The 72,089-nt window shown below is 37.8% G+C and overlaps 3 protein-coding genes across 9 annotated transcripts in view; 2 read left to right on the top strand and 1 right to left on the bottom strand.

Annotated features, from left to right (window-relative positions):
• Positions 1 to 6,668, top strand: part of nkx2.2a (NK2 homeobox 2a) — a 42,272-nt gene extending 35,604 nt beyond the window's left edge. Inside the window, exon 3 of the mRNA XM_067479969.1 lies at positions 5,088 to 6,668. Coding sequence (XP_067336070.1) covers positions 5,088 to 5,278 — 191 coding nt within the window. The 3' untranslated portion in view covers positions 5,279 to 6,668. The remainder of the gene's footprint in view (positions 1 to 5,087) is intronic.
• An 11,046-nt stretch (positions 6,669 to 17,714) lies between these two features.
• Positions 17,715 to 21,567, top strand: nkx2.4a (NK2 homeobox 4a). Of its 2 annotated transcripts, none has more exons than XM_067480899.1 (2): positions 17,715 to 19,094; positions 19,638 to 21,567. In XM_067480899.1, exons 1-2 carry the CDS (start codon positions 18,725 to 18,727, stop codon positions 20,324 to 20,326), a joined length of 1,059 nt encoding a protein of 352 aa, XP_067337000.1. In that variant the 5' UTR covers positions 17,715 to 18,724; the 3' UTR covers positions 20,327 to 21,567. The 2 variants fall into 2 exon arrangements, with proteins under 2 accessions (XP_067337000.1, XP_067337001.1); XM_067480900.1 differs by having other exon boundaries at positions 19,665 to 21,562.
• A 25,210-nt stretch (positions 21,568 to 46,777) lies between these two features.
• kiz (kizuna centrosomal protein) lies at positions 46,778 to 70,471 on the bottom strand. Of its 6 annotated transcripts, none has more exons than XM_067480135.1 (14): positions 70,314 to 70,471; positions 69,864 to 69,926; positions 69,270 to 69,432; positions 68,054 to 68,128; positions 66,220 to 66,835; positions 65,838 to 66,081; positions 62,756 to 62,875; positions 61,928 to 62,092; positions 60,127 to 60,277; positions 57,966 to 58,122; positions 57,459 to 57,521; positions 56,034 to 56,138; positions 55,500 to 55,569; positions 46,778 to 47,833 (listed from the first exon to the last, which is right to left on the bottom strand). In XM_067480135.1, exons 1-14 carry the CDS (start codon positions 70,385 to 70,387, stop codon positions 47,794 to 47,796), a joined length of 2,106 nt encoding a protein of 701 aa, XP_067336236.1. In that variant the 5' UTR covers positions 70,388 to 70,471; the 3' UTR covers positions 46,778 to 47,793. The 6 variants fall into 6 exon arrangements, with proteins under 6 accessions (XP_067336236.1, XP_067336239.1, XP_067336237.1 ...); XM_067480138.1 differs by lacking the exon at positions 46,778 to 47,833 and adding an exon at positions 48,740 to 54,146 and having other exon boundaries at positions 68,054 to 68,102; positions 69,270 to 69,449; positions 70,314 to 70,391; XM_067480136.1 differs by lacking the exon at positions 46,778 to 47,833 and adding an exon at positions 48,742 to 54,146 and having other exon boundaries at positions 69,270 to 69,449; positions 70,314 to 70,391.
• Positions 70,472 to 72,089: the final 1,618 nt, after the last annotated feature.

Genomic DNA, 72,089 nt, shown 5'->3' with positions numbered 1-72,089 from the left:
TTCTCTTTTCCCTCTATCTCCAAAGTGAAAGGCTGATTATTGTCTGTCCCAAAAAGTGGCTCGTCACAGCGCAAAAACTATTTTTATACCAGACAGTGTTCCTTCTTGTTTGCTTTGAGTCCTTCTGGAATGCGTAGGCCTATTTGTAAATAGGCACATGGAAAAACATTTCGCCCCAGTTAATCGTTCAATTTAAGGACTTCCGTAACAGGTTGTGCTGCTAAACACACTCAGCACCAAATTAATACTAGATTTCATAAAAAAAACATTTCTGCATTTCTATACCAACGTACTGCTGAAAGTCGAATTCGCAGCAATTACAGAAATATGTAAATAATACAATTGATTAATCTACAAGCTAAGTGTTGGAGCTGCTATTTGCATAATAATTTTATTGTGAATCCAGCGATCTGGGAGTGATGCTGTAGGATGCAAATGCTTTCCATGGGAACAAAAACTGGGATGTTAGCAGGTGCTTAGTGAACTGATGCGCCAAGACTTACTGCCATTAGAAAGTCCGGGAATTATCGCATGATTGTCGCTTATATTACTAAACGTCATTTTTTAATATATTTATATTTCTATACATTTTAAATATTTCCTTATTATTCGTTATATTTTTAGTAAACCCTCTAAATCCGAATTAAAATCACACCGAGCCTGTTCATGCGGATTTATTGTACAATATAAACACATTTATGGTCGTCTCAGATCATATATTTGTGCAGCAGTCGCGCATTGTTGGGTTTACATCACACTGAAGCAAAATAAAAATGTTAGAAAGCCTTTGTGTTAAACTTTTATGCACCTCTGTATTGTCATTAACGCGCCAGAAAATTACACTATCCCCCGACCAGCTCAGCAACAGGGTCAGATTTATCGGAAATTGCATTTGGCTGCTTGAAGGGATAAAGCAGTTCGACATTAAAACAAGCATCTTGGCGTGCAGCATAGTTCAACCTGCGTGGATAACACTATTATACAGCTTGGAATAGAATACTTGAGGAAATATGCGCTTGGGACACCATGGATCTTCGTCATCCTGCCCATTTGAACCTCGACATGAGTCATTTCTCTATCACGCACATCGCCAAATAAACGAGGATTTCAAAGCTATAATATGCGCCGCTTCTCATTTAAAGGAAGCTATCTGGATTTTATTGCTTTAAAGGAGATCCAGATTAGATTCGCCACAGTGCCGATATTAAAGTGAGAGGGAGTGATGGAGGGAGACAGGGGCTGGGTAGAAAGAGTTGCGTCGAGCCGCCACAAGATGGAAGCAGAGGTCTTCGGTTAATGTCATGCAGCTTTTACCTGCAAATGTCTGACAATCTAACTCCATGTAATTCCATCACTACAAATTACTGCAACTAAATCATATTCTAACTGCAAGAATTAACCTGTTTTCTTCTTCTGCTTAATGAACAGACATCGCAGCAAACTTGACTGTCTTTTTAAGTGCATGATTACAGTTTATGACATTGTTATGGATCTTGAGAGCATAATCATATCACTCAAACTAGACTCAACGTAAACAGTCCACAGGCAATTAGCACCGTTTCCATTTTACAGCGAGAGAGAGAGAGAAACATACACACACAGACAGACAGCGAGAGAGAGAGAGAGAGACTAGATGTTTCCACGGTGTGGCGCAGTAGGATAGGGGGACAAATGTGGTGCTGATTAATTCACTTCAGTGAAAGTGAACAATAGAGTTTAAGTGAGCTTTTCTGAAGAACGTCTTAACTCAGTCAGTATCTTTCACAACAAAGACCACTGTGAGTCAAATGTCTTCAGCAACATGAAAAACTGATTCCTTATTATTGTGATCAGTACGTTGAAAATTGTCAAAGTAAGCGCTTTGTTTGGTGACATGATTCATATCTAAGCTTACTACAAAAATCATCTTGGAACATGTAGCAACATGGGGCCTGTTGGTTTTTTAAAGACAAAACATAAATAAGGGGAACTAAGAGACATGTTTGCTACTTAGACTCTACTTACTTTCACGTGCAGTTGTGTAGACTTAAAGTACTTTCCAGGCTGCAACGTGCCTCAGCACAATCCCTTCCTCAAGCAGAGAAGAAACATGCAAAGCACTTCAACATGGCTCAAACGACACCAAAATAAAAGGCTACCAACTTTAAGCACCTGCTCAGTTCAGCATCAGTGCGTTTGCACCTGTAGGGGGCCTCATTGAGTTAGAAAGCAGCACCAGCAGGAGGTGAAGGGGTGTTGAACATGATGCAAGATGGTGGGGGGAAGAGTAAGAGAAGTATGAATCTTCAAGCTCCAGGCACTTAAATAAAGTTGGTGTGGAAAAACATACATCCAGATACTAACATTTTAAAGTAGGCTAAGTTTAGTGAACAGACAACGAAGGACATATCATCTGAAATTAATGAGCAACCTGCTTTCTGAGTGCTGGTGTATTCTTCATAGTGTGTATTTTGTGGAGGTGGCAGGGTGGGGTTATTAGGGTGCACGGTGCCTTGTGAGCCAAAGCGAATCTTTAGTCACTGGGACAGAGCGTCTGCAGAGCATTGTTCTGATAAGCCTCCCATCTGCACGAGAAGACCCTGATGAGCTGTGAGCTGACTAACACACAGACACACACACCACCATCCGGTTAAGGAAGAAACAGAGGAGCTGCAGTTTGACGACGGTTTGCTGCTGAGCTGAAGATAAGAGAGAAAAATACATCTATCCTGGCAGCATCTCTGAGCATCTCCAAGCCCTGTTATCACGTGTTCATATATGACATTAATAAATTGTGATTCTTTTTGTTAAATTTCCTGAAGAATACTGAAAAACTATGTTTGCAACTTATACAGAAATTCTGTTAATTGCATGCATGAAAAATGAGGAAATACATTGATTTAATTTTACATTGAATTTTCCGTATTTCACATGTTCAATTTGTGGAATAATTGTTAACTAATAAATCCATCTATCTGGTCATAATTTATGTGCTTATGCGTGGGGATCCTATTCAGAACATGTTCCTTTGGCAGGGTTCATCGTATGCGACACATAGTTACATAAGAACAGAAAAGTTTGTGAAATTGAAAAGCAGTTTGGCAAAAGCATGACCTTAAGAGTTTTTTTGTCGACCAGTATTATATAAGTTGTATTTTCTATGAAATAAATATTAGGGCATCATTGTATTTTGTAATCTCCTCTGCAGCTACTCACTTTCAGCCCCCTTTCCGTGCCAGCTGTGTACAATGTTGTTAGTTCACATGCTTGAAAACTGGGCTGAAAGGAAATCTAGACCTCGTTCGCTTAAGTGTCCTTGTCACCATGTTAAGGTCATTTTTACAAAGTTGTTAGTAGACGTAGGACATTTTTTCTTTTCTTTCATTCTTTCTTTCTTACTTTTTTGTTGCTCTTTTTGTTTTGTTCTTTCTGAATGTGAGGTGAGGAGCAACACACTGTCATAAAAAATGTGAATTTTTTTCTGAAAACGTACATTTCTAAAAGTAGTATTTAACATTTTAACAGAGCCAGTGAACTAGATCTAAGTGTTTCACATTGAAATAAGTGGCATAAGAGCATTTGAGCTGAAAGTAGTACAGCTGACCAGCAGCCAGATTGGAGTCATCTTTGTGAAAAAGAAGTCAGGGTCAAGGTTCTTGACTTTGCTAAATGTTAAAATTAAGAAAACAGAGTCTGCAGAGACACACAGAGACTGGCAGAGAGCAAAAGCAGATAAAGTTTCTTTTCTCAAGTACCTTTCATCCGCTGTCTTTTAATACACTATGGTTTAATGTAAAAATGTGACATCTGTATAATGAATCAAATAAAGGACTACAAATAAAATAACTTTTTATTATTTGTAAGGTGTGGGCTTATAATGTGTATTATAATAGTTCAAGATACACAGAATTTGAAAATGTCCTTCATAGCTTTAGTACACATTTATTTAATGTGTGGACGGCAACATTTCATAACTACAAGCAAAATAATATTTCTTTAATCCATATCACTGAATTATAGTGGTTTCCCCATTTATTTATCCAACAGTCTGACTAAAGACAATGACCATCAGTTTTATAAAGTGTAATGAAAAGTTTTTTTCTTTAGTTTTATGCTGTGATCAAGGTCAAAACGAGATGTCTCTTTTTTTACTTTTTGAAAAGTTACTCTAATGGTAATTTTATATAATGCTGACTAACAACTTTTTAAAGTGGTACATATTTTGTCAAAATTCAACAGTTCAGTTAGAGTGTAATTGGATTAACTTAAATGAAAAAAATGTGTTTAAATCCTCCTGAAAAGACTGTAAATGTGACAAAAGATGGAAAGTTTTTTTTTCTTTCTTTTTTTTTTTAACTGTGTCCACAGTGTGTTTGAATGTTTTACACATGTTTATGTTGAGCAAACACATGGGCTAATTGTCAGTGACACCAGGCTGCAGTGGGCATATCATTGTCTACTGTTTGACAAACGTTACTGAGACATGGCAACTGAACTGTTTTTATTCGATATGAGATTTGAGGCATTTCAGACTTAATTTAGAGTTGACACTTGAAAACATTCCCACATTTAAATGAGTAAATTACACTAAACTGAAATGAACCCAAATGACTAATACACAAAGATTAGATATCCTTGTGCGTATATGTGTTTCTGTGTTAGTATAATTCATGTCAAATTGCTTCCCGTTTTTTATCATGCACTGATTTTGTGCTGCTCGCACAAACATTGCCAGGATTTAAATGGCAAACAAGTTATGAGTCTATGCTCACATTTGAATTAGTAAGGGTTTCTACAGTTGATAATGTACTTCATTTAAATGTATGGAGCTAGGAACATATTCTATCATGCGTGAAAATAAACTGATATAGACCAGGGCCCTGTCCATGGTGTACCCTGCCTCTCGCCCAATGACAGCTGGGATAGGCTCCAGCCCCCCGTGACCCTGAACAGGATAAACGGTTACAGATAATAAATGGATGGATGACAATTAATATTCAGTCTCAGAGTTCTTTATTTATTTATAGTTGTTCATCTGTTTTGTGATATGCACCTTTACTTATGTCCTTAATTACCTTTGTCTTCTCTTTTTCAATGTTCCACCCTAGGACTTCAATTGTCTTGTCTAAAACCTACAGTCCGCTGCAGTCAGATGGGCTGGACGAGGTACAGCGCCAACAATCAGGTTCCCAGAGTTGAGTGTTTATGCCTTTCACTTAATGGATTGTCTCACCATCTTCAGAGGATGAACATGAGGTGCTTGAGATGCCAGCACTGCAAATGGATCCTGGGGCTTTGAGCCCTGATAACGACCGGCCCTCATCTGTTTCAGACGTGCTTCAATCAGCACGTGTGATGATCAAAGAACAGCAGTGTGGCCGCAACGTGCTGGCTAATTAACTTCCTGTTTAAAGAGGATGTAAAATATGTTTAGAGTTGTCCCTTTCCTGTGTTTCTCCGCTTGTCCATTGTGGTGAATTTATAATGTGTGCTGCTCTGGATGTAATATAAATGCACAAGCTTCTATGTGATTTTTTTTTTTGTGGACTTTTATTATACATTGAATATTAACATTTCAGTCTGACACAGCAATGTATAGTCTGACCACTGTATCGTGTTGCATCTTCATGGTCTGTTAAAAATGTAAGGAATAAGACATTTTATTTACCTTCTATGGTATCACAGTAACCAAAATACATCTGCTGAAAATGTTTTCATCTACACAAAAAGAACAAATGTTCCCCTATCACACCAAGGTTTTTCGATGTTGTTTAGCATGGAAACGTAGGAGTTCAAATCCAATCCCAAAACAAATACATTAAACAAGCGCTGTTGTAATAATAATTTATTGACTATTTATTTGCACATTGAGAGAATTAGAACAGTGAGTATGACACTAATGCCTATTATCGCTTAAGTACAACCAAGTACAGAAAATACATGACTTATTGCAACAGACTAAGTATTACAGTTACTTTGAAAGTCTTATCTGTTTTAGCCTCAGTTAATGCACAATGTAACTCCAACGACCCTCATCAAGAGAAGACGTCATGTCTCTAATTCTTGACCTCTCTTCAACTTCACTGGCTGCAAATCATCTACAACAGATATATCTTGAAATTAGTCTTTACAATTGCATTATATAGTTATACAGTGTATGTTTAGGACATCATTGTTCCTCAGTCCTCCCTCTCTTGGCCCCTGTTAAAATCTTCCAGAGCATCGTCCATCGCTGCACAGATCATGAATTAATTTTGAACTTGCTATTGGCATTTTTGTATGCATCATTTAAACCAAACCTTTTTACTTCTCTTCAGCTATTGAATCTTCACAAACTTAAATGTGATAATTCATTGAATTCAGTTTTACATCAACTGTTGCTGTGTATTGTATTTTCATGTATAGAGTTTTTCTTTTTATTTTACAATTTATTACATTATTTTGTTTTTAACTTGTCGGTACACAACTTTCATTAAAGGACTTGATGTTAAAATGTGCTCTGTAAATAAAAATAATTAAAATAATGAAATAATAAAATTAACTTAAAAAAGCAGCCAGATCACAGCTTATACCTGTATGCACCAGCACCGTATATGTGTTTTATACATACAAAATAATATTCCTATGTAATACATCAGTGGTCAAAGAGCACTCACTATGAAAAAACAGCACACACACTTACACAATAACACACTCTGATGGGACTATTCTTCAGAACTCATTTACTTGTGATACTAAGATATGTCATACAGAACATTTCTCTTTTTATTACTCTTTATATTTTCAGGAAATTTGTATATACTTATTATGTATGTTCTGTCATTTATATTTCATATGTTTAGTCCAGTCCCTTCCAGCTCACAGTGTGTTAGTTTCTTCTCACACCTCAGATTTGTATTCATCTGAATTATGGGAAATGCCCAAAAAACAAACAACTCACGCTCAGTAAACATTTGCCATCAGGATTATCAGGATTTTGAATGTGACCATGTAAAGATAATAACTTTAAGAAATACGGACCAGTGGTAAGTGTAGCAGTTGCACTGGATGTATTTTTGCCTTTTAAATGTAATACATTAAAGGGAACGTGAAACCACTTAAGTAGATAAAAAAGCCATATTACTTTAAAAGCACAATTATTTATTATGACACACGCTGTGGAACTGGGCCAGGTGCCGGTGAGAGAAGCGGTTGAGTGGTTGAGATCCTGCCGAAAAGGAAGTTAAGAGGAGTCCCTTCCAAAGATTGTGCTACAGGTCTCCTGAACAAGACACTTCAGCCTAAAACTCTTAAGGTCCAGTTCACCTAGGAAACTGTGCTAACATGCAGTAGGCAGATCAGACACACGAGTATTACCTTTCCTATGATATGTAGAGGTATATGATCTGAATGCAATTACAGAATAAACATAAACGAATGATGAATCTGGCAGTTTATTAATGTTTTATTCCAAACGTTACCATGGATTAGTGATAGTTTGATGCTGCCAAAACATTCAGTATCGGAGATTAGAAATTACATACATATTAATCATTCACTCAAATGCCCAGACCACACTCACAATGATGCTTGTGTGATTTTTGCAAAACAGCTTTTACCAGCAAACCTATGCCACCTACTCTGAAAATGATGGTGCAGTAATTGAATAAATAACATTTCTAAGTTGGAATAAATGTGTTGAAAATCATACAGGAAAGAGGCAGAATCAAATAATCTTTTCTAACTAAATAATAATAATTTAAATATGTAAGTCTTGCTAAATTTTAGTTGGAATGTCTAGTTTTAATTATCAGACCCATCTACAACTTAAAACAACTTAAACATGAATTCATTCATCTTGGTAAATGCACTTTTAAGCTAACATATTCTGCAGTTCTATCCAGCATACACTGATTAAGTGTTAATATGTTTTTTTGTTGTTTTTTTTTTTTAATTTTTTGAAAAAGTTGAAAAAGTAATCAGGATGAAACCTTTTTGGATGTCTCTTATATGTATTTAATCCTCTTTTAAAAATCTTCTCTTGATGAATAATTATAGTAACCATGATGAAGGTTAGACATTAAACTTTTAACAAAGAAACTGAGGACAATCTCATATGCTGTGTTTGTATTGATTTAGGTACTAAATGACTTCGGCAGCTGCAACTGGAAGCCCGTCATGCCATCATGAAGAACTTACTCTCTAAACTATTAAATCCAAAATAAAAACCATATGTCTTTTGACTGATCATGTGATTAAATATTTCTGTTAAGTGAACTTTGTCTCTAAAATTCAGTTAACTGAGTTAGTTTTAGTTTCATACACAGAAATCATAAACTGATGTTGAACTAACCTTTGAACAGATGTTGAGTTAAATCATGTTTTAAAGGCAGCAGGTGAACTAATTTTTCCATTTTGAACAAACTTTAAATGATTTACAGTGTGCAGTATTATACAGCTCAAAAGGACCTCCTGCTTACCTCAACTCCCTCATTCAGGTCTTCAATCCCTCCCGTCTGCTGCAGTCTGCCAATGAACACGTCTGGTGGTCTCAGCACCACACAGAAGACACCAAGCAAAACTCTTAAGTGGAACGAGTTACCAAACTCCGCACACTCAGCAAACTCACTGCCAATATTCAAAAAAACTGCTCTTCCGCACCGTCCTATGGACTTAACGCTATATATAAAAAAACAACTTCCTCTCTGCTTTCCAGCACTTGCATCTCATGAAACACTTCATGTCAGAAAAGACTTTGCTTTGATCTTCTCTCCATGACTTTGATTTTTGCTTGCCTTCTACCTCACTTGTAAGTCTCCTTGGATAAAAGCTAAATGACTAAATGTAAATGTAAATGTAAGGACCTAATAAATATTGTATACATTAACAGCTTGTTTTTAATAACAATGATTAGGTTTTCACATGAATTTGAAAGAGTTTTTACTTGCTGTAATCATTCCGTCTATTTGTACAGGAAAGGAGATCCTAGGAGATCATTTTCTGCTGTACAGTAAGTGCTCAGAGAAAAAAAATTCCAAAGTCCACATTTGTGCAATAATATGTTTTTTATTTGAAGCTAATATGAGGCTTCAACTGTGAAAATTTGAATATTGTTTTTTAAAAAGAACTAAATCTAATTTATATTTCATTTAAAATCAGAATCATTTGTGGGGCAGGTTTGGACTGCATGTGACATTTACTTGACATATCAGATTCTAATTGAACACATCACAGTCTTTTTGGTAAAGTTCAGGAAAAAGTTTGTTTTTACTTATGACAGATGTAACATTGTTGTCAGATTGTAACTCTGTAATCCAAATGATATTATCAGTGTCCTCGAGACATCAGTTGAACAGTGACTTCTTCTTCCACATACACGACTTAAGCGTCCCAAGGGAGGGTCATGTTAACCAGATTTCTTTCTTCTTGGTCAAATCCAAAAAGAAAAAAGTCACTGACATACACCACTTAACATTTTACAGCATTTTGCATTGTAGCAGAAAAGGCACGAGTGTTATGACAGTCACACAACACCAGGTCCATGAACCCAAAGCAGCTAAATAAAGTTAAAAATGTTCTCTTATATATTGCTTATTCTAACTTATTGGCACCAAAAGCTCTTTACAAGCTCCTTCATACTCACTGACTAATGACGGCTGCTGTCATGCAATGTGCTAGCAAGGAGAAATTTGGGGTCTCTGTCATGCCAAAGGATACTTCAAAATATGAACAAGAGAAGAAAGGATTCAAACTGCTGGCCCAGTGATTGGTGGACGACCCCAATTCAGCTACCATCAATTTTTTTCCTACTGTTACATATGGTCTTCAATAAATGAGGCATATTGTATTTTTTTCTTTTCAAACCAATAAAGTAAAAGGAATAATACAAAGAACCCAGAGGATTTCAAACTAAAATGCTTTAGCAGATTTAAAATATACATTACAACACAAGGTTTACATTTTGCCCATCATCACATCTCTTGTGATGCATGAAAACATTACATTTAAAATTCTATGCAAGGTGCACATTGAACAAGCTGTAGTGAGAAATTATTTTCAATTAATCAACCCATAATTGTTGTAGTGTAAGTGTTTTCTTTTTCTCCTTTTTTTTTTATCATATCCTGGATTATAGCAACCTACAAGATACCCCTGAGCTTGCAATTTGTTTAAGATTCTTCACTACAAACATCAGTAAATAAAATAAAAGCTATGAGAGGTGAGCAGTGGCAGGTGACTGGGGGGTGTTGTGTGTGTTTTTTCCCTGTTGGCTGAGCAGCAGTCACTCAAGTGGAGGAATCTTTTTCTGGCTCCTGCACACATGGCTGGAGGGAGGAGTGAGGAGGAACAGTCTGCAACATTTTAACACACAATTTCATGATGGTTTCAGAGAATAGGCCAGCCAAGCATTTCAAGTGGCGGAGCAGCAAGAGGGCAGTATTGTAGAGGAGAGCAGGTAGTGTAATGATCAGGTAGACAAGATGACATCAAGCATCCTCAGGGATGGCCAGGCACAGAGCGCTGACATCCTTCCAGAGAAAAAGAACCACTGAAACAAGACGAGACAAAACCCACAAACAAGAGAGCCATTAGCCTTTAGAAAGACTTGTTATTGCTGTACAGCAGCAGAAAGTCAGACACTCCAGTGTGTGAGATAAATAAAAGTGAAACGATGACATTGCATTTCTCAAGACGAGTCAGTAACAATTGGGCATATTAGAAATTCTGTGTTTTGCGAACAATTGACTGACAGAATGTGTCAAGATTCTTGAGTTTAAAGAAGAACAGATGGATTATGTTACAGTAGGATGAGTAAAAGTGCATAAGTCACACAACAGAAAAATGAAAGGCCTTTAAATGTAAAGAAAATGTCAGATATCTAATAGTAAACACTAAAATTAATATATGTAACATACCCACGTGATTTAACTATGACTATTATAATAGTAACAAATAATTTAGTTTAGGTTAAAATTGAATAAAATGAATATGGTTTATTATGCATGATAATTCATATATTTGACAAAGTTTTATTTGCATTGCATTGTCATAATCAGACTACACGCTGTCCTTAATTACACACTTAGTGGAATTAGGTGTTACAAAATGTACATACTGCAAATTATATGGCAGCAAATTTGAACTGCCTTGATGATCAGGTCTTTTAAAATCATCATAAAATCATTTACATGAGGTGTAATAAATACTGCAGGGCTTTTATCTTGTTCTTTACACACCGGCCCATGAGCTGCATTAGCAACGAAACATATTTAGAGACTCTCAAAATTAAGATACAATATGTTGAAGCATCCTGAAGTCAATTTCCAGAAATGTAGAATTTTAAAACACGTCTCTCTTATATACTGATATAGTTTTAGAAACTAAACTTGTTAATTATTTTCTTTTTCTATGGCTGAGACTAAAATGATATGCAAACAATTTGACACTTTTGGGTGTTATGAACAAATTTCTGCTCCCGATGACAATCCACAATGTCTCTGCATGATACTTCAGTAGGTTAGTTCAGTACGAGTTGAAATACATGCTTGAACACACTGTTCCCAAAACATTAACAAGTTAATTCCATTAACCACCACATTTAAACTGCTGCAGATGCCACTTCTTTATTTGTTGAAAAGAAATACAACAACAGAGGAAGTAAATGACTGCAGCATAAGAAAAGCAAACCGACAGTGTTTTTGCTGCCCTTTTTTTTCCTGCCGTGGGCCCTCAAATAGCCATTGAAGAAATTTTGAATTAAGCCGTTAATTTCTTCTTTTTCCGGAATTATGTGAATAATGTGTTTCTAACGGATGCTATTAGAAAGCAGCACTGGGTTCATTTTACTCATAAAGAAAGCTTTAGCTTTGACTTTCATTAAACCATTTTTAAAATGAACAACTATTATGTGAATTTGTATGCATACTTTTCATTATGAAGTTTTTGTCTGGATTACCTGTATACATTAAGGTAACAGTGATTTGTCTACAAGTTTCCTGGTCTTTTCCAGCATGTGAAGTCTGCGAAAGCCTTGAGCCAGACAGAAAAGGAAAATGTCCAAGTGTCAACTTGTTTTGCAGTCTAACTACATCACAAAGTACATATATTTATGGGGTTAAATTATTTTTGTGTGTTTTTTGCAAAAAGAAATGGAAAATAATTTTAAAAAAAAATATTAGAGCATGTAAGAAAAAAATGTCCTGCCTATATAAAATAATGCTGGGATAAAATTACCAAAATATGTATCCAGAAAGTTTTGTACTTAATGCAGGTAGTATTTTACTCTATTATTTTACCTTCTCAGCATTAAACATATGTTAGAGCAGTATTCAGTTTCTGGAAAGAAAACGTGTTGAAATTAACATTTGAAACTCTTTACTCTGTAAAAGAAAGTGGGATTTTACTTTAAATTGTAGCACCCGCCATGTGCTTGTAACCGCCAGGATCAATACATTCAGAATTTAAAGTAGTTTTGGGATGTGTTTATGTGGATTCATCTAAATAATGGTAGGCTATCAGGTGGCCTACTGAATAAAAGCATCCCAAAGTGGGGACAAACAGGTAAAAATACTGAATTGATATGCAGCTTCTGTTTCTCATTTCCATTGTTAAGCTGTGATGCCATTTAAAAGTTTCTGTCTCCACATACAGCACTCAAAGTGCTTGGAAACTTTTCATTAGAAGATGCATCTCTTGACTGTTAACATGAAAACAAGCCGAATAAATTCATTGCTGCATAAATGGACACCAGGAAACACTTGATAAAGATTGCGGCTATTTGCATGCATTTCAGGTGGAAAACCACATTTGATTATTATTATTATTATTATTTCTTTTACCACACATGATAATGTGAAACATCCAAAGCCAGAAAAGTGTCACACTAAACTGTATCTGTGGCTTCAAACGTCCTACTAAAAATGGAAAAATGTGAATAAAGAAAAGCAAATTCCTGAAAATGCTCTTTGGTTTCTAACCATTCAAAACAGCCCAAAGTCTTTATAAATACAAGCTTCCTATCCAGTCCTGGTTGTAACTCTGCACAACACCAAGTTAAACCAAATTCAACACAATCTGCTTTTTGATATGCAAGTTAAGTTGAAAACAAATAATAAGACACACCACTGCAAAATTTTAGTCTTAGTCAAATGAAAGCACTGTCTGCAAGACATAATATACGCTTATATTTTATAATTACAAAAAACTGCCAACACTTGAAAACAACCTGTTTTCTGCAGTGAAGCAAACACATTTTTGCTACATAAAACAAACAAAATGCAGAATTAAGCTCCACCCTTACAAATATGAAACAATCGTATCAGGATCCATTGGTTCAATCTTATCACAATGATTGGCTGCCAAGGTCAACTAGACACAGAGAAAGATTGCCAGAGACATTTTGCCATATGAGTAACTCAGCGACGAAGCTAGAGTGGGCCATGGTTGAGTCACAACCAAACTCTCTAAAACAGCTTTGTTTACCTGCCCCTTCTGCTGCCACAATTAATGCAGCAGAGAAGTGGACGAACCAGGTACCCTTGGAACCAGGCACCCCATCCAAGTACAATATCTGCTTTGTTCTGCCATGTATTTGGTAATCTGCATTGATCTGCTGTTGTGTGCGTGCTTTTTTTTTTATTATTATTATTACAAAAGAGGACAGCTATGTAAAATGCTGCCACTCAAAACAATGCAGAGGACAGGGGCACTCTGTGTTCCTAACTATCAGGGAGCTAAAGCAGTTTTAAACCTGAAAAGATAAGAATGTAGGAAACAGAGCTGCAGAAATGATTGATTTTTCTGTGTATATTTTGATTTATTTGATAAGTAAAATATGATCCATAAGCCCAATCTCACAGCCATTCTTAAAAATCTATCATATTCATGTCTGTTACAGAGGCATATAAACCCAAAGTTATAGCTTTGGAAAAACACAGGATGGTTAACATAACACATTTTCTAAAGCCTACACCTCATGTAAAAAATTATTTAGCTTCTCTTTTGTTTGTATTAGTCCAGAGACACCTGATTATTTGCAGTGATTAAAATGACAATTATCTACAGTGCACATGAGCATTTGGTGCCCAACAAATGTTGTTTTTTTGTTTTGTTTTGTTTTTAAGAAAGAGGCTAGTGTTGTCAGAGTCATAAAAGTTAAATAATGTCTCACATTTTACAATATTATATATTTCTTTTCAAAGGAATCAACTTTTAATTTTTATCCTTAACAGTTTTGTATCATGTTGGGTTATTAGGTTAGCTGCTCCCTCTGACTTTTTGTGTTTTGTTTTGTTTTTTTGCTCTGTCCTTTCTTGGTGATTTGGAAGCTCAAAGAACATGGTTTCCTTAGGTGACACAGACAGGAATTTACCACAGTTTTTACGAACTGGCTCTAGCTGTAAGTAAACAGTGTGTTCGACTATTTTAGAAAGAAAGTTCCCCAGTAGTTTTCAGTGAAGAAAAAACATCCGTTTGCTCCCTGTGCCCATCATGGCCAGTTAGACTTACCCTGACATCACCAGTGCAGGTCCCAGTGTCTCCATCTTAAATTGTAACTGTATTTAACCAAATCAACTACTGCGCATTATACAGTGAAACTTTAAGAATTCCATCTACACTCTAATCCTATTACAACATTTTAATTCTTCTCCTGTGCTTTTTTTTTCAGCTGTCAGATTATGGTCAGCATCCCATTATAAGCCCATATTCTGTTTTTTGGCGCCCTATTAGCATCATTTCGTCCATCAAGCGACATTAATTGTGAATGAATGCAAACTCCCGCAGAAGAATACGGTCTTCAAGAGGCCTGTCACATACTTTCTCCACTTGGGAGGACCTTTAACCTACTTAGCTGAGGAGCCGCACCAATTCAAGTAGTGCAGCTGAAAGATATGCACCTGCCCGCTTTTTACTCTCACACTGCTCGGCGATTTAAGAGGAGTATTTGATCTAAATGGTACTACACTGTCTGCAGGTGTGGAATTTCCACCACAGATTTCCACGCCAATTCAGCCACTGGGCCACAGCCACAACACACTCGGGTTATTAATTTTAAAGTTAAAGTGAAGAAAGATTAATGTTAAAGTGAAGAAAATATTAATTTGTGATGTTGCAAGACTGGTGGCTTTTGTGTTCGCAGAATACAAAATATTTATGTTAGATTTCGTGCGTAATACATATTGTAAAAGCTTTGGGGAAGAAAAGACGAAAGAACTGCATATTAAAAGGAGAGGATTCTCATCATTACATATTCCTAATCGATAATAAAGTGCTTATTATTGGCGTTTAGAATGTTTATAAGACAAATGTTTTACTTTTTGTTTTGCAGTGGTAGAGGGCTTCAACAAGTTCCATGTTCCAATTTTGAGATTATTATTTAGTTTAATTATTTAGTTGAATATGTAGCTGTTTGGTGCGAACGCGCATCACACCAACTTTTTCAAGTTATAATTCAACCTACTTTTTCATACCAAATAGACACTATTTTCATTCAATTGGCGACTGGTGATCTTTTAACACATCTATAGAAATTCAACAAGCGCACTGAGATTTAGAGGTCGTGCGTATTTTACGCATGCAATGTTTATCATGGATGAAGCCTCCATTTAGCAAATAACGTTTTGAGATAGCAGTACAATGGCATTCGTTGTATTTTAAAATGTATTTATGTTTTTGCTTTCCGAAGATCATCCAAACTGTGAAGACAAAACTGGAGACCTCTGAACATTTTTGATATTGTTTAAATTTCACATTCACATTATGTCGCATTGTAAAGAAACAGAGTTAAAAGTTAACTTGTCAATTTGAGGACTGTAAGACTAAATACATTCCCATGTTTCTGCACTTTGTGCTCGCCCGGTGTGCGGTGTGGTTGCAGGTCAGGACCCTGGCCCTTCAGCCTTCTCTCCACATCTCTCAGGGTATTGAACTAGCAACGACGAGATGGAGTAAAACACTTCAGTAACCAGGCGCTTTGGTCGGCGCATCTGCTGTGCTGTGCTGAACTGAGAGGGGGGGTGGTATCGGGAAAAGGTTGTCTCTATGATAAACTACCTAAAATGTATAAATCAAACATTTTATATATTAAACCTGCTTAAAATGTCGTTATAGAAAGTGGGTTGCGTTTTATCCACATAATCCTACAGATTTCTATGATATAATAAAGATTAAACCTTGTAGATTAACATGACTACGATTCTTATATAACCTGATTTAATTTGCAGGGTAGCAATTGCGTATTTTTAAAAGCTTGTAAGACATTATCCTAAGTAAATTATGGTGAAACTCTGAAAACTACTTTAAGGAAGAACGAGCAGAAATTCTAAAGCGTGTATTTACAGATTAAATCCATGCAGTTGTAACGGAAAGTAGATCATTCTACTCATTTTGGGAGAAAAATGCATTTTCTTTACCGACGTGTCTTCCTTTGGGAAGCACGTTTTAAAGTAGGCAAATTCAAATTTCGCCCGCATGAAACAACATATTGTTAAATACATCATGCATCGCACACGCTTGTTAAATCCTGCCAACACAGAGAATTGAGCTCGGCCCAGCAAATAATAAAATAATCAGCTGTAAATGTTTAGTAATTTCATTTTTTTCTCCATAAACAGTCTCAAATTTATTCACCAACCTTGGCTTGGGCCTTTTTCAGAGCTCCGTTGCGCGTCTGTTTATCCCGCTACTGATGCCAAAGTCATATCATAGTCGCTGGACATAAAAAGTTAACTTATATATAATATTGACTATATTAATGTGGACTATAAGCTCCCATAAAAGCGTTGCATGTAAACAACGAGCTCCAGATTTTTATGGGATCCTAATGTGGAGGGTCTGTGGACCGGGGTCCTGCTCTCTGACTCAGTAATCCACAAGGTTGAGAGGTTTGCCTCATTTACATAATGTTAGAGGTCTGGGCCGAGGCCTACCTTTCTTTTCGCCCTGAAAAGACACCATGCTGCCGCTGCTAAAAGAGTGGAGAAGGCGCACAGAAGTCTGGGCAAGAATGGGAATATTATCAGGTAAAAAAATATTACTTACCTTTAAACAATGATTAGATTTTCTTGATATTGCTACATTGATAGGAATGAGGTTTTGTTACAAGAGCATTTTGGTTTACACCTGTTAACCACCTCTTCTAAAAGCGCTTTTTATACTTAAGATTCGTGTTTTGGCGACTTCCTTGTTTTGTTTTGTTTTTGACAGCTCCACCTGACCTTGGAATACGCACGTATTGTTTTATTTTCCAAAACGACATTAAAGCCTAACCACTTCACGGTAAATCCGCTGCGAACTCCAGACATCTGAGAGAGGAAAAGGGAAAAAGACATTAGCCTAGTGAAATATGCATAAGAACAATGATTTATTACAATCGGGCTATCAACTTAACCGGAGATTGGTGCTCTTCATATGTTTCTATAATTGATGGCTGACCATGTCACATCTTCATTTGCTCAATTAGGCTAGGTACCTACTTGCTGCCATGCCATGCCTAAATTACATTAGTGGCTTCATGCTGACGAGTGTTTCCTTCCTCCAATAAAAGAAGATGGTAGCACGTCTGGAACATAATCTCAAGCAGCACACCTGCTCCTGTTGTTTCCTGCCGTAAGGCGTCGATGTAGATGAAAAACACAAAGCAGTTAATATCATCATCATAACAAGTGTTTGTGAGCAGGGCAGTAGCTAATACAGTCTTTTATTTGACATTTATGAGCTATAGGCTCAGCAGTGCGTCATAGATCAATAAAGAACACATGCTATAATGGGAGGCTGTATTAACTGGTCTTCATTATTGCAGTTCGTCGCAGCTCCTTTGACCTCATCTGTTGTCGCTCTCTTCCTCTGATTCTTCCCCTGGCGCCAATCAGTTTGCACAGAGATTACAATGTCAGGTCGAGACAGCAAAGTGCCATTAATAGATGTTGACCAGACTTTAGGGTTTGAGTCTTACTATATTGTCTCCAAATTGCAATAAGTCTAATGCAACGTATCTAAATAGAGTCGATTTGGACTTCTTTTGTCTGCTAGTTCCATCCTAAAACATGTGGAGTCAGGAAAACTGCAAGGTCGTGTTGAAAAACATCATCTATTAATCCTGCGTGTTACACGTCCTCTTTTGCTGATCCTGGATGTTGTGCTCACAGGTTGGATCTCTACTGTTGCTGTTGCCTTTCAGCATTTTGTCATTTTGAGCTTATTTGGACTTGTCCCTCTCTGGTGGGGCAAAATGATGCTTAAGAAGAATAAATGTGCTGGTCATACAACTTCATTGTTCCTCTCTGATGATACTCGGTGGCTCTTATGTCTGTTCAAAGTGCTCTCAAAGTTTCTAGAAAGAGTGGAATTCCCTACTGACGCAAAATAGTCATATGTGCTCAGGTCAGCTGATGTGCACACCACAATGGGTTATTCTCACCTGTATATAGTTGTTAGAAAGGATGGAATTATACATATGTGGCGACGTTTTATTCAACTTAATGTAAAGCAAAGTGTGTTTTCATGAATTATTTCCCCAAAATGTCAATGACTATTGTTTGCTGGTTTAGGAGTTTTGCTCCGCCCCCTGTGTTTGTCGTAAACCTGGCTCCTGGCTCCAATAAACCCGGGCTAAGAGCGCCCTGGGCTCGCCTCCTTCTCCAAGGCGATCAATAGGATCTCAGGCGCACTACAAGCACTCTCTTACGTAGACATCCACCAAGGAGAGAGCCGATACAACAACACGGTTGATCTGCTCAAACACAAAAATCTACCTGCTTTCTGAATCATGTCGTTGAGCCCAAAGCATACAACGCCTTTTTCAGTCACAGATATTTTGAGTCCAATCGAGGAGACCTACAAGAAGTTTAGTGGCATGGACGGCGCAGGGAACCTAACCTCTCCACTGGGAGCCTACCGACAGCCTCAGGTATCTCAGACCGGCATGCAACAGCACTCTATGGGCCATAACGCCACCGTGGCCACCACTTACCACATGCCGCACACGGTCTCCCAGTTCTCCCACAGCGCAATGGGGGGATACTGCAATGGAAGCATTGGCAACATGGGAGACCTCCCGTCGTACCAGGAAAGCATGCGGAATAGTGCAGCAGCAACAGGGTGGTACAGCGCCAACCCGGATCCAAGATACTCCACAAGTAAGTTCTTTTCTCCAATTATACACACTTTTCTGATTTTGTCTTTCGTTGTAAAAATAACGAAATTATATTGGTGTTTCAGCAGTGACTGAAGAAAAAGCACAAGACAAAATATGTCATTTTAAAAATATTTTATTTTGTGTGGAATAACGATATTCATAATACCTAATCATAAAATGTGGGGTAATTATTGATGTACAACCAATCACTAGTTTTAAGGAATATAAAATATAAAAAATATTGTTTATGACACTTAAACTGAAAAGGAGATCATTATTTCAAGTCTGGCTTGACTTTTTAGCATTTGGCATGAGTAAATTTGTCATTGACAGCAATTTATTATTATTATTATTATTATTATTATTATTATTATTATTATTATTATTATTATTATTATTATTATTATTATGTTAAAAGCGGATCATTACTAACTTTAGTATCTTACGCATTTAAACAGCCAATAATCATTAAAAGTACTTCAGGCGAAACAGTGTTCTCCTCTTCTGTTTATTGAACGCACGTATATGTATGTATATTTTTAAGTTTCTAGATTCATGGGACCTTCCACAGGTATGAACATGACCGGCATGGGGAGTCTCACAGGAATGGCAGACGCCACCAAATCCATGCCAGCTCTCCACGCTGCGCCCAGAAGGAAACGGCGCGTCTTGTTCTCCCAGGCTCAAGTCTACGAGCTCGAGAGGAGGTTTAAGCAGCAGAAATACCTGTCGGCGCCTGAGAGGGAACACCTGGCTAGCATGATCCACCTGACGCCGACCCAGGTGAAGATTTGGTTTCAGAATCACCGATACAAGATGAAGCGCCAGGCTAAGGACAAGGCAGCGCAGCAGATGCAGCAGCAGCAACAGGACGGTAACCTGTGCCAACAGCAGGCGCAGTCTCCGAGGCGCGTAGCCGTACCAGTTCTGGTGAAAGACGGTAAACCGTGCCAGAACGGCTCTAACACGCCGACACCGAACCAGCAACAGGTACAACAGAGCCAACAACAGAGTCAGCAACAGAACGGAGCCGGAGTCGTGCTCGCGTCCTCGACCAGCAGCCTCAGCCAGCATCAAAGCCAGCAGCAGGTGAACGCTTTGGAGCTGGAGGAGATGTCGCCTAGTCCCCCCTCACTGCACAGCCAGCTCAACATGGCCCAGATAGACACATCTGCTGTAGATTACACCAGTAACATGGTCAGCTCAAACCTCCTGTACGGCAGAACGTGGTAGGACCTAATACAGTACTGTCACTTTTCCAGCTTTTCTATGTGAACCTGCGGATGAGCCCATGCAAGAGCAAAAGAGCATGTGTGTGAGTGTGTGTGTGTCTATATATATATATATATACATATATATAGACACACACACATACATACATATACATATATGTGTGTGTGTGTGAGACGGCTCAAACCGAGGGCCCTGTGGTTTTAAAGGGGACAAGGCGCAGAAAGGCGCACCAGCTGATCAGGGCACATTTTCTTGACATCTATAAGAGGGGAGTCTATTTTTGACATTACAGAAATGACTGCCCTTGAACGAAATGATGTCGTTTCTGGACCTTTTGTAATCCATGTTTTGGACCTTCCTCACGATGTTTTAAACGTAGTCTATGTTGCTGAATCAAAGGGAATGCTGCTTCACTTGAGTTCGGACTGGGGGGAGAGGTGGGATCAGGTTTGAAGTACACTAAACCACCACTCCTTACTTGCGGTGATATCCTGGTATTTTATGATATTAATATTGTAAACTAATGTATTCATTTAGACATACTGAATTAAGTAGGGACTTGTATATTTGGCTAACACACGAATGCGTTTAACTGTATAATAATCGTCATCGCGTCCACTTTTATGTTTTCTTTATTCTTTTGTAAGTTAAAAGGATCAAATGCGTGATGGCTGCTGTATATGTTTCAAAACCAAGTGAACGTTAACAATAAATAACTTGAAGTGTGAGAGCTGTTCCTGAAGAAGTAATTTTTTAAAGGGATCTGTTTTGGAGTGCATTTTCATTATGTTGTGATTGAGACCAAATTGAGCTGGAAAGCAAGGTCGATGAGGGAGCCAGCATTGTTCAGGTGACGTTTTGGAGGGCTGCCTTTCATGGAGGATGTCTGTAAGACTCTAGACGGTGGAATTACTGTTTCAAAAATCACTTTTCAGCTCTTGTATGTATTAATATATGTTTATACAAATTTCTGCAACATAATGATCTCACCGCTTTAAAGGCCCAGACCTTCGTTATGTCGCAGTGTGTGTCGTTTTACAATTTATTATGATTGCGAGGTTTTATAAATAACACAATGACAGCCAATTACTGTAATACAAATTCATAATTATCAAGAATTACACATGCAGACATACATATTATTATTATGATTAATATTATGTTTAGTATATTATTATTATGATTATTATATTATTATGATTATTATATTTTTTAAACATAAATGGTGAATCTTCTAAAAATAATACAAATTTGAAATCTATTCATTTAATCTATTCTATTCTATTCTATTCTATTTATTTAAATATATATTTAATTCAAATGATACCTGTTTACCAAAATTGTATTTGTGAGTTTGTGGGTGCATTGTGTTTAAAAAAAAAGCTACTATCATGTAAATTAATTACGTGTCAAAGTCTTAAAAAAAACAAAAAAACTTTATTGTTACTGCTCAGTGTTAAATTCTTTAGGCCTTATTATTTCAATTATGATCAGTGTATACCAGAAACACCATTACAACAAATATTTATATATTCAAGAAATACCTCTAAAGTTAATACAAGGTTTAATTCTTCTTAATTGTTACTTATAGTTTAAGGCTAAATAGCACTGATATCCACATTTCTTTTTGAAAAGCCCTACAAATGTTCAGATTGCCACATTTTCTCACACACACATGCACACGCACACACAGAGACAGAGAAATGCCTCATTCTGATCAATCTCTTTAAAAGATGAATGATTTGAGCAAACAAACTCCAGAGTGTTTAAGGTCATCACTTAGCATCAGTGTCGTTCCCCTTTGCTACTGTCCTCCAAAGCCATTTTTTACACCAGCAGCGGCTGATAATAAGGATCTAACATTTGATTTCCTGTGGACATTTAAACACGTTTGGAAATTACTTCTCAATCCTCTTGCTGATGGCACCCTGTGATGATGATGATGGCTATCAGTGTGTCTCAATGGAGACCTTGGAGAGCCTCCATTTCCAAACCCTTCACATACCTGGCAGCTGTATGTATATGTGCTATCATCCCTATACTTGAAGGAAGCATCAGAGCCAATATGCACCTGACATTTGGAATTGAGCACAACAACTCCATCAGGAGGGAGTTTGATAAGAGCATTAAAAAGAGAAATACATTCCACAATATACACTTTGATGCTGCAAGATGTTTCTGATAGATTTTGTCTCTAAATTGAGGGCATGAATGAGCTGTCAACAAAGCTTTTGATGGTGGACCACATGAAATGAAAGTGGAGGTGAAGCCATTCTTTTCTCTTTTCAATAGCCATAGTTATGGAGCACTAATAGGCTATGCTTGGTAATCACTGGCTATTGTGCCTGTTGCTTCTCTCGGTTTATTGGGGGCTACCTCCCTTTGTAAGAATATATGAGACAGCCCGGGCACTGTAATTGGTGCTGGCATCATCAGTTCTGTCTGGAAAGTTTTTGGGCTGTAGCCGCTGCTGTGTGGTGTTACTTCAGTGTATGTAGTTGCAGAACCAGTTTAAAGGTCGTCTGTGTCAGCAACACCCACACATAGCCTATGTGCAAATGCACACATGCAAGTGAAGCTCGTGTGCATGAATATACATCCCACATGCATACAGAGAAAGAAAGCAAATGAATAAGTCATACATGATATAAAATTGCCTCTATTACACAAAGCACACAAAGCCCCCCCCCAAACTCTCTTCCTCCCCCTTATTCTACTTAATATGTCAGAAGGTCTGATCTTAGAGAAACCTTTTCAAGTCCTATTGATGTGTTCCTCAATTGACCATGGCGACCTAGCAACCTAGAGAGCGCTAATTGGCAAGGGTTTAACATCATTGGCTGCATGGACCGAACATATAACCCTCATCGCACACAGTTTTGCTGGTACAACACGGGAAGAAACGGCTTCATGCCGTTGGTCTTAACAAAAACTTTTTAAAAAGAGAGACAAAAGCACAATCCGCCCCTGTTACTAAGTTGAATATAGTAAATGAAGAAAGTCAGGTAAAAATCGAATGTTTTCTGTTTCCTCACGCCTGTAATTTTGTATAATAACATCAACTGCATCAGTATGTCATATATTGTATATATATTTATATGTGTGTGTGTGTGGTTGTATGAGTGTGTGTGTGTATATACTCTATCGTGTCCTACAACCTCCTCTTGCCTTTCTTTCTCAGAATTAGTCCCCAAATCTTGCCCCTATGTGAAATGATTAAGAGACGAGGTCTGCTTTTCATTTCACTGTGCAAATGAATGCATTGAATTGACAAGTTCTGAGAGAGACAGCGAGATTTTAATTAGTGTATTGCCCTCATGTTCTGTCAAGGGGAGGCTGTCTTTCTGTTTTCTATGACGAACCTGTGCCCGCTGCATTTGTTTTGGCTTAAACAGAGTGAGTCATTGCAAGACTTCAAGTCTTTGCCCCAGGCATGAAGTAAAAAGCCTCCCTAATTTCAGTCATTTTCAAATGATAAAATTACCCTGGAAATAATCATCTTCCTACTGTATTAAAAAAAACATTTCAAGAAGGTCATAGGACTATGAAAGCAATTCTCTCTTTAATAGATTTCCATGAAATTAAATACATGAAACCACATTTTTACATTGGCTTTGGTTTGATGATAACATGATCACACACAGACACACACACACACACACACACACACACACACATACAATTATACGCTATTCCAAGGCTTGCACTGGCTAATTCCATTGCTTACCATGAATACCATTTTAGCAATATGAGGCATTGCAGCACCAAAAAAACCTTTTGAAGACTATTCACAACTGTCTGTACGAGAAGGGGGGCAGAGGATGAAGGATGAAGAGCCAGGTTATAAGTGTGTGTGTGGTGGGGGGCAGCATCCCTTATTAGAAAACCATGTCACATTCTCTCCTGCACCGTCCGGACTTGCTGCACTGCCAGTAATCCCCCCTTCAAGTCCCCCTATGCATGTTATTCAATTCGCCCATAAGTAGTTAGAGAAACTGTTTTCAGTTGCCACTAATAACTACTGACCTCCAGTGACACAGGGCAACAATAGGTTTGTCAGGCCTGAAACGCACAACCAAAGAAGCTGATTAGGAACTCAAGAGGTTTGAAGCAAGAATCAATGGCCGCTCTGTCCTGCCATGGTGCTTCCAGCATGGCTCTGACGATTGTGGGACCTCCATTAGTTATGCCTCATTAAGTCCCACAAACTCTTCTTTAAGGAAATTAGTTTAGCCAATTCTAAAATCTACTATGGCCGAACAGCCCCTACTGAGATGGCACTGTGTCTAGACTCAAAGATACTGTAGAAGAGGCAGGAGATAAACCTGCTTTTGTATGGGAGCCAGCCATACAACATTAAATGCATTATACTCTCTCCATTTTTATACTCTCCTTTCTTCTTTCTTCAACACCTCCACATTACAAGTAAAAAAAAATGAACGCTGCCAAACATTTGATCTCTCTCTTTTTAAATTCCTCGTCTAATTTGGTCTTTCCATTTTATATTGAGAACAAAATAGGCTCAAAATTTATCAACCAGCCTTGTGTATCATACATTATGTTATTGTAATTTAGATATCATTTTACTTGTAGAACTGCAATGAGCTGCATCCTCTGTTGAGGAAGCATCTCAAGCACCAACTTGACAAACTATATACAACTAGACGTGTGAACATATCAGCATAAACATCATTAACTCACAGAATTTATTTAGTCTTTCTTACTGCTATTTCAGGAACTTACAAGCAATGCTGCTTGCTTTCATATATGTAATATCTGACATATTTTTGTCACAATAAAAACATTAAAATGTGTATCATTCTATAGATGCTGTAAATGGGTCCCTACACATCTACTATCAAGTAACATTGTAAGGAGACACACACTGAAATGGCTACAGCCTGTAAGCATAACTAACAAATCTTTTTAAATAAATGTTGACTTGAAGGACAAGCTCCTCTGCAGAGATTTATGAGCTATTCAAAATACTCCAGCCTGCCTGTCTGACTGTCTGTTATATCAACAGGGCAACACATGATATAATTATACGCCATCCTTGGAATGGGCTTCAATTTGCCCGTAAATCAAGCGAGCATAAAAGACGTTTCTTCGTCAGGTCCAAATATGTAAAGAGGTGGAGTGAAAATTAATAAGAAATTGAGTTTTTGTGTTCAGAAAAATCAAATAGACACATTTCCAGGATAAAGGAGTTCATCCCTGTCCTTCACAACACTCCTCTTTACTTTTGAACCAGCAAGCAGTTTTCTCCCAGCTCACTGTTGCCACGGTAATGGCCAGCTGCCAGTCTGCGGATTACTGGTTAATAGGGCCAGAGCTGGAGAGCAGTTCAATGAAGGTAGGCAATGGATAAGATCAGTGTGTGTTGGCTGGGGCATACTATGCCCTAGCATAGTTATACTGGGGCATAGCATAGCATGTGTGTGTCTGTTTGTCCGTCAGTGAGTGTAACTTTCTTTTATTGACACACACAATTAAATCTGACTACATAGTCAGTGGATTTTGAATATAAAGTCATGCATTTTCATTTGAGATAAACAGGTGTGCATGTTGCAAACACAAATCAAACTACACACAGGAGTCAGAACTCATACATGTGCAAAACAAATTCAAGGGCAATGCTTTAAACATACTTGTAAAAAATAGAAAGATGATCTCAGAACTAGTTAATGGGGGGCAATGATTCAACAGCAAACAGTCAAATACACACACAGAAATCGACATGAATGGCAAAAGACAACAGAAACAGCCTCCACTCAGTAGCTGCGTCTATCAAATTAAGCCCAGAAGGACATAATGGTTTCTTCAAATATAACATTCAGTAATCTGCCCCCTCTAAAACACGCAGAATTCTCAATATAACTGTCCCACAGGGCCACGGGGGCCAAAAAGGACCACCCACTTTCTATTCAATTATCATCTTGCAACAACCTGTCTCCTCTCCAGCATTCAGCAGGAGACACTGACTGCTCTCCAGAGGGAATTACAATTAGACTGCTGTTTGTCCCTCCAATAAACTTCCAGACTGTAGCTTAAAATCTTAACTCTGTAGTGCATGTGACCCCAAGGACAAACAGGATTATGCCCCAAATCCCATGTTTCTTTACGCTCTCCTCTCTTCCTCTTGAGCTACTCTGGTCAGGGGGTCTCAGAAGGGAAGTGTGGGGAACAGCTAATTCTGCAGGTTTACAAATGACTTGTGACATTGGTGAATTTTTTTTCCCATTATCTGCAGTTTATACATAATAAATATACCTTTTGATTTGACATGAGGTAATGCTTTATTTTAAAGGTTAGCATATTGTGTGTTTGTGTGTGCGTGTGTGTGTGTGTGTGTGTGTGTGTGTGTGTGTGGGGGGGGGGGGGGGGGGGGCTGATGGGGGCTCTCAAGGTTTCCAACTTTGAGTTTTTCCCAAATAAGGGTCACAAAACAAAATTGGGGCTCACGAAAGTAAATTAAATAATTTGAACGAACAATGAAACCTCAAAGCAAGGGATCACATGTAGACACGATTTAATTTTAAGGAAATGCAAACAAAAGGGAGGCTGGAGAAACACTATTCAAAAGCTCACAATCTACACCATGAGTTTTATTTTGTTGTAGTTGTTTCCAGTGTGAGACAATATATTTTGCAGGACAGAACAAAATGTATAATGTATATTTTTCCTTTTTCAGCTTCTTAATGAAAAACATTTGATTGTTAGTGTTATTGTTAGGTAGAAGTGAATGTCTATTTTTACACAACCCTAATCCATTATTTACTTGTTACTTGTATCTTCTGTTTATTATCTGTTCATTAAAACCTCATCAGTGCAAATAACAATCACACTGAGAATTTGTCTCAGGGACACCAATTAGGGCACAATCCACATGGGACAAAAGCTCTGTTTCAGATGGGAGTCATACTGGTCAGTGGATCTGGAGTGTTTATTTGCCCCGCTGTAGCCAGCTGGTCATACGAAGGCACAGAAAGGGTACATTGACTCCACCCTGCAGGGGGTAGTGGCACAGCAAAAGGGAAATGGGACTCTTTTACAACTCCGCTCTTCACAATGCAGCACACCCAATCAAAGAGCCCTAGGCCCTTTTGTGGGGGTGGTGAGTGGACAAGAGAAGGAGGGAGGGACTGTGAGAGGGAGGGAGAAGGGGAGGGGAGGGGGAGTCTGGGCTGTCAACCCCTCCTCCCGCCGTTGTCCTGTCTGTGCGGCCAGCCACACTTCACAGCTAATTAGCGGTCAGATCCACTGGCCTTTAATCAGCAGGACATGTTAAAACTGCCCTAATCAGGCCTAATCCTGGCTTTGTGTCACACACACCCTTCCACTGTCTACTTACTCTGTCTGTGGTATTGATTAAGGCATCATCTGGGGATTTGATGGTCAATAAGTTGCAATCTACGTTTGGCTATAGGTGTGTGTGTCCCCGACAAAACTGTATGATGTCACCTGATGAAACCTAAGCTTCTTTGTCTTTCTTACTTCATCTTCAGTGAATCACAATACTGTAGAAAGGGCAGTAACACTGTATGATCTTTCTTTAATGGTCATATGAAGGTAACAAGAAGGAATTGAGAAAAAACATCCTTAATTGCTGATTATTAATATAATGCCTGGAAATATTTAGGTAATACGTAAATGTGCAGAACTGAAATTGTACGAATAGTAGCATAAGTTGTGTCAGTTTACATCAACACAAGTAATAAAGACATCTGGATTCCCTACAAATGCTTTACATTTATACAAACTTTTTTTATAAATAAAATATATGTATTTTGGATGGTTCTTTTATTAAAAAGTTCACCTGCTGGATGTGTCACCTTTATAACCTTGACCAATACTGAGACTGTGTTTCTACACATAGAAGTGTATTTCCAACATTGTATAAACACATCATTTTTGGTCCACATGCATGTATAATGCATATACAGTACATTGTAAATATTGTTTCTTTACAGGTAAAACCACTTTTAAATAATACATGTCCCTTTTTCATTTCAACATTTAAAGATACAGTATATTTCATATAACATCTTTAATAAATAAAAATGTTTAAAAAAATTGTGTACAGGAACTTTTTTATACTTGAAGTTATTTAACCATTACAGTTTATCTATTTCAGTTTTTAAAAATGTGCTGTTGTATCACCAACCTGACATGCAGGCATTGTTACTGTATTATTTAGAATATTTTTGTTTATTTTATGTTCATTCATCGCTGAAAATCAATTTATCAAATGTTCGGTACTTAACTGATGACTGGGAAGCTGATAAAAACGAGAAATGTGATCATTTGAAAATGTGATGCACACGTTATTAAAAAGATGAAATGTGATTAATGAAATAAACACATTTACCTTTTAAAGACAATGAGAAAACATACAAAAAGTAATAAAATATGTGCATTCCATTCATGTAATAGCAATTTTGCAGCATAAGTATAGTAATTTATCACTTATCACTGCAGTCTTTTAACTATTAACCAGTCTATAGTGTTAATTAGGATCTAATGCATAGACACTCAAAGATGGGTGTGAATAATAAGATGTGTTTCCTTATGCAGATTATTCTGTGATAATTCATGAGTAATGAGTGTGTGTAAGAGCCCACAGAATGTAAATATAGCTATTTTTGCAATTTGCAATTGCAATTGTAAATTCATTAATTTAATTAACCATCTTTTAAAAAAATCTTTTCATTTTTATTTTAATTTTTATTCACTCTGTTCTTTTCACCTTGATCTTATCACCACTGACACCCCGCTGCATATTCTCTTTGCTTATTTCAATTGATTCAGTGACTACTTAAGAACTTTAGGAAGGTTTTTTCAACATTGACAGTATGGATGAATTGTATTCCAAGTGCTGAACTGTGGAAAATGGATTAGGTAATTACCATACTTTTCAGTGATATAAGGCCATGAATTAAAATCTCCAACAACTTCTCAAGTGACAACTCATCTAATCAGGGGGACAATCATGGAGAGGCCTTGCTGTTTACTGATTGCTCTAATCAAAAATGGCTTCTTCAAACACAGCTAATTGGTCAGTTTACTCACGGAACGGGGAGGCACATGTAGAGGGGCCACTGTCGTGATTTGAAGGACCCAAATATCTCCCATTTGCATTGAGTGCCACCAGAATGCACTTGACTCCCACAAGTTATCAGCAAACCAGACAATTATTCATCAGGCACAAATTGGCACATCAAAGTCAAATCAGAGAATTACCGTCAGGAAGACCCCAAAGCAAGGGCTGAGAGAGAAAAGGTAGCCTTTGATTGACCGCGTTGCCCTTCACTCAATCTACAAGCCTGTATTGTCACACTTAGTGTTTCCCACCAACCTTCAAACTGCATCAGTAAAACCACAAAGCATTTGAAGAAAAAAGGAAAAACAGAAGAACACTGGAGTTTAAGGTCATTCTTATCTTTTTGCAAGCTACATTGGCTAACCACAAGTTGTGGTGGACAGGGGTCAGCTTGGGAAAAGTCTTTTGTTGGCCATGATTGACAGGTGTCAGAACAAACAGTGCATCGCCGCTTGCTGTGTATAGAGTTGTGTAGCTGCAGATCAGTCTGTGCCCACTATGACCCCTGTCCACCACAACATTATAACCACCAGGTGGTTTTGGACAGTGAAAGATGTTTTTTTATTTTACATTAAATTGGGTGAAAATACAACTGAGGAAAGTTAATTTGGAAGATCTTTACCATGAAAGTGATGATCTTAGGTTGTGGACATTTTTGCAATTTGCATTTGAGAATGTAACCAAATATGAAGCCCTTTCATTTACTAAGCACATGTATGTATAGAATATGCGCAGTACATGCTCAGTGTTCATTTTTATTAATAGAATTTAATGTGAAATACCTAAAATAAAGTCCTGGTTCTGTGTCACATTTGCTTCTAATTCCTTTGGACAAGTGCTGTCAAGGAGGATCACTTATAGTGACTGCCTGCAGTTTGCAGTTTAGAATTTCCCTTCAGGCTCATACTTTCTCATGTTATTTTGTGGTTTGAAAAAAAAATCTGGCAGTTGCTTATTTGGTAGTGAGTTGATGTAACATTTTTAGACTTGAAATGGGCATTTTAAAAAGAAAAAGAAAAAGCAGCCACAGAGATATTGTTTTTTATATTCCACGCATTCTTTTCCCATGTTGATACATATCACCGAGCCCACCGACACTATTCATAATGCAACCACACTGCAGACAGTTCAGTATCGAGCTTTTCTCAATTTTCACCTTCACTGTAGTTGGGGACCTGTTGAATCTGTCTTACTCTGTGTGGGTTACACAGCAGCAATGTCAGCTTTTCCTTGACAGTAAATGGGTGATGCTTGCTTTGCCACGTTTTTCCATCCATCCATCCATTATCTTAACTGCTTATCCTGCTTAGGGTTGCAGGGGGCTGGGGCCTATCCAAGCTTTCATTGGGCAAGAGGCGGGGTAAACCCTGGACAGATCAACAGTCTATCTTAATGCCAACACTGACCTACAGAGACAGAGATTCACACTCACATTTAAACCTACACGCAATTTAGAGTCACCAATTAACCTAACATGCATGTTTATGGACCGTAGGAGAAAACCAGAGTCCCCAAAGGTATCCCACACAAGCACAGGGACAACGTGCAAACTCCACACAGAAAGGCTGTACCTGGTCAGGGATTTGAACCAGGGACCTGGTGCTGTTTTATCATAAGTTGAAAGTTAGAATCCCAACGAGGAAGCCAGTACCAAAAGCAGCATAGAAGCACATGTAAAGTTTGTGAGTATTGTGATTAAGATCTCACCTTTTGAAGTATTGTTCTGGTTAGATGAGACAAGAATACAACAGTTTGACCATTATTATCAATGTTATGATCATTAATGCCCAGCTGTGAATCACAGGGGTAACGGAATCAGGTTGTGGAGAGGTCTCTGGCAAGAAGGACACATGTACACGTGTACTAAAACTGATGGTATCACGAAGAAGGAGAATTAATGTATAATGCATTCAGTTAATTGGTTGCTTTGTGCGTTTATGGAACTTCAAGTAAATTGTCTCATCGACATTTTTCATCACAGACTCATTTAATTGCTACTTTCTGTTCATTTGTTACTTTTTTGTGTTGCCTAACCTGATATTTTCATCCCCACTTAGTTTCCTGTTTGCTCTCCTGCCTGTTTCGTTTACCTCAGTTGCTTCCTCCTAGTCTCTAATATCTGTCAGTCTCCCATCTCCGATACCTTACAGTAAGACCTTGGCCAGTTCTCGAGGCAAAACAGTTAACATTCAATTCTGCTTATTGTCTACTTTTTTGTTTCAGATTTCTTCTAATTTTTATAGTAAACATTCCAGCTATTTTAGCAAAAGCAAAACTTACAGCTACTTTTAAATAGTTCAGCTTAAATTGGATATTTTAATACTATATCTATAAATACGAACCAGGAAGCTAACATTTGGACACAACAGTGATCTCAAGCATACTTCCAAAATTATAACAAAATGGCTTAAAGCCAGCAGAGTAAGGGGTTTCAAGTGGCCATCACAACGCCGTGACCTTGTTCCAAAAGAAAATTTGTGGGCTGAACTGAAAAACAAGTTTCATACAAGGAGACCCGCAAACCTGACCCAGTGGCAGGAACAGATTAAATTTCTGCAGAGGTTTATGTGAAGCTTCTGAAAGCTACCCCAATGGTTTGATTCAAGTGTCACATTTAAAAGCAATGCCACCAAACAGTAACACAAATGTTTGAGCTCCTGAGAGTGTGATAAAATTTAAAAAAGCTGAAATTAAAAATTTTCTCTAGTATTATTCTGAAATGTCACCTCATCAAAATGTGAATATCAATGCATTTAGCCAACGTGCATGTAAACGATAAATGCTTTCAGGTGGATCTTTAACTTGTAATTCAACTCAAAAGCTGTGATTCATTTGCCTGCAAAGCCTCACGTCTCCAAAATGCCTGTGCCCTGTCAGCATCAACATAATCTTCAGAGGAACCAAAAACATTTTTGAAGATAATTCTACTCACTCTGAAGTAGACTTCATTTTCTTTTACCCATGTTTGACTTTTGGGTGATGAAATTCAATTATAAAAGCATAAGTTGTTTGGAATGTTTTGATTCTCTTTATCACTTTCATTTAAGAAGTTAATAAATGTGTTCTTTGTTTTCATGGTGGCTTGTTCACCAGCTTGGCTAAATCAGCCATGGAATGTTACTAATGTTGACAAGCTATTTTTAGGTAAATTGAGGGACTAATATAGGTCAACATGTTCCACCGGTCCAAAATTTGGAAAATGTTTGAAACTCCACTATGATACAACTGGTAGAAAGTCAAAGACATTGCTGAATATTACTAAAAGTATGTAGCACCTGAGACCCACTGCACAATATAGTTCACATATAGTTACACTGTAGGAAAATGCAATGGCGCCAGAATGCAAACTACTGTCTACTACATCAATGGAGATACTAGGTGGATTTAATGTTGTGGCTGAATAGTGTGGTGTAGTGGACCATCTCTTTGGAGTTCACACTTACAGTTGCATCATTACTTAGACAGACCCTGCAGTATCACCTACTTTTTGCATTTGATGTCAAACCGTGGAAGATTCAAAGAAAATAAGTAACTGTTTATTTATATTTCATCCAAATATTCCTCCTGGGAAAACTCTTTACATTACAGTGAAACTGTGTCTTCAGCTCAAATCATTCAGTGAATCAGTCATTTAATAAAAATAAATAAATAATAATGTTAAACAGTGATTAAGACCTTGACCTGAATTAAAGGATGTCTCAAGACCGGGAAGCTATTTTGTTTAATTGTATTAGCTATAAATAAAGTTGTTTAGTCTTGAAAAAAACGTGTTCTCGAAAATACTGAAGCAACGGCGTTATAAAGAGTGACCTGCTGAACCACCAAATCTTAAAAATCATCGTCAGTTTCAGTTAATTATGTGACAGCATCAGCAGTAAATGATGGAAGCAAGTGGCTGTTTTATATTTGCTTCAATACTTTTACTGCAGGTAAAACACTTTAGTATTGAAGGTTAATGCTGAGGTCAACGAGCATCTGCCAGACCTTCTTGCCACAACAGATTCAGACTAACATCATCTGTGAATGTTGTAGAAAATACATTCTTAATGCTGTAGTGCAAAATGTCTACAATAATAGAAAACAAGCACAGATTCTTTTAATGCAGCACTAATGCAGCACTATTCAGCACTTAGACATATTGATATGCTAATTCTGATGACTGGGCTAAGGATGTTCTAAGAAAAACAATTCGATAAAAATAAATAACACATTAAATTGATAAACAAGGTCAGGTCAGAGACATGTAACATAAATCTAGTATTGATGTAAGATTATTGTTTAATATTTCAGTAACATAATTCCATTTCTTTGACACTGACACAGTTCCATTTGAGTTTTCATAACAGAAAAATATAAAAACACAAAACATGTGAGTACAGTACAATACAAAACACTTATTACAGTCATAATAATTCAAGCAATGACCAGAAATTACTAATAATTTTATTAAGTAAATGCAATAATAACTAAAAAGTGGGTTGAAATGAAACATTTGTCCCCTTTGTTGCTCAAAACATGCTTATCAGCATTTGCAGCGTTGCTCACTTAAACAACTAGACATATCTGACAGGGTTAACATAGTGGCTTTTATTGAAAACCAGTGACAAACCTAAGAACAAAGCAATGATGGAAATTAAGTTATTCATTAAAATGGGATTTATAGATTCAGAGATTTAACCATCAATTCAATCATTGTTGTGTTCCACATGCCTTTATATTTTAATCTTCAATCATTTGAAACATTCAGTCAGGTGACAGTAGCCTAGCAGTCAGTGAATATCTTGGCATAAAGCATTTTCTGACAGATTCATTTGCAAAACCAGTAACTTGTTTTTGCTGCTTTGAAAAGACTAAAGTAAACATCTTTACTGTGACATTACTTCACATGTTAACTGCCTTCCTGTATTTTCGATCACACTGAAATTATTAAGTCATTATCCATAAGTTATTTATTATCCACTGCCGGATTGTGCCTGTTTTAATCAGTGGCCCATGAGGGCTCAAAGATTATGACCAATCAATATTGCTTATTGGCCTTGTCCCTTGTGTACAGACATTTATCCAGGTTATTGAAATATTTTAATGGTATTAGATATGACGAAACCCCGAAATTCTTTGTAGTTCAAGGCATTGAACATGCATTTTTTGAATCGCACCCCATCCTTACTAAGGACTAAGCTTCTCTAGGATGCTCTTTTTATACCCTAACATGATACTGACCTGTGGCTAGTTAACCATGTTCCAGGATAATTCAGGGTTACACATCAAATTTTCCAATCGTTATCTACATACATTCCTACTGAGGGAAAATTCTATGATATAACATCCTATTATATTTTAATTTAAATGTTAAAACATGTTGAATTTCAGCTACACAAATGCAAACTTATTGTGTTGAATTGAAATATTAGTGACTGGCTTGAAACTTTTTCTAACAAATTATAAATAAATAAACCAAACACTGATTCAGTCAACTATAAAAGAGCTTAAAGTTTGTTACTTTGATGTTTGCACAAAAAAAGAATAGTTTGTTGATCACTAAATCTGGACTACTTTTATTCCTACTGAATGATGAACTAAATAGAAAAAGAACATTTGCCCATGGAAAACAATTTTTTGAAGGGCAATATCCCCATACAGTTCTAAGCAAGCACATATCAAAGCAGGGGACTAATGAATAGGCCTACTGCTTGGCCTTCCTTCACAGAATATTGAGCTTTTTCAAAAGAGAGCTATCTGAATGGAGTACATTGGTGTGTTCCTGTCAGTGTTTGCATACAAAGAACTACACTTATTTACCTGTGCCTGACTGACAGTGTGACAGACCAAACACATTTTTCTACAGTCGGAATTTAGATGTTGACAAAAGATTTTTTAAAATACAGATGTAAGCATTAGCTGAATAGTCATTTGAACTTGATATAAACAGCCCAGTTACAATTAAAAATGCTCTGATAAACATGTAAAGTTTAACACTGATTTAGGTTCATCTTTCATATACATAAATGTTACTGGTATCTACTGTATCTTACGTTATCTAATGTGAATGCTCCAGCATTGTTTAAATTTTGTTAACAGGACTAATACTTTTTCCCATTTTGCACATTTTGCGAGGCAAAGTCTGAGCAGTTTATAACCTGTCTTCAGGAAATGTGAGTGACTTGGCAGATTGGCAGATTAACATGGCAGATTACCATGGCAACGTAATGGACACAGCTGAATGAGGTCATATGATCAGGCTCAGAGCTGTGTCCAAACACTTTAGACAATCGGGTGGGTCAGCGAGTATGGCTCCCCACGGGGGTCGCCATACCCTTTCCCATCACCAAGATCATCGAACCCATGGTGGTAGTGGCCCGTGTCATAGCTGTCATTTTTAGTGACCGACTTCCATCTGCCCAATCGTCTTCCTATGCAATGTGAATCTCGCTATCTGTTTGTCCATGCGTTGTGCTTATCCTCCTGTCTAAGCTACCCTAGAACTTCAAGTAAATTTTCTCATCGACGTTTTTTCATCACAGACTCATTTAATTGCTACTTTCTGTTCATTTGTTACTTTTTTGTGTTGCCTAACCTGATATTTTCATCCCCACTTAGTTTTCCTGTTTGCTCTCCTGCCTGTTTCGTTTACATCAGTTGCTTCCTCCTACCTTACAGTAAGACCTTTGCCAGTTCTCGAGGCAAAACAGTTAATATTCAATTCTGCTTATTGTCTATTTTTTTTTCAAATTCTTTCTAATTTTTATAGTAAACATTCCAGCTATGTTAGCAAAAGCAAAACTTACAGCTATTTTTAAATAGTTCAGCTTAAATTCAGCTTTCAGCAAAAGCTAACATTTCAGCTCTTCCAGCAAAAACAGTTAACCTTGTTTCAGCTTTGCTTGGAAAGTCCTTTCAGCGCTGAAGCATTCACAGTGCATTTTCTTTTTCTAGTTCAATATTGTTATCCACATTCATTTTCATTCAAACATTATGATTTACTTACAGAACATACATGTAAAAACTGATCTTGTTGCATATTTATATAAACACAATTATTAAATCACATTTTTCCTACTACATGCTGTTGCTACAGCACTGGCTACTTGGTCAAGGTTGCTATCGTCTGCTGTTGGCTGCTATTTTACTCATTGTACAACTCAATTCAATCCTTGTACTGTACGTGTGTGTGTGTGTGTGTGTGTGTGTGTGTGTGTGTGAGAGAGAGACTGCAGAGGGACAAAAGATAGCTGTGTTAATGCATTAGACTGTGTTTTATATAGAACAGTTTGCCTGATTGTATACCAGTAAGTGTTTTGGTTGATTTCTTATCTTTACTCAAAAATCAACATTTACTCTAAATATAGAGAGTGTGTTGAATAATAAGATTTTACACGAGTCGCAAAGACAACCTAATGATTAATAAAAATAAATCACCACAGATGGTTCCACATAAATAAAGCTGGTCTCTTTCTGACTATACTTGTAACAAATGCTCAGATCTGTTACATTTCTGCTCTGACAGTACAATTGACACTTACTAAAAGAAACAGGCTAGCCTGCGTCTGAGAAGAGCATGTGCATCTATTGTGCAGCAAACATTGATAGCACTCGTGTTTTGATGCCGAGGGAACCAAATTTATAAGGCTAATTGTCAAAATACCTCTTTCCGCTGAAGCACTGCAAGACTTGAGGGCACTTGTTTGCCTCTTCTGCTTTGATGATACAATAACTCCAAACAAGTTTGCAGCCTCAGGAGTGATGTGTTACTGGGCTCATATTTTCTTTTATCACCACGAGAGCCGAGGGGATGTGTAAAACTCTCAGTGATAGTAGTGTGATCTAATTGTGCATTTTCACCTTCGCGACACACTCACAGTCTGTAATATTTGTGATGCTCTGCATCATCTTAATGCGTCAGCCTCACACCTACTTGATAGAATATGTACATCATGACATAAGGCCATTCCTCAGTTTTGTTCAAAGTGATCTTGTGTGCCCAGAAGAAACTACCCACAGAGTGCAGCAGAGTCAAAGTCCACCTGTTCGTGGCACTGGCTAATATTGGCTTTAAAACCTCAGCCGTAAATTAAAGGTGGCAGGCAGTCAGGGATCTGTTGATTCAAGTTGAGCATTAGCATATCTACTCCATGCTAATGGCTGACCCTGTTTTCCCCCAGCGACCAGCGAGTGTACCCAGACAACAGCTTCTGTTAATACAGGGTCCAACCAATCCCCCTTCTGTGTCTTGGGCTAATCTGCTTTGGTCACCTTTGCTAACATCTCTATTATCAACAGATTTTAGCCATCAACAAGGAATTACGTTAATACTGCTTCCTGTGACCCAGCTACACTGATCATGGACGTGTCTGTGCGTGTATGTGTGTACATTTGCTAACATGTATTCCCTTGACATAAAGAGAGAATTTGTGGGGGTTCTGAGGATGAAGATTCATGAATGCAATAACATTCACTACCCTGATATTATGCATTGCCTTTATTTTAGACACTAATACGTGGAGTAGAGACAACTCACTCACCCAGAGATCACCTGGTCCCTGCACAGATAGGAATGTAACTCACTGCAACAACTGCCTCATATCATTTAGTATTATTTGTGATTTCGGGGGAAAGATGCAGAGCAGCAAATCTGTGGATGTGTGGCAGGCGGGCACAGGCACGTCTCTAGTGGCTGTGGGAGAGCGTACCATGAATAAATTTAGCGCTGTCCCCAGGAGATTGCCTTCATTCACGAAGCATAAGGTGTCAATGCTGTGCCCTGTGTGCATGGAGCACCAAATTACCTTCCACCAGATTGCTGAGCTGGGTCTAATAGGTATGAGGGAATGGACTGAAGAGGATGGACTGCTAATTAATGTGGCCAAAGTCAGAGCCCATGTCCCGGGCCATCAACTGGTCAAGTTTAGGCTGAAGAACGTGAACTGACAATTGAACTTGTGTTTCAAAGATGAAAAAGTAAGCCTGAACAAACACATGTTCAAGTGTACTTTTATATGTCCAAAACTTTAGCTGTTAAAAATACTAAAAATAAATGCCAGTGTGAACTGGTACAGTTGGTTGTTTAACAATACCAGCAAAATGCTGCATTGTAAAATTTAACATTTTCGCTTTTAACAAAACCATATAGTTTTGTTGCTGTTGTGCTGCTTTGCACCTCTTAAGCTAGAGTAAGGAGGATCTATAATCATCAAAATATTTTATATAGGATAAGACCATGATATGTTCCCTTTGAATCATCCTTTGTATGAATGATAAATGCTAATACTAGCCATAACAAGTATTAAACACAAGCTGAAATATTAACATCTCAATTAACATACAAATTTCCATGCATCTAAAAGCAAAAAATAAATAAATAAATAAATACTCTTTATCAAGCCATTTTTCCATTTTGAATAATAGGTGGTTTTCTGAGATCCAGTTGATTGACTAAACAAAGACATGACTAGTGCATTAAAGCCATTGTTTATTGCCACTGAACCATGGTGTATGTATAATTTTGCTGTAAATGGTTATTAACAGATACAGAAACCACAGATTTGTATAATAGCTGATAATCATTCTACCTCAGGATGTGTTTTCCACCTCGAACACAGGGTTAAAGAATTAGAGTGTAGTCAATTACATTTAGCAGGTCACAGAAATTGATTTACTGCCTAAGGAATGTTTTTTTTCCTGCTGGGCTTTGGATCTGTGGTGGCATTCTGCTCACATAATCAAGGATGAGCGTTGCCTGTCTACCCAATCTACTACTTGGTCCCAAAGGGAGAAATGACTTGCAACAGGAAAACCTGCATGAATACTAATTTGCCTACTTGGCTTTAACAGCTTTTGCAAGCCAATCTCATAGGAATTTGTAGAATATGATGCCTTTCTATCTTTCCATATTAATTACCCCAACTGAAAATAGAGACAGCAAGAGATGAAGGAAGAGACTGACAGAGGAAGAGCGTGTGAGGAAGAGAAAGAGAGAATCATGGGAATAGCTCTAAGAAGGGACTCTCTGCTCTCCATCCTAAATGTGGTTAATTATAATGTGATTTGAATCATCTCAAGAAGGAATCTGGCAATCTAGATTTGGAGCTCTCTGACCACAGCTCCAGTCTGGGTCTCTTTATTATGGCTCAGCATAGCTGGCCCTTGGCATCCCCTGAGCCTGAGGATCACAGGAACAGATTAGATGCATGGGGTAAAACTGGGATACACCGCTTACATTCACAACAAGGGTCTTTCAGACTCCTGACCTGCTGTTTAGATCTGCATTAATGCAGCCATTTATGAGAAATCAGAATCCAGTACTCTAATTAGAAATTATGTCCTTCTCATTTTTTATTAAATTACTTTTCACTGCAAAGAAATTTTGCAGTGTTTGCTACTGTAAAGACAATGGTTATGTCACTAGCTCAGGCAAAGTAAGTAGTCACAGCAGTATTGTCACAAACAAGGTCATGCACTGGCTGAAATTTGGAGCAATGTGGAGAGCCAATTGGCAGACTCTGGTGCAGTTAAGTTGTCACGCTGGCAGAAATGGGCGAAGTCTTATGTCACAGCACAAAAATATTGTAAAGAAGAAAGCCATACATATTGTCTGAACACTATTACAGCTGCATTAATGCATAAATATCATTTCAGTATTAGGATAAATAAGCATAAAATGGAACAGCACAACATTGAGGGGTGAGGTTACATTTCCCAAAGGGTACTGAAATGTTAGTGTCCTCATATGTGTGATGTTATGGGAAGAGAAAAGTGAAACAAACTGTGGAAAAAGCCTTTTGTTGCTAGATTCATGGAATGCTATGATTGCCCCCTTGGCTTTTACGCCTGTGGCAACAAGTTGGAGGTAATTGATTTTACTTTGATTAATTTTAATAGGGCTTGTAAAACTGCAAATATATTTCCAATAAAACTCACTTTATTTGGGGAAAACCATGATAAACAGGAAATCTTATACTTGTTTAACACCGATGTGATCTTGCATGCTGAAGGACGATAGTCACTGATGTTTTGTTCTGAATAGTAATTGCACCCAAACACATTTCATGGTGCATAATTTACAATAGTCTGTTCACAGTTTACATGGACTGAATTATAGACGAAATGGTTGGTGTCAGTTGATATTTGGTGTCCTGCAAAATAAAACACATTCCAGTCAATAATCAGCAGTGGAATATAAATAAGTGCATTTACTAGTACTCTTCGCAAAGTAACATTGAAGTATTTCCATTCCATGATAATTTACTTAACAATAAGCTATTGTGTATTACTATGAATTGGCAGTAACAAAAAACATCTTAAATTTCGTATAATATAGCTTCAATGATATTTATAGTGCCAGAAATTTGTATTTCAATATATATTATTCGAAATTTTGCTAGGCTGAATTGGAACTTTTACTTTTTATGTATATTTTGATATTAAACTGTATCTGTTACCTTTAATAAACAATTGGACCACTTTCATAATAAAGATGCTCATAAATCCCCCTTCAGTCTTTCACACTGGTTTGGCCTATATGTTTGACAGTATACATTTGATCTAGAACAGTGTCAGCAACCAAACTTCTACATAATTCATTTTTGTGGTCAACATGACAATTTGGTCTGCATTTGTTCAGGGCTGGGAAGCTTTAGCCTATACTTCGCAAGCTTCATTGTGGCTCCGCAGAGAAATAGAGGCTGCGAGACATATGATAATATTATATGGTATAAATTTGTAATCAAAAGATCAAAGCCTTATGGACATGTAACAGCAATCCATAAAGACACGGTATCCAGCTGTAGCAAGAAGCAACACGGTGCTTTTATATACATCCAGTGAAATCCCTCCTAAAGCATCACCATAATAAGGGTTTAGGCGTCCGTGCTGAACAGATTTTCACTTGGCCCTTTGTGCCAGAGAATCTCACCTGGTCTTTGGAGTGGGGGCAGAGGGGAGCAAACCTTCCTGCCCCGACTATGGAGAGACAGCCTTCCTCTGTAACCCACTCTCATTCACAGACATCATTCATGTGCAAATCATCCTTGGACCTATTGTTCACCCACTGCGCTTTCAGATACTTGCTGAATCAAGTGATAAATGTAACGGTAGGGCTGGAGATATGTTCCATATAGTGAAGCGAAATAATAAGACTTACCACAGCACTCATATTTGTTCAAAGGGAGCCAACTTTACTTTATACAACTAGCTGGAACAATAACAAACTCACATTTTGAAGTAGTAAGACTGGTTAAATCTTTTATTTTCACATTACACACCTTCTCCATAATGTGTAGTTTTAGTGTGCACAGTCCTTCCCTGCTGACAGGGTCTAAAACGTGATGAATGAAATGAAAATTGAGATGAATTAAAATGGTTTCATGTCATGTGCTGTAATAATGTTAATGGCAGCTAATTAATGTTAATGTTAATGATAATGTAATAAAGTTCCAATTTAGACAGGATTTGTGTGACTTGGGAACATTATCTATTTTCACTGCATGCATGGGATTGTTTGTTTCATTACAGTAAAACTTAAGGAAATCAGAGTGATTAACATGTACTTCCAAGCCAATATTAATTTTAAAATTATTTAAGCGTTTTTAAGGGAGGTTTAATCTGATCATTAGGACCCACAATGCCACTATACACTAATTACATTATACATAAAAAACATCAAACTACTTATGAGCCTGTTGTTTATTATTCCTGTAGGTAGAGGAAAAAATATATAGGAACATTACTAACTGTTCAATACTTAATCAATATTTCTATGAAGCCATTCTGGTAGGTACACAAGAGAAATAGCTGTAGGTAATATTTTACCAAGTTCAACTATAATTTCTGCACACAAAAATTTAATTAAGAGTGATTTTAGCAATAGTATTATTTCAACACAAGACCAGAGGTTTGCAGCTCTAGTGGCCATGAGGCTGTAATGCTAATTACAAAGAGAGCAGACAGACCTTTCTCATTGAAGTCACTTTCACATTTCACATCTCATTCACAGAAAAAGCACAAGTGTGAATAATAAAATACAAGGTGATGAAATTCCATTGACTTGCTTTAAATTCAGGGTCCAGATCTGTGTCTTAAATCTCTCCCTAATTCACAAATTTCAATTTGACAGATATTCCTTCTTCTTCACAGTATAGTGACATTTCAAATCCTTGTTAATCCTATTAAACACCAGTCCATGTCCCGTAGCACTTTTCTTTACAGCTTGGTAATAGTGGGGTATTATCCCAGTGAACATTTTTGTGGTGAGTTTGTGTCTGAACCACTGTCTACACCATCACATCAGTTTACAGTGTTTGCAATCAATAACCAAATAAAAAAATTCAATTATCTCCTTCCAATCATGCGGCATGTGTCATGGGGCCCATCATTGAAATCAGTCAGTTATATCAAGATAGACAAGATTTCCACATTATTACCTATGTGTTTGTAGTCTCCTATTACCTTAATACATACGATGCTTATACACACCTGGATAATATTTCATTGATTTTTCATAATTCATCATAATAACCCTGTTATTACAGAAATATTACTCCAATGTTGCTATGAAGATATTACTAAGCCATAGCTATATTATCTTTGTTATTTCTAAAATATTACCCCACTATTATCCTGCTATTACCAAGCAATAGAATAAAGTGCTACCATGAAAATCCTATGGGTAATCTGATTATTACCATGGCAATTTTGTATCATCAGTCACATTACATGTAGTGTGTATTTGCATTGATGCAACTTCATATAAATATAAATTCACATTAATAAAGGGGTGGAATATGTATCAAATAGGGAGGAACTTTGGACACTGATACTTACTGATAGAACAGAGACATCTACACCTGTCCTTTTCCTGCTATGAGACAGCAGTCCTATAAGCTGCTATATGAAAAGGCAAGTTAGGTTTCAACCTGATAGTTGCAAAGTTTTAGAGGTAATGTTACCTTAATCTACTTTACAATGACCATATTAAGGGGAATCTTCAGATTGGATTTTTGTTTAATGGGAATCCAGTAATTACTTTTAGAATTACATATAAGTGAACATATTGACCTCCTGGAAGTGCTGCATTTACAGGTCAGGGATCAGCAAGGTTCTCCTATGTGACCTTCACTTTCCATATGAAAGTGTAGCATGAAAAGGTGTTGCATCAAACAGTTTCAGATCAAGAGAACAATTGACGAAGATCACCATCTCTATACCCACAATGCCAGGGTGATCAAATAGGAACAGTGCAGCTCATTCACAATGCACAGGTAATTTTAAAATTTCTAACTTTTTTTAGAGTTTGATCTTGATATGAATTTCTATATTCTAAATATCCAATGTTATATTGAATGAATACAATCAACATTTAATAAACAAACGTGGCATAACTTTAAGTAAACTGCTGAAAATCAAGATTTATACATACATGTACAGCATAACACAGGAAACAGCCTTGGAGAAGGCTTGGAGAAACAGCTAGATTAAGCTTTGCAATCTGAATAAATTGGTTTTGTTTCAACATTCAAGGACAAAATTGCTAGTCCTAGCCAAAGTAAACATTTTGCCAATAACTCTGTGTAAATCAGTGGAAAAAGATTGTTTAACTCTATATAATGGTGCCTGACCTCTTTGAAAAAGCCCAAGCTAGTGTAATTACAAACACAGCCTTTTGTCTCTTTAACACGCATACCAAAGAAGCTGCCGAACAGGCCACATCAGAATGAATGAATATTTAATTGAGGCCTATTGAGGCAGAAGATCAAAATGGCCTTGCTTTATATGATTATTCACTGATAAAAAAATAAAAGTAGGGAAAGGGGAGAATGGAGGCGCACACTTGAGAGCCTCGGTTAAACCACAGCATTGTTGATAAATGTGTTTAACTTTGCCACTTGCTTTCATCTATTAGTCCTACCATATACTGCTAAAATTAATTTACTTTTTAATCAGAGAATCTAAAATGCATAAAAGCATACAGGGACAGAGCGGACTGACATATTTAACTAGAGGAAATCATGGTTGAAATTTGGTAATTATTATTACTACATGGTGTGCATACTGCTTCTCTAACCAAGACTTTTGGAAGAGCAATTTGGACACATGCATGAGACTGAAATGCAAGACACCAATGAGAGAATGGTGACCCCTTCTTATTGGAAGTTGTCCGGACAAAAAGCAGGTCAATGTGGCTTGTGAGGGAGCAAGACCCTCCTCTCATCTTTCCAGACACTCAGAGCAGGAAAAAAAAGGCTGAATTGATGTGGGCTGTAGATGAATGGCTTTAAACTCTTGATAGTATGCCACATTGAAAGGAACAGGCTTCAATACTGAAAAAAACTGTAGCTGTTGTGAGCTCAAATGCTAAGCATGTTTGTGTTATTTTGTCTGTGGTGTTAACTTCCTTTTTCTCAAATTTACTTAAATGAGAGATTAATCAAAATTGCTTAAAAAAGTTTTTTTTTCAAAAGTTTAATTTGCTGCTGCTTACTGGTCAGCAGGTTTTTGTGCACTAAAACAAATCTGGAGGCTCAAGCCCCTGCTCATGTCCAAAATTAATCCAAGGTGTGTCTGTCCACATTAATTATTATAATGTGCTTATTAAAACAAAATGCTTTTGAATGCAAAGGAACATGCATGAAGTAAAAAGCTTTATGCCTCGAGTTTTGCTTCATACTGTTCTGGCATGCTGACCCCAAAGGCATTCTTTCTAAACTCATCATTACAGTATCACCAGCACTTATGCATTCTCCTTGTCACTCAAGTCAACTCAATATGCTAAAGGAAATTTTGTTTGCAGGCAACAATCACAAGACTCAGGAAAAAGCCACAATGCAAAAAGTCAATGATGAAACAAAGTCATAAGAACTTTAGATGCCTGAAAATACACTTCAAATAAAATACACTTAAAAATAAAAACAGGTTTTCTAAAAAGGTTTTTTATATTTTGTATCAATAACCTCACACCTAAATGTCGCTATACTGATAGAATCCACATTCTATGTCACAATATTCTGATTTCTGTAGTAGCTCATTTGTGTGTGCTGCTGTTGTATCTACTAAAACATTTCTTGCTATGTTGTCAAAACACACGATGGGTTTAGTTTTGTATTTGTACCTTTAACAATACAGTAGTGTGTGAGACCTTGGCCTTTGTCACATACTCTATAGTAGATGTTGAGTTGTATGGGCGCATGCAGAGTGAGTTCCAGCATTAGGTAAAAATAAAGAAATTCTAGATATTTTCACTCATTATCAGCAGATGTGCCTGTATGTTGCAGCTAAAATGCATTTTCAACTGCTACTGAGGCATGTAGGTTTAAAAAAAAATCAGTTTAAACATTCTGTATCTCTACCATTGCTTTGCACAGATGTGCTGTTTAGGTTTCCTTGATCTAACAATTGTGCATTTTATTTTCATCTGAAAGAAAAATGTGCTTGCAGTCATACAGTCTTTCTGTCCTTTGGTTTTACATTGAACTATTGGGAATAATTATTACGATCAAGGACAGTCGGGCCTAGATTTGACAGCTTCACATTTGATAGAGACAAAACCTTGAGTTTCTTATTTTACAGAAATACACAAAAGTTAAGGAGATCACACGCACCATATATTTTTTAATCCACTTCAATGTCAGTCATGTTAGCTACTACAATCTGCTCTGCTACAAACATACAATAAAAGTATTAATAATGGGCATGTTTGCAATGCAGGAATAAAAAGCGATAAATACCTATTTGGCTTTAATACGAAACCATCCCTACTGACCTCAAAACAACTGAGATTCTGACTTGTGGAATGTGTTTCCTTGTTATATTTAGCAAGAGATAATAATGGTCAAATCAATACAAAGAACACTGAAATAAATTAGCAGGATATGTTGCCATCAGTTTCAGTAATGCCACTCTTTGCTATAGTAAATGTTCCATCCTTCTTCATTCTTTAGACAATTTATATCTGGAAACACTATCCATTCACTCAACATTAACGTGGATCTTCAGAAAAACACTGTTGTAAGGGTGGAGCTCAGCCTAATGTCTACCTGAACATGACCGCTCAAGTAATGTGGTGAAGCTATTAATGTAACCAAGTCAGCTACTATGTCGATAACTTCTTTTAACTGCAAGATTAAACCTCAACCATCCTCTCATGACAGACTGACTGCATAAAAAAAAAAAAAAAGAATGAAGTGAATATTATCACCATCGTCTCTCTGGCATAGAATCAGAAAGGTTCTTTTTAAAAATGTTATTGTGTTAGTACACATTAGTACAATATAACTCCACTTCCACTATGAGCTATCTGTCGCACACAAGTATCTGTTGACATGCTCCTTAACATGGATATTATGTTAGGGAGCCTTTTAGCAAACTCCAAATTATTCTGCCACAGTCCCTTTTCTGTGGTGGGTCAGGGCTGTCTGAAGCCATTACTGGTAATGAATGTGGAGTCCTACTTTAAAAGGTTCAGGCATGTAAAGTCACCTATCGCTGACTAATGGAATCCTGCTGACACTGAATGCCAGGGGCTTTTACCACATCCCAGAATGGCAGTTTTGGAAATTTACACTACAGACATAATGAACTATAAATGTAAACTTGGGAATGTAGCCTCCCACACAGTAGTGCCAAGTTATTAATAGATTCACAATGTTTCGTGCTCTTCAAAAATGATAAATTGCACAAGACACCATCCTATGGTTTCAGCAACAATTCTACTTGTGGCTCATTACCACAAAAATACAGAGGAATTTAGACATATATGATTGCACATCTGTACCATGAGCACAATATTAAAGAAGCAGTTGTGGAAATGTGTGTTGAGTATTTGTTGGAGGGACTATATATTCAGTTTGTTAACGCTGCAACACTTTGTGTCCTGAGAGATGGGCCTCTTCAGCAGGTTCACAGGTCGCGCAGCAGCGATGCAGAGTGGCCATTGTGCTTTGTCATTTCACAGGTGACTCACATCACTACACTCGAGCATGCTGGAGGTAGAGAACTCGGAGATGCCTGCAGCATTCAAAATGCATGATTTTCAGCCTAGTGCAAACAAATCGCTTTAAAAGATCAGTTTAATCTATTTCGAGCTGTTATTATGAGCTGGGAGAGTTGTTCAGATAAAGAGACTGAAGCAGGGTTAACATCAGAGTGTTGGACAACTCTTCACATACTTTACCCAGTGTGAGAGCTGTCAACTTTATTTGTTTTTACGATACAGTGTGCATATAATTTACATTACAGACCATTAAAATAATGATCATGGGATGAATTATAAAATATAAAGTACCGCATTTTAAAAATATCCCTGGGGAAATATCAGTCATAGAAGTCATCAGTGTCATCACTGTTTGTGTTTAAGGGCTGAGGACGTAAGGCTGCTTCAATCTCTGAGTTGCTGTCGTCTGATTCCCCCCAGAAAGCTACACACAAAGGCAGAGAAGAAAAAAAAAACAACATTAGTAGAACAGAATACTTACTCATTTATGCTTCAGACAAAGTATAACCTTAAATGGCTGCTACATAATTTCTTTATCAAACCAATTGTACACTCTCTTTATAGGTGTTCCAGGGTTTGGACTGAAACTAAAGCTTACCTTGAGTATCATTTCACATTTCTGACTATTATAAAGTCGAATATGTGTCAAATCTAGATCTTTTCACTCAGACCAATGAAATGTTCCTTGAGTGACCTGATCACAGCTGTAAAGATCTAAATGTTGCAAATGTGGCACATAAAAAATCCAAGGGGGTCAAGACATGTTGATGGTCTGAACTGGTTAGATCTGCTTCTGATCAATTAAATAAAGATATGGATGTAATGCACACTGTTGTTCACTTGGACACTGAGTGCTGAACATTTATGCAATAACTATACTACGTGTACTTTGTGGCATTATTTAGAGCAGTTTATAAATTGTCCAAGATTCCCTGGATTATGTGTTTAAGCTTTTAACAGTGATGTAGGAATATACACTATTTCTTAAATAGGGCTGTTTTAATTATTCATTAGCGGATTAGGCATTATTTGCTGACAAGATCAGCCTTAGCTTTCAGTGCCCTGGATGTGGCTCCAAGGTAATTTGATATTTACACATCATGAAAAAGCAGAGCTGCATTTACAGAGAAATTATTTTAAAATGGTGGTTCTTTTTAATATTTAATTTTATACTTGTTAATGCACAACCCTCTTGGGTGATCTATTTGGTGGAACTGACCCTATTTGACACTACATCTTAACTTTCAATTTATTTGACTTTGTCTATAATCACCTTTTGACTGAAGATCAGACTGAGTCTTTGAGTTAGTCTTCTCTTTCCTGTAAAGACAAAATAATTATGTTGGAAACTAGTGTTTACACACCCATACCAGCGAGATATTTTCTTTTGACAAAGCAGAGAAGTTTTGGTGCAGTTTGGCAGTGTCAATGTTGTGTCTTACCACCAGCAAATACTACAACTCCATGACAATACTGGACGGGCAACACACTGTAACACAAATTTCACTCCAGTGGAGATTATTTAGTTAAGCTCAGACAGTGCACCAGAGGGAACTTCCTTGACTCCTGTTCTAATTGTGCCAAAGGACATCCACAAGGCCCTCTTTATTCAAAACTAGTCCAAAGACAAGGTTGCCAGGTTCCCATAGCTCTGGTGATATCGCTATGTAAATTTGTGACCTCCGAAAAGGCTTTGATCTATCTCAATGCATATGCAATAAGGCCCCCGTTCCACTTTTAAAGCCCTCCTCTTTAATTTACATCATCACAGAGCCTATTCACAACCCCACAATATATCCTCATCATTTCCCAGGTTAGCATACATATCCATATGGCTTATTTGTCTGGTCCTTCAATATTGTGCCGATGTTGATAGTTGTCTTGGTAAGAAAAAAGATGCAGTTTTAAGCAGATGAGCTCCAACAAAAAAACAGCCATTGAGATTGTTCCTCCATCTGCATCAATTCAAACCCATGACCTCTCTGATTGTCATCCCTTCAATCACCCTCATCTCATCATCTCTTTTCCTTGTTGCATGTGACTGTACATTAAGTATAACGACCAAATTACTCTGGCTGTGTTCCAGCTCCTGTCTTCTAACCTATACATTGCCAGAACAGCCAGAAAAAGGGCACCACCCATTCCTAACTGTGAGCAGATTGCTTTCTGCTATACAAAACAAAAACACAGAGTCAGTATAATCATTAGAATGTAGCCTTTATAGTCATATGAAGATAGCGATTCCTACAGGAAGTGTGGATAATCTTTCAGTCTGTACATGCAGTGCATTGAACCTCTGGGACTTAAAATACAAGCAAATCAAAGCAGTGGCTGAAAAAGGTAAAAAAGGTAACTAAAGCAAAGACACAATGACAGCCTGTTGCATTTTCTTGAAAAGGGACTTTGTTTGGCAAAACATATGTATTTTAGTTTAGTTAAATTTTGAGTGCAAAACTGTGTCAGGCCACCTGCTGTTTTTGCTTTAATATCTTCCTAGATTATGTTATGTTTAGCACCAGGAAATGTGAGCTTTTTTCTTGGGTACTGGTCACACTAGACTGACAGGCTATACAAAATAATTTAGTTTGAAGGAAAAAATATCCAATTAATGTGCTGGTTTTTGGGGTTTGTACCACTAGATGAAAAACTTAATTAAGTGCTCTACGATACACAAGCACTCTACGTTAAACAAGCTTTTTAATGCAGTGTATAAAATTCACAAGCTTTACTTCTTACTTTACATATGGAATGTTCAAAAGTGAAAATATAACTTTTATTTGTCAAAGTTAGAGCACAAAATTCATGATAATGTTGACAAATATTGAGACAAGCTAACCTTTGGTTATTACAGTGAGGAAAATATACATAACTACATTTTACAAAGACAATCCCCCTGCTATCTGCATTTAGCTTTTTAAATTGTATAAGAGATAGACACTAAAGCACAACTAAACCACAGAGACTAATACATCAATTTACAGCTGTGAAGCAACAGATCCTGCCCAGCAAAAATACAGCAATAATCTATACGATTACTTCCTCTCCTTTGCCACAATAATAGCTGTTACCGATAGTAAATTGAGCTTTTCTTTTCTTGAACTTCCCCCCGGGATGGGAATGATCTATCAGCTGTTCCACTTCAGTGAGGGACAGGACTGATTTCAAGACAGGGCCATTACCATAGAGAGCCCAGTCTGGGTCTGACCTCACCAATCTAATATTCCGTTTCCATAAACATTTATGCCAGTTCATCTTCTGCTGAGTTTCCCTTAATTGAGGCAATGATCTGAATATGTAAGACGGAGCTGGCTAGTGTTTTACAGGCTCTGGTAGACAGAGGTGAATATAATGTGTAAAATGATGCAAATTACACCTATTGTAATGTCCCCATTTTTTCCAATACCTCGCTCATTCTTTATCTCTAGCCTTTACAATTATTTCATATTGTTGTTTAGCTCACGTTTTAACCGTTTTTGTTTCTGCTATCCTGTGTTTACAATGACCTTTAAAATTCAATGATGAGTTTTATACACAATACACAGTTAGAGGATAGGCGAAAAAAGCGCTATTGATATTTTTTGTAAAATTGAAAGTAAATTAGGTTTGTTGTTACACGTATTCAATTACATATTGTAAAAATTCAAGATAGGCTGGATGCTGAAGCAGTGACTTTCTCTGAGCAAAAACAAACTAAACCGAGCAAATCTACAAAACTCATGTGACTGCAGATCTCATTTATTGTGCAGAAATGTGAAATTGGTACCACTGGTTAAGAACTAGTTAAGCAGGTTTTAAGGATAACCCAATGATTACTGAGATCCACTGAGGCGCTTGGATTTAGGATAAAAGTCCTTTTAACTATACATTTTAAACCAGGGTAATTCTTTGTAAGAGAATCATTTTTCCTGTTTGACTAAATTTGCTTTGCTATATCTTATGTAGGTATATTAAAATGGAACAATTAAACATATTCTACTAATGCAAGGTACCAACAAATAAAAGTGTGGTCAGTTTAGATTACAGCATTAAACTGCATCAATAATAAAAATTTCATTTACATACAACAGCGTGTTGTGTAAAATTATATAGGTACTACACATTATATAGTATGTATATCACATCCAAACCTGGTTTGCTCTTCACTTAAAAAAAAAAAAAACATCCAGTGTTGTAACTGCATATAGTCCAAAATATCCAGAAGCATAGCTTCCTCTTAAACATACTGTCCTTTCAAGCTGAATTTTAAAATTGCCATGTAAGTCTAGCATGTGTTTTTATTTTTATTTTATTTTATTTTTTAATTTTGAACCACTGTAGATGTATTCGACTTATAATGCTATAGCCACATTAAGGAATGTGCATGTCAGGGGAATTAATGCTTACCAAGCATTAAATACTGGATAGCACACACTGATAGCTATAAAACAGCTTTTATTTACCCTGGCTTTTTTTTTTTAAACTTCTGCCACCCACACACAAATGCTAGTAGCACAATAGCACTTTTGCACAGCGGTGCTTGTCTAAAGGTAAAGGGAGACCCATCACCTCATCATTCCCATCAACTCCTACTCCCATCCCAGCTATGACCCCACAGAAACATTGTTTAGGCTCCGTTTAGATGTACTCTATCAGGCCTGAATGGTAGCAGGATATAGCCCTCAGTGGGGGCAAGCAGTGAGAGACAACTGTGAGTGCATTGAGAGTGGGCACTCTCTAACATGTGAGTGCTCTCTGCTGGCAATAAGCAAGTACTGCAACTCAGTGAAAGAGCAACTGGGCCAATGATTTCAACATGCTGTGCTCTCCTCCTGACAGGAGAAAGGATGGGTAAAGGACAATATGATTGATATCATGGTGGGTTTTCTAATATACTGAACCATATGCGATGGCAGAAAATTATTGCCTTACATGTCAAACGGACACACAATAGCCAAGTCACAATATTAAACAACTATCACATCACATTTATTTGAGGGAGTGTTTACATGGTTAGGCTGTCTCTGTTGCAATTATGTGAAAAAAAAAAATGGGCAAATTAAATTAACAATATGACCAAAAGTAAATCAATGAAAGTGAAACCAGCCGATACATGACAGTGACCACCTATGGCTGGAGCATCTAAATGCAGTCATCCTCGTCAATGACTGTGCTGTTTTTCCTGTTTTGGCTGGGTTAACTTTAGTCTCCACCCCTAAATGAAGGAGGAGATCAACTATCACCATCATATTAAAATGGTAAACAGACACCTAATTCTATGGCTGTTTAGATATTCTCCAAAACAGGGATACAAATTAAGTGCTGCCACATGACTGATGATGGTGCTATACATCTGCACACTGCATAGAACAATATTTTCTAATAGTTTCCCTTGACTTACATATTTAAGAACATCCACCTTTCACTACCTCTGTCCATTTCTGTCCCTTTGTCTCCCTCTATCTCCCAGTCTCTCATTCTACATCCCCTCCCCTACATGCCTTTCTCTCAGCATGTCCCTCTCACCTCTCCATCCCTCCTCCCAGTGAGCTGTCAGAGATGCACACACATCACCTCCCCATGAGATAGACAGAGAGAGAGAGAGCTTCAGATTTTGACACTCTGAGTGATTTGAGGTCGAATGCTTGAGCACATCCTGTTGTCCAAGGCAAAGCTGTAAATCACTAATTGTTGAGTCAAGGTTTTTGTCAAGCAGGCACTAAGCACAACAATCATCACACTGGCTGATGGCTGGAGGATTTTGTTTTCTGTGTGTGTTTCAGTGCACATGTGTTGACGCATTTTTTAGGATCACAAAAAAAAAGGGGGGGGGGGTATTAAAAACCCTAATATAAAAATAAGAAAGGAGTGGCATCTGAAATGCCTACAGTAGAAAGGAGCACAATGATGCTTTGCACGAGAGGAAGCAGTGGCATGCACTCGCATACAAAGGGGAACAAGTGGTCTTTACATGGAGTGCAGCTGCTTATTAAGACTCACTCCTTCGTGCATTATTCCTTTCATCCCCACTCAACCACAAAGTGATTTTACTTTTCCAGTGACAAAGACAGCAAAAGATTTCTAATGGAGAAATCCTTAATAAATGTTGCAGATTAGTCGCTTCCCTACGAGTCATAATACAATAAACAGGACATTCTATAAAAGTATCTGTCTGAAAAACACTGTGTGGGAGAGAGCAAGTAAGGGAGAGAGAGAAAGAGGGACAAAAAGAATATGAAAGACCTCAATTCTCCCCCCAACACCATAATAGTGAAATGAGCACATATAAATGTGTTAAGAGTATCTCTTTGCATCTTGTATAGACTGCATGCATTTAATCTGTAAAGCTTATTAAGGCCCTAGTCATTGCTATGCAAAGCAGCACCCAGTGCTTTTCTCTTGCTTTTCAGCCGAGTGCAGTGTTTGGCCAATAGGACTGGCCCCCCGCCTCTCATTCTGCATTCATAACATGCAACATTTGCACAATGTATCTCTCAAAGGCCCTGAATAGAAGGCCTTAATACTCATGTAAACAACTGCAAACCAATTACTTAATGAATCAGTCCCACACATAATGAGGAGCCTCACAAAGGGCTATAAATGCATTTTTGCACCAAAGCCTCTGCTTTAAACTACAATCCCTCTGCTGTAGTCTAGGCTTAACTGGCAAATCATAATTATTGTCTAAGACAACAGAGAAAAAGGCATTTTTGTATTTTGAGTCCAGCTCCATCCTCCTTTTGAAGTCTCTCATCAGCTCACTGACAAAATAAAGCAAATAATTAACAAGTAGCATTGGGGGGGGGGAATACAGGAAGACAGGGAGAAAGCTGGGCAAAGAGATGGAGAAAGGGCAAGAGAGCGAGAGAGTGAGACAGAGAGAAAGGAGAGTAGCAGGGCAAGAGCGTGCTGCAGTGTTATGTTCTGCTTAAGTGCAGGGCTTCCAGACCACTTGTGGAAGCAATAAAGCGCAAGAAGTGAATGTGGTAAGTGGTATGTTTAAATTTAAGCATCCAGGATAAACAGAGAAAGGATAGCAAATCTCTGTATGACCGAACATAATATGATGGTCATGGTCATTAGCAGTTCTTGGAGTTCCTTCCTTCCTAAACTTAGTTAGATTAGACTTTTAGGAAAGCAAAACTACCCATTTTTTCAATTTTTAAGTACATATGTACACAACTTGTGTCTGGTCATTGCTCAAAGCATTCTCTGTTTCTAATTTTTGTTCTGCAAATGTTGTTTAATCACATATAATGTAGGTTTTCCATGCACTCTAATGACAGTGAGACAGGCACCATCTGAGAAGGTCTAGGCCCAAAATTGCCTCATGTTTATTAAAGAGGGTGGTCACTGGGGCTTGGCAGTAACAGACATCAGCAGCTATGAGGACCACAATAGAGCCAGCCCATTAGGCCCTTCCCTTGGCTAATAGGCAGACTGGGAGTGCCTGCTTGCCAGGACAGGGAGATACAGACTTCGGCCCTTGTGTCCGCATGGTGCCCAGTAATCACATGAAATAAGAGAAGATTATTCCTCATAACGTTTACCCAGCCATTACTGCAGCCCAAATGGGTTCGCAGTGAAGAGGTGCTCTGAGGACCCAACATGCAATTGCAGATTTGATGAAGTCATGTTGATATTCAAATGTACCCGTGATGGTGTGAGCTTCCATCAAGCTATTTATCATTAGATGTTCTTTTCCAACCCACTTAGGACTCTGATTTGAGCAGTCTAAATGTGTTTCAAGGGTGAAAAATGAAAGGACATTTGTCCTTGTCAACACTTGAGTCCCCTTCTTCCAAAACAGTCCCTGATTCTCTTCTTGACATGATCTGTTTGCATTTTGACAACAAGCCTGAAAACAGTGAGGAAATGACTCAAAAGTATTTTTTTGCTTTTGATTTCTAAGACCTGGCTGAACCTAGCAAAACAGTGAATGAGAGGGGCTTTAGGGGCCTTTTGTCTTTGTAAGCGAGTTAATGGGTGGTGCCCCCTTGATCTTATGGAAATGAACAGGGAATTATGAGAACAGCCATGCAAATGTACATCAACCACTTTGGTGTCTGGTGGCCCATTTCCTGTGGCCCGTTGAATAATAACAATGTCCTTACCGAGGGTAAGGGTCTTGATGTGAGAAGCATTTGGCCCTCCCCAGGTCCTCTTCATAGCCATGATTTATTCCTTAAAAGGACAAACAGGGCAAGATAAAACCATTTGATTGAGACATCTCATCAAAAGCTAATCTGCAATGGCCATATATACACAAACTTATGGTAAGGCTTATGAAACTCTAAGGAAGAGTTACTCAACAGTAGTTTTATGATCTCTTCATATTCCCACGTGCTTATGGGAGAATGGTGGCATTTATATGTCACTATACATCGTTTTCTGTATAATGCACTTGAAACTCTACAAGCACAACCAAATTCCTCCTGGTTAAAGCCAATGTTTGCTGAGAAGCTAACACTTTTTTGGAAATGGATGGGAAAACCTGGATTAATATCTTTTGAGTTTTGGCAATCATTTATATTTGCTCAACAAATGTGATCCTCCTTGGGTGTTGTGGGAACATCTGGCCAGTGTTGACTAACTGTGAGACTCCAGATGCTCGTTACTTGACTGGTAGAGTGGACTTTGTCTCTTACCCGAGAGGCCATCCTCCTCCTCCTCTTCTTCTTCCTCCTTCTCTTCAGAACTTTGTAGCCTTTTCTGCATGGCTGATTGTTTAAGTAACTGATATGCTTTTGTTTCTATTGAGGGACGCACACATGCACAGAGAAAGACAGACAGACAGAGACACACACGCACAGTCAGTGTCAAATATTTGCTTAAAAGCCAGGTTTCCAACTTTCAGAGGTTTCTGTGTTTGATGAGACAACAAGCTTCAGTAGCTAAGTCTTTTGGTCTCAATGCTGCACAGAGAGGGTGAACAGACTGGACTCAATCAGTTAAGCTGTTGATTCAAGCTTACAGCATGTAGCAACTGTTTCCATGAGACACCAATGAGTATCTCACATTATCTCAGCATCCCCTAGCAGGAAGGCAATGATTGATTTTCTTTTTGAAAACATACTCATAATTACTTTCAGTAACACACTAAAGCAGCTATACTATTTTAGAGGAGCACAAAGACTATGCTGGCAAAAATAAACAGACAAGAAGTTCATAATAAATACACTGTTGTCTCAATGATGTGGCTAAAACAAAAAGAGGGAATCAAAAGATAAAGCAAAAACTTGACCTTGTATAAACTCCTGGCATTTTTTTTACAATTAAAAAATACAACTTTTAATATTTTTTTATGAACTCAATGTTTACAGTAAAAGACAATTCCACACAAAGCACTTTATACAGAGACTGCTTTTACATGTAGGCTAAAAAACTCCCACAAGGTCCACAGATGCACATGTCTTGGCAATTACTCTCACTTCCAAGGACATGCTATTTGATTGTGACATTGATGTCACTCAGTACAGCAAAACCCTTTCCTTGCAAAACCTATGTTTTTTAGCTGGTTATGGCTCTTTTGATTAAGTGTAGCAATAGGAACCTGGACTCATTTTGCTGGCTGTGCACCTCAGGGAGGCAGACATATGAAACACCCTGTAGGAAATCCGATGGCCAAGGGTAATATAGGATTGCTTTACATTTCAGAGGTGCAGTTGAGGGATAGGCACACCGACTGCTTCCAGGATGCCTTCACATCTAGTAGTTTTCAAGTCCAGCCCCACAGGAGCATTGTTTAGAAGATAATGAGAACAGATGACAGATCTCTTGTGCTTCCCACCCTGGCATCCTGACAATTAAAAACAGCCACATTATGCTGGGCCAGAATTTTATCAATATTGCTAGAATGGCTCAGACCAGGCTGAAAACGCGGCTAGTGTTTTCTTGGAGATAATTAGAGAGAACTAGCACAGCTCTTCAGGTGGGACTTTGACCCTGGATTCACCTTGATCATCCTGCCTCCGCCATAGCGTAAAAGAGCCCATTATTCACTGCAGTGGGAAGAAAACAAACCACAACATAAGGACAGTATGAATGCTGGGGCACCGGCAATGCCTTTTTACCTCTAATAGGAACACTTTCCACAGGGCTTTCGTCCTGGCTGTCCTCTTCACTACTTTGTAGTTCTGTAAGAAAGGGAAGCGCATAGTGAGAAGCAGTGACAGAGGGGAAGGGAGTCTAGGAACAGAAATAGGATTGGGGGGTCTTTCTTTAGCTCTGAATAGAAGGCTGTATGAAAACTGGGCTGTGAGGAATTCATAAAAAGCTCTATGGTGAAATTGATTGCTTTCAAAATAGGGAAGTTTTAGTTCTCTGCAGAGATTGTTGACAAAAAACTGTACATTTGCTCCTCTTAATGGCCTTGTTACTTATTACTGTGCAAGGATAGACTGATCTCAGTGTGGAATGTTTGGGGGTTTGTAGGAATCAAACTACTTGCTGAGGTGAGAGTTTTTGATTATTATAATATGCAGCAATTCTTCCATAACTAATATGTTAAACCCAGCCTCCCAACATTCTAGTCAATTTAAAATCTTCATATTGTTCCCATGCTAATAAACTTTAGTTACCTTGAATGTGTTGCTTCTGTACTGGCCTGGCTTGCCTCGCATCACCATCAGCCAGCAGAGAAGAAGGATCAACCGAAGAAGACAAGTCACTCTCGTCCTCTGCTGAGGGGCACTCCTCACTGGACCAGGACAGAAGTGTCCTCAGCAGCACTTTGGCCTGTGAACAGCACAAATTAAAACCCCATTCTTAATTGTTCCCATTTTGTGAAAGAAGTGTCAAATTGAACTCTCACCGATTAGGCAAGTCATTTACCTTGGCCATGGCTGCTCGCACAGAGGTGCAGTTGTAGTGCACGTTCAAACACCAAGAGAAAATAACTTTTCAAATTTTCTCACTCGTTTAACTAAAAAAAGATTATTTCGCACACTCTCGCTCCTGCTCTCTCTCTCAATCATAGTTTTCTCTCTCTCTTCTCATCCATGATATTAGAGAACTGCCTAAAGAATGCAATCACCCTGGCGTTAATGTGCAACACGTTCCAGATATCTCCCCTCTTGGCTCAGAGTATTGAGACAAACTGCTCTCTTCCTCCCTCTCCAGCTCATTTTTTTTTATCTCTGGGGAGATGAGGATACACAATTAAGAGGAACTGTTCCGGGAGATGAGGAGCAGGGAGATGCCACACACCGATTTCCTTTCTTTCCTTTTTCCCTCCCCCATATCAAATCCTGCCATCATCATCTCTATTTTGTGATCAAAGACTGCCTCTCAGACTCACATGGCCATTTGGTACTTTTAATGAGCACTAATATGGAGGGGACGATCAGGAGGATTTTGACAGTGACAAACTTAAAGTACATTTTAAGTTGTTATCAGTAGGTCACAGTAAAGATTGACAATGCACATCCTTTCATTTTCCGAGAGGGGAAAAGACATAAACACATGCCACTCTAAGCTTGCCACTTGGTATTTGATGCTGCTGTACAATGAAAACTGTCTTGATCCATGTCCCTGATATCCGTCTTTGTTCTTTTTTTAGATTTAGTCAAATGTACCATTGGTTGAGGGCTCTCGCAGACCCACTGCATTTTAAATATCAATGAATGCAACTGTTAGCACTTGAATATTCAAAGGGCCTCTTTGAGTGTGTGCATGCGAGCTGCATGCTCCCATTTGTCGGAATAGCCAGGCTGTGTGGCAAGACGTGAATGGAAATTTCTGTTTGCTCTTGTGTGTGGAGAGTAAGCTGTTGCATGAGAGGACACTGAAGAGAGAGGGAGAAATAAAGGGATAGATGGAGAAATAGAGGGAGAGAGAAATACTGTAGATGGAGTAGATGCAGTGAGAGAGATAAAGAGAGAAAGATTTTCACTCTGCCTTTTCCTGATGCACTTGGACAGAATGATGTAGATGGCTGTACCTCTCTTCCTTTTGTTAGATCATATTTTCAAGAGGCCCTACAGTTTCCCTCTTTGCCTCTCTCATTGCATTGGGGACACTGGAGCAAGATTTTCAAGCCACAAGAACCCCCACAAGATGAGCCCGCAAAAATTAGTAACACAAACGCCTGCATGTGTACTCTATATACAGTATGTATATGATTATTCCTGCAGATAGGATGACAAATTGTCTGAAAAAGTGGTATTCCTGACAGATCTCTTAACATCCTTTTGGCTTCTAAGCATGAATATTGATTGCACTTTATTTCTTTGTTTAATTGAGCATGATATGCACAAGGTCAATGAGTGGGAAATTTAAAATAAAGCTGTTCATTGTGGACAAGGTCCAAATGATTCCCACATTCAATCAGACCCAGCTGATGGCTATACTTTTGGCTAATACCAAATTAAAAGCAAGTGTTTCTCAGATGAATACGCCACATGGGATGAAAGAACCCAAGTAGAGGCAGTAATTTGCGATTACCACATGGGTCAAGGTTTCCATTCTGTCTAGGTCACCGCATGGAGCAATCTGATGAGTAGTCAGCCAGGGCTTGATTTCAAACAGCAGACACAAAGAGTGCACTAATTACTAACTACAGCTCTCTTCAAAAAACATCCAAAGAAACAAGGAAAGAAACAAAAACACTTTTTGAAAGAAAGAAAAATGAACCATTTCTCTCATGTAGCTATCTATGTGTGCACATGTCTGCTTGGTTTTGGGACTGTGTGACCTCCAATTTCTGTGCACAGTGGGAAGTGTGCGTGCCTCCGACGCTACCTGGTGGCTGTAGGTGGCATGGCGCTCCACCAGCAGTGGCGTGAACAGCTGGACCAAGCGCTCAGTGCTGAGGACATTGCGCTCCTTGAGCAGAAGGGTGTGCTTGAACCAGCGATCCCACAGCCTAGCGACATCAGGAGGGAGGCTGGTGCTGTGGGTGGGAGTGGCATTGGTGGGAGATTAAAGAAAGGGCCATGTATTTTTTCTTAAATCCAAAATAGGATATGTAAAATGTATGGTTATTAAACTACTACAGCTAAAGATGAGAAAAATAACACAAAAATGTAACTAATGTATGTAATGTATAATAACAAAAATTATTATGCTTTTTCTCAGCACATTTTATTTTAAAGACTTTGTGTCATCTCAAAACACTTTAGAAGATGTACATTATTGATGTTACACTGAATGTACATTATTGAGTTACACTGAATAGACACAGACCAGGAACTATGTTGTTGCTCCTGGTTTAAAAACTGGATAAAAAGGTCAAAAAGCCAATAGGCATCTCCAAAGGAAAGAGAGGGACACTGCTAGATGTGTTCCTTTGAACTGAGTATATAGCAGGAAAGGTCTCAGTGAAATCAATAGAGTAGTGAAGCAGAGCATGGATTTGGCTCAGAGTATAACTACTCATTATCCAAAGGACTGGAAGTCACAGATAGGGCATTTTAATTTACTCATGACATTCATCCGTGCAGTGTTACTGCACAAGCTGACACCAAAGATGACCTTTACATTTGTGGACAAGGGAGACTGTATCAAATGGTAGTGTGCAATATCTCAGTGACTGTTAGAAGTGCGTGACCCTTCCCCCACTGTCTGGCCTAAATAAATTAATTAATTTTTAAAAAAGCTTTCCATTCTTTGTCTGAAAAGTGGAATTGACTTTACACTAAGTCTGTTCACTTTCTCTATGACAACAACAGAAAGGTCTATTGTACTCTGTAGCTTTCAGAGCACTGATATTTGAATTACTTAATTGTAGCATGTGCATGCACACACACACACCCACGCAACTATTTTGTTATAGTACACATTTAACATTATGCAAAAAAAAGTTAAGCACAGGTTAACAATTTTTCACAATGGTAAAATCATCTTTCAGCATTTTCAACAGTTACATAAAAAATAATGCTGTTTTTTCCTGGAGTAATTGTGTGTCCAGTTCATAATGGCCACTATGGTTTTAATGTAAATAATGTGGGACAAAATTGAAAATCCCTGTTTTGTGTAAAAAAAGAATAGTATCCGAAGCTAACATAAGCCTTCATACACTATTGTTAGACAAATCAAGTGACAATCTCCCAAAATTAAAGCCTTCCTACCACATAATTCCCTATTTCTGTTAATATTCTTTCCATGCAAGCCAACAGGGAAACACTGTTTAAGGAAATGCAAAGACAGGATTTTGTGCTAAAAAAAGTCTGCAACTTTAGATTTCATGAGCATGTTATTAACCTCAGAAACAAAGACTGTGATATTTCCACAGCTGTATTAACAGTAAATTAGGAAGGTGTATTTTCATGGCTAGCATAAACAGAAGGAAAAAATACAGCAAGCAAAACAGTTTCAATGTACATGGGGCATTCTTACTGTTCTTTCATGACAAACTTGAACACATCTATGAAGCTATTATTGCAATTTTTTTTTACAAATTGTCCATCCTGCTATGCTGTTGTGCTTTTTATAATTTACAAGAATTACCAAGCAGATAAAAGCACAAATAAATACAACTACAGAAAGAGCACACATACATATGTCTTTGATGAATGATTCACAGAATAACCAGGAGCCTTACCTTATTTTATTAGGCTCAATGGTGGACTGGTGAGCACTCACTAGATCCTTTGGTAACAGGCAGCCCTTTCCTGTGCTCCATGACAACCTCTGAAGCTCACGAAGGACAACTGCTCCACATGCTTCAAGATCCTCTTCATTCAGGCTCTTTCCACTGTTACAAAGGCTATGCAATGGAATAGAGAGCAGTAAGCTATTGCCATGGAGCTTTGGGCTTAGACCATGGGTCAATACATGGAATACATCCAGCAATTCACATACAAATACACTGTGCGTATAACCATAAACATCAACCGTATTATCACAGCAAGACTAAACCGTAGATCAGGGGTCATGACACATGACAAACAGTCTCTTCACTACTGACAATGCTGACATCATTCATAATACTCATACTTACATGAAGATAAGTATATGCTGGGTTTAAATAGAATGAGGAAGCCATCCTTTGTCAGACATTTATCCGTACTTTTCAACAAGAACTCCAATTATGGTAAATTAATCATGCTATGAAATATAAAAGGCTTATAAAAAGTAAGCCCAGTCTAATGAAAGACATTCTCCATCCTCCATCTCCCTGACTCCCAATAGCAATTCAAAAGGGTGGTTACTATAACAATCCACTGTGTTTGAAAAACCCCTCAGAAATAAAGGTGTGTGCAGGTTGGTGATGACACTTCATCTAAAGTGAGAGCCCTTGGCAGAAGGATAATATGTTTTCCTCATCTGCAAAAACAGCTACATGGCCACTAAATAAATATACACTGCATTTAATTTCGACCGGGAGAGATAACATTGTTAAGTTTGAAGAAAGACATCAAGGGTGTACCTGATAATTCTATTGAGTTGTCTTCCATCGGTTGAAGAATCCCTGTACACACTGATCTGTTCTTCATGGAGTCGTCCTTCGATGCTGTCTAGCAGATAAAAGAGTCCTTCTACGGAGAGCCTAAAAACATAAGGGGGTGAAAGGAAATAAAAATAGAGATCAATAGGCCTGCTATTTTTAAAAAATAAAAGATACCATTGGATCCAAAAATCAGTGATACATTTTTACAGCCAATTTCCTTGAGGTACTCAAGGACTGCTAGAAGAATCTGATCATTAAAATGCTACTGCCACAATGCAGGACAATTCAAAGTGTGTTTATTGAGGGCACTACACGTAACCTGGCATTCAAAATTAGAGATTGTAGAATTAGCTGCCTTTGGCTAGGGCAAAAGTTTAAATCAGCTATATATAGTCAATGGCAAAATAAACCATAAAAAAAAAAAGAGTGTAATAGTATTATTTAAAAAAACATGAAAATACAACACTATAAAAATCACCATCTCACTCACAGTGTAAGATAATGGCAAAAAAAAAAACACACAAAAAAAGGGGCCCCTAGATGAATTTCTTTTGGTGAGAGATTTACACTTTAATCTGGTCCTGTGTGAGGCGGCAAAATGAGAATGCCTAATGCATGTGGATATTTGAAATCCATTTCTTTCTTGAGCATTAAGCTCTTGGTGGCCCTCATTCAATTCTTCAAGAAACCCCAAGCTGAAAGATCCTAAGTCCCCTGACATAAAAGGGGCCAAAAAGAATTTATGACAATCTGTAATGGGCTCCTGGGTTAGGGGTCAGCAAACAATTGCTCCCTCTTTTTTGCAGGTTGTTTCCTGGTAACATCCTGATTAAGCTACCAACTTGAATTATATCCATGACACTCTGTAGTGTGCAATCCGTCTGTGCTAAGTCCTCTTCAGTTTGGCTGAAGTAGCATAGGCAAAAGCTCTGTCTTTTTTTTTCTCTCCCTTATCGTCAGCGTGGGCCTTGAAATAGTCATTTTTCTCTTTCCACTTTATTTGTCAATGCTCTTCAGAAAGAGAACTTTAGAGAGGAAAAAGTGAATTAGTTGTATTTTTCTGTAAACCTCTCTCTCTCTCATTGTATTGTTGCCAGCTTTCATGTCAAGGTCTTCAACCTCACTTTAGATGCTGCTGTTGTCCGTATGTCGACATCATCAGCAGCGTATTGTTAGCTAGGAGGAAGAGGTCAGCCTCTCTGCAGCGATATTGCTCTACAGTGTACAGTACTGACTCCAAGGTGATTTACCACACAGAATGGCCTCACCGTTGAGTGATTGGTGTCAGGGGGATCTCAACAAGCTGGCACAGACAGCAAACAACGCACAAAAGGAAAAGAAAAATATGCCACAAGTAATAACAGCACATTGAGTGCAGGGACTGCCCGATTAAATTTGGGATATGTTCCACCCCACTGTGAATACACATTTTACAAGTACTGTGTGACACTATGCAATCATTTTGCTGCAAAATTTAAAACCACCAGAAAGACAAATGAAAAGGTATGATGCCTTACGACACTAATTACTATTATTTCACTTTGCATCTATAAGCTTTACATTTTTAGGAATCCAAATTTATTTGTATGACATGATGTCCACAATTGAGTAAGGCCATCATGCAGTTCTTAGAGGACATATTTGAGAGCAGAACACACTGAGACCACTATGACGAGCCTTGAAAAAGACACCTAAGGAATATTTCAGTCATGCCCTCTCACTCACCCCTGCCATACTGGAGAAATATAATGGGATAATCTAATGAATTGGGCAGGCTCTTTTTTTCTGACTGTGAGCCGAATAGGAGAGATAATATGAACTTTAACTTTAAGAGAGACAGAAAGAGAAAAAACAGAGGAAGAGAAAAAAAGAGACTCAATGTTTTTTATGGCTTTACAAAGCCTGTGGTTTTATCCACATACACAGAAAACCTCTGTGTAAAAAAATTAAAGCTGCAGCACCCACCACCGGGTCTACAGCACAAGCTAACAGCAGTTCTTCTTGACGTCACACTATAAACAGTATACAGAAAATCAGCCATAAAATGTATTGCCATTATGGACAAGTGTCAGAGCACACAGTGCATAGCAGCTTTCTGAGTATAGGGGCAAAAAGCTAATGCCAACACTGAACTATGTCCACCACAAACTACCAGCATTCATGTAAAAATATCCTTTATACTACAATTTGTTTATCCTATGAAAATTAATTAACTCTTTTTTATAAAAATTGCCATAGTAAAATAATGCAATTGTACTTAAAAAAAAAAAAACACCTAGTTGACCATTTGTGCAACTGGGTTCTTATTCGAAACAATAGGTATAATAGAAAACAAGCATAAATTATCCAAACACAGACACAAAACATTTAACAATGAGAGTGTCTGGAAGAATATGGTAAAAGAAAGTACACAATATATTTAAAAAGGTTTTCAGAATTTAAGGATCATGTTCATAACATACTGTATATTGTAGAGAAAAAGAAGAGGTTCTATGAGCAAACATTCACATAGGATTTTCTGTGGCTCTAACCCGATCCAAAATGATCCTTCAACTCAGAGGCCATCATCACGCTAAGGATTTGTGGCTGTAAGTGCTGTCCACATGCCCACCCTCCAGAACACTCTATGGTGCCACAAATTTCCTCCTCCACTGGGGACTTCCTGAGGTCTCTCAAGCAGAAAATTGCTCTGTTACAGCATTATCTTGGATTATGGCAATATTGTTGGTGACAGGTCCTGAGCTCTTCCTATAAGATGCATCACTGCCACCACCAAAGCTACTGCTGAGCAAGAGAGAGCACGATGGCATGGACCATGTCTCCCTCAATCCTCTCTGTCAGACTCCAACGTGATGGACGTAAAGAGGACTGAATGGTAGTTTTATGTACTTCTATAATTACCAAACCTCTGTAGTTCAGCATGGCCATACAGGCCCACTTTTCTCTGCTTTGTTAACTTTAAATATTAACACATAACTATACATACCAATTATATTGTGAACATAAGAAAAGAATGTAATCCACTTTAAATTTACCTGGCAACAATAAACATGAGTCATACATTGTGTACCTTTCCAAGGTCACTGCTCGAGATGTATTCTTGGAGCCATCAGAGTGCAGGGATGTTTCAGGACTGTGCTGACTGTGATCATCATTCTCTTTAAAAGTGCCATTCCTCTCAGGTGCTACATCTTCTAGCAGATTCTCCTCCAGCTCAGATTGAGTCAGAGAAATGGACAGGTCACTAGCACTGTTCTCTGACACCTGCAAATCAGAACTTGTTGTGCTGACACTGTCACATCTACCTGAATGTAAACAGTGCAAATGATTAATTAAAGCTCATTTTAAATCGAAAAGACAACACAAAGTACTCTTAACCAAGTATCTCAGGAAACACAATAAAATGGTATTACAATGTATCAAGCAAGAAATAATTTGCAAACCTGGTGCCTCTTCCGCTTCTTTTCCAAAACTGGTTTTAGACATCAAATAACTAGGACCTCTCCCTCCACCTTCCATTATGTGTGGCTGATGAGCCACCTCTTGTGAGTCAGTGTGCTCTCCAGGGCAATTCTTAGCCCTCATGAGGCTACTGCTGATGGGAGACAAATTTTTCTTATGCTCTTTTAAGGTCACCAGAGGTGAAGGTTCCTGTTCATCATCACTTCCAAGGGGCATGTTGCCAGCTGTGCCTGTTAAGGCACAGACAGATGGGAGCAAAGCCATCTTTCTTCCACGATTGTCACTCAAATTACTGCCGTCGGGGGAATCATTTGAGCTTGAAATGTCATCTGATAAATGTGCTCCCTTACTGGCAGCATCCTCGCCGCTAACTCTGAAGTCCTTCAAAAGGCCACTCGGTAGACGTTCATGGGAGTGTATGCCGCGATTTGGTGAACGAAGCAATGCTTTGTCTGAGTGTACACTTGTGGTTCCAGCTTTAGCATCAGAGTCTCTGGAGGTCTGGCAGTCCATAAAAATTTCTCCTGGTGGTTGTGTAAAACCCTTAGAGCAGTGAGAGAGGGAGCTGTCCCATTGATTCCCATGAAAAGCGTCAACCTAAGAAATATTTAAATACAATTTAAAATTTGTTGCTTAGTTTAAATAAGTCTATTTGTAAGGAAATTAAACTCAAGTATGTAAACTATCCACTTTACAATTTTGACAAAGTGTAGCTTATTTGGGCCAAGGTCAGAACTTTTTTTACCACATCTTTCAGAAGGATGTCTCAGAATCAATGTTTTAACTTTTAATCTTATTAGAAATCCTTTAGACAATTTTTTATTCATGTCTGCAGTGTCACCGGGAGGGGAAAGGGGGGGGGGGGTGAAAAGCAAAAGCCTCCCTCCAAACATAATAACAAAAAAGCATGGCTTCTGTTTCTTTTCTGATAAGCGTCTTAAATACCAAACAGTTAGCTGCTTAATAACATTCACTGTAAACCATGCAGCCTGCCCAGCAGATCCACAAAGTAGGTAAAAAAAAGAGGAAAAGTTAATTTCTTGGCTGAGTGATTCCATCGGTAGCTGCAGGGCAAAGTAAAAAGTGTTTCACTAAAGTAGCAATTGATTCTTCTATCAATCTGCGGCACGCATGTGCTCTTCCAAGGAATGTATTAAATATGAAAATCATATCCCGTTATCATCTGTCTCCAGCTTTCAGCCCGGTAAGCTTCCCTTAATGAATGCTGCAGCCTGAGGGACATGCACACTGCCAGCCAATGGCTTGTATGCATAATGGAGTGACGGTACCATTTTGCTCATTACAATATCGACAGGCTGAGGGGGGTTTTTGCACACAGTTACAAGTGACTGCTCTAGACAGACTGCTCCAACTTATTATGAGATGTCTTAGACATTTCATCTAAAAGAGCTTTAACTGCTTTAAGTGAAGGGAGAAAGCAGCTATGGGCTTGAACTACATCGCTTGTACAGATTCACCGGCTAGGATTAGACACCTGTGCAATTACAGATACACAGTTTAAATGCAGACTCCTCTACAGATTTACCAGGCATAATGTCTGCTTTCCTTTGTTATTCTAAACCTCGAAATACAGCTTGATAGAACAGAGATTTGCATAACCCTTGTAAACATTTCAAAAAAGAATGATCAAACATAAAAAAATAGGTACTAGTTTCAACCCTGACAAACAACATATACAGCCAACAATACAAGGTACAAAACGTGACATGTTCAATTATTTTATTTCAAAATACTAATGCTACGTTTATTACCTTACAGAGAGTATACATTTTATGTTGAACATGATAGAGTTACCTGTGTTTTATCTGGCTCTTGTTCCCTTTTCTTCCTTGCTTCCACAAATCTGGAAATTTTTCGCAAAAAGTCAGCCTTTAAGATATGTAAAAAGACCAAAGAATAAACAGAGAGATAGTTAGATAAATGTTACGTACATGTGGTGTAAAAGCAGTAGGCATCAAAGCAAAAGTGACAACATCAAGCATCAGTAAATCACACCAAGTTTGCCCAAAGAAGTGTTTTCTGTGTATGTTAACCCACTTAAACATGCATTTGACCTGCCAATAACTCCCTTACTGGCTATTTACTACCTGGCTATTAAAAAAGAACTAATGGCCTCATTTAAGGCACTTGGATTGCCTTAAACATGATGCACCTTGTCATAAAAACATTCATCAGTTACTGAAGTAGAACATTTAAAATTCTGCTTTTATAATTTCCCTCTTATATTTCATTATTTTGTACAACCAAATGTAAAAATAATTTTACTTAAATTAATATAGAAAAGTATGCACCTCAGCATACTTGTGCAGAATTTCACTTTATTCAATGGCCACCTGAAAACTTACTTTTACACAGCTTTAAAATTAATTCCTAATCACTTCATATAATAGAAACAAAGGACAACAGGACAACCAAATAAAAAAAAAAAACATCTAGGATTCATAAAGAGGAAATAAAGCAACTGCTTGAGGGGAGAGAATGACTAAACCTCTGGAGCACTTCAGAGTCTCTATATTGGGCAATTAACTCAGCGAGTCATAATTAGCCAATTTTGTTAATTTGATATTAAGCTGTCAAGCACTGTCGTTGAGTTCTGAGTGATAATCTCACTGGCTCATTGTTTTCTCCCCATTTGCTTGTTTTGATAAATTGTACAGTTTGAGCATTTACTATTGTCACATTAAGCACATACTACTACTGTCACAATTTTAGCATAGCATTAAGTCAAGTCTGTGTGAAAATGCTTACAATACATAATTCTTACAAACTTTCTAATATATGAATTGTTCTCATTCTAAAGTAAAAGTAGTTTGATAACCCATTAGAGGTAATTTTACAATATTCAAAATATAAATATTAGGATTAATTTTTATTTTTATTTTCTGGAATCCTGGGTCACCCTGAGTAGGTGGATTGTTTCTTCAGCTTGTTTCTAATATAATTTGATAATGACATAAACTCCAATGAACAAAATAAATTGTGTTTTTGTGTGTGCACATGTGTGTTATACCTTTTGCTGTTGTAGGGGCCCATGGTCAGGACTATATTCCCTCATGCTAATTTCTATGCACTCCACATCTCTCAGAAGCTCAAGGTTTCTCATTTTTGCTTGTGCTTCCCTGTCACAGATTTCCTTGAGATAACTGTGCAGTTTGGAACACTTTATCTGTGAGCTGAAGGCGATGGAGAACTATTATTCAAAAGAAATATTATCTACAAGTGTTGTCAAAAAATAAGAGCAAGACATTCAAAAGGAAAGGTTAAGCACAATATGTTTTAAATTTAAATCTTATTCTCAACTACTCAACCAATTTTTGCTATTTTGACCTGGAATGTTAATATTTATGAGAATCAATTAACAATAAAAACATGACATTCTGCTTGTGCCTGTAACACATTTGATTTCACATGTTAATTTCCATTTTCCAAATTAAACTAATAACATTATTATCCATCTGTCCGCATACTGTATGTAAACAGATGTGGTAACTCTGCAAAACTGAAATGAGATAAAGTCAGAAGACTTTTATCATATATATCTATTAACTTTATAACTAAATATGTACGCCAAGGGATAAGATATACCGTAATATATATAACTTACATTCTTTTATCAGATCTGGAGTAAGCAAAAAGTTCCCTCTCTAGTTCCAGCCTCCGTTTTTCCCTGCATACACAAGCAGGAAAAGCTGTTACATATAAACACACGCGCGCGCCACTGCGGTTATATTCGTGTTTCCTACGTTAATTTAGGGTCCATTTTGGCAGTGTTGGTTTGTTTTATCTATTAACTCGTTAAAATAAGTCTAACGTTATGCTAATGTTGGACCTGCTGTAAAGATTAGCCACAGACAAAAACAATTGCACCATGGGAACTTTTGCTAATATGTTAACATGTTAGCTTCCACTCGTCTACATGCAATAAACATTACTGTTAGCTGAACTAGTTAGCTATCTAAGCGTTTCTCCGTTAGCTAAGCAGCAGCTAGCCTGTTATCTCCCAGTGCCAAGCAGCGAAAGAATCCTGGCAACAGCAGTAACGGTAAGTCCTCACCTTATATGCATGCTTTGCTTAATCTTTGTTATCCTTTCATAATATTGGTCCTCGCAGCCGGCCATGCCTGCCATTTTCCCCGGTCTTGGCGCTGCTTAACAGCCGAGACGCGGCGGAGGAGGAGCAAGGGAAAGAAGGCTGGCTGGTGTTGAAGTTGGTTACCATGAGCACCACTTCCCACAAATCCTTGCTGATAAAAACAGAGAGCACGTGGTGCCAGTACGGGCGCGAGCGCTCCTCTCAATTTATGTTGTAACATTATATTGTTTACACCAAAAAGTGGTCTTGCTGTCACAGAAATCCCACTGAGTGTTTCCCAACTTTTAATATTTACGTACATACAGAGCTTTTTACAGAGTGCAAAAACGTAACGGACTCATACATACATATGTGTTTGATTATCATGACGTAGCCCACTGATTTTACACGAAATCTACCAAAAGAAAATTAGGCAGGAATAACACTTCCCAACAAAAATTGTGCATAGTTCAGAAATCTTAGTTTACTGACAAAAATAAATGTCTGACTGTATCTGTAACCTGACTGGACTAAATACCAGCCATCAAAAATCTTTCTCTGGCATGATTTCATAAGCTTCACCCTCACTATCAGATCCAGATTGATGTCTCATTTGCTCTGATGGCTGTGTATCATCCTCTGATCTTGTCTTGTATTATCAAAGTTCACCACTGACAGTTTTCATAATGTCATGTATTTACTGCAGCAGCACATCATTTTATATGTCCTTGCCGAGATTCTGACAACTCCAAAAGCACACCCTAATCAAGCAATTTTCCTAATTCCAATTTCTATCAAATTGCTCTTTAGCTGTCTAACTGGGGAGATTTGTTGTCCATTTCTAATGCTAATCTACCCTATTCAGTATCTCCCTATGAGTCTATTTGTTGTGAAATAAATCCCCTTGTTTGCCTCCTGCATGTATAATTGATATTGTTGCCAGGCTTTTTGTTTGTGCTGTGGAGAACTGAAAGCCGGTACTTTGGAGGTGATGAAGAAAATAGGGCTTGCAACGTTGCCATTCAAGCTAAGCTCAGCTGAGGTTGATGCCAGTGTTCAGCTTCTGTTGGATGTCATACCATGCATTCATAATTATGTCAGCAGATTATGCTTCACAATATAGAAAACATCTAGTGCCACTGTTTTATATGTCTGTGTTGCTCCCCCTACTTTGTATCACAAAGAAAATTGATCAAGATGTACTGGCACAACTAGTGGGATTGCATTAAACTAAAGACACTTCAGTTAATATGAAATGGCTTTACAGATGATTTAATACATGTTGGTAAGTGTGATTTGAGTAATTCTGCATTGGATAGCGGAACTGCAGGGCTCACAAATGCTTTCCTTTCCTAGTATATGTTTTTATCTTCACAACTCTTAAATAACATTAAGTTAAAGTCTACAATATAGTTCCTTCTTTCATTATATAGCCTGAATGGTGCAAAATAAAAACTGGTTTGATTATAGAATAGGTATAGTCTTTAAAAATCTTTATTTGTAAAAAAAAAAAAAAAAGTGCTAAGCATTCATTTTTAAAATCGTATTTCCTCAATAGCTGCACTGAAAATATTATTTTCCTATTTGTACTTTCCTACGGTGTCTCTGCACTGTTTCTTCCTGCGGCTCCTCTAAAGACATACAATGTGTATGGCCATTGATATGCCCTAAGAGACGTCACAATTTGCATGAGAATTAACAGCTAGTAAATTAAATTGATATTCAGTGCACATCTCTGGTGAATCCTTCAGACCTTTG

The sequence above is a fragment of the Channa argus genome, chromosome 16 (assembly GCF_033026475.1).
Source record: "Channa argus isolate prfri chromosome 16, Channa argus male v1.0, whole genome shotgun sequence".
NCBI classification, from domain to species: Eukaryota; Metazoa; Chordata; class Actinopteri; order Anabantiformes; family Channidae; genus Channa; species Channa argus.
Note: the sequence above shows the minus strand (reverse complement) of the source record. Positions and strands in the feature narration are given on the sequence as shown.

What these genes read in the sequence shown, in the direction of transcription:
- nkx2.4a (XM_067480899.1), top strand. Translation starts at nt 18,725, where the DNA reads ATGTCGTTGAGCCCAAAGCATACAACGCCTTTTTCAGTCACAGATATT. An exon ending in GGATCCAAGATACTCCACAA is followed by an intron (nt 19,095 to 19,637) that starts GTAAGTTCTTTT and finishes TATATTTTTAAG; the next exon opens with TTTCTAGATTCATGGGACCT.
- kiz (XM_067480133.1), bottom strand. Translation starts at nt 70,387, where the DNA reads ATGGCAGGCATGGCCGGCTGCGAGGACCAATATTATGAAAGGATAACA. An exon ending in AAGAGCCAGATAAAACACAG is followed by an intron (nt 66,836 to 68,053) that starts GTAACTCTATCA and finishes AATATTTCTTAG; the next exon opens with GTTGACGCTTTTCATGGGAA. An exon ending in GGAGGAGGATGGCCTCTCGG is followed by an intron (nt 55,570 to 56,033) that starts GTAAGAGACAAA and finishes TGTCCTTTTAAG; the next exon opens with GAATAAATCATGGCTATGAA.